Source organism: Brassica napus, chromosome C7, assembly GCF_020379485.1.
Source record: "Brassica napus cultivar Da-Ae chromosome C7, Da-Ae, whole genome shotgun sequence".
Classification (NCBI taxonomy): domain Eukaryota; kingdom Viridiplantae; phylum Streptophyta; class Magnoliopsida; order Brassicales; family Brassicaceae; genus Brassica; species Brassica napus.
In genome coordinates this window covers 9,445,928-9,515,398 of record NC_063450.1, presented here as the reverse complement: position 1 = coordinate 9,515,398, position 69,471 = coordinate 9,445,928, and the positions used below count along the sequence as shown (strand labels likewise).

The 69,471-nt window shown below is 38.0% G+C and overlaps 2 protein-coding genes, 1 long non-coding RNA gene and 1 other non-coding gene across 4 annotated transcripts; 3 read left to right on the top strand and 1 right to left on the bottom strand.

The window, feature by feature from the left end:
- Positions 1-15,127: 15,127 nt before the first annotated feature.
- Positions 15,128-20,203, top strand: LOC106410313 (coatomer subunit gamma). The gene is made up of 18 exons (XM_048762247.1): positions 15,128-15,334; positions 15,539-15,636; positions 15,734-15,784; positions 15,857-15,970; positions 16,058-16,258; positions 16,346-16,447; positions 16,853-16,960; positions 17,034-17,267; positions 17,481-17,731; positions 17,854-18,025; positions 18,109-18,264; positions 18,353-18,403; positions 18,575-18,715; positions 18,798-18,995; positions 19,084-19,215; positions 19,300-19,473; positions 19,557-19,796; positions 19,875-20,203. Exons 1-18 carry the CDS (start codon positions 15,289-15,291, stop codon positions 20,067-20,069), a joined length of 2,664 nt encoding a protein of 887 aa, XP_048618204.1. The 5' UTR covers positions 15,128-15,288; the 3' UTR covers positions 20,070-20,203.
- Positions 20,204-38,683: 18,480 nt separating this feature from the next.
- LOC106346094 lies at positions 38,684-40,767 on the top strand. The gene is made up of 4 exons (XR_001270433.3): positions 38,684-39,660; positions 40,231-40,323; positions 40,434-40,486; positions 40,566-40,767. It is a non-coding gene; the product is annotated as an uncharacterized LOC106346094 (long non-coding RNA).
- A 3,367-nt stretch (positions 40,768-44,134) lies between these two features.
- Positions 44,135-61,179, bottom strand: LOC106411418 (probable LRR receptor-like serine/threonine-protein kinase At2g16250). Its single transcript, XM_013852177.3, has 6 exons — positions 58,869-61,179; positions 58,529-58,654; positions 58,388-58,410; positions 44,996-58,114; positions 44,862-44,912; positions 44,135-44,645 (listed from the first exon to the last, which is right to left on the bottom strand). The coding sequence occupies exons 1-4, from the start codon at positions 60,815-60,817 to the stop codon at positions 57,507-57,509; spliced, it is 2,706 nt and encodes a 901-aa protein (XP_013707631.1). The 5' UTR covers positions 60,818-61,179; the 3' UTR covers positions 44,135-44,645; positions 44,862-44,912; positions 44,996-57,506.
- On the top strand, positions 57,043-57,114 carry TRNAQ-CUG. The gene has a single exon. It is a non-coding gene; the product is annotated as a tRNA-Gln (tRNA).
- Positions 61,180-69,471: the final 8,292 nt, after the last annotated feature.

Below are 69,471 nucleotides of genomic sequence, written 5' to 3'. Positions count from 1 at the left end.
CTTCTGGGTCCGACATTCCAATTCAAAAGGTCAAAACAAACCCCGGTTTCAGCTTCATGACCATGATCTGCGAGAGGCGGCAGTGTCTTATGCACGGTTCGAACAAGAAGGACAGAAGCGGTAGCTTGCTTACACCGCTCTTCAAACATTTTGGCATTGATCTCGGCAAGTACAACATCAACAAAGAGGTTCAGTTGCTTGACATCAAGTACCTTATGGCATGCCACATCATGTGTGATGAAGAGACCTACAGCTTCTTTGATAAGGCCGGTACCCAGCTGTTCACCAAACTGCCTCACCCCGAGATCACCAGGTTCAGCGTGTTCGACACCATACGCTTCCTCCCTCCACCTGAGCTCCTTTGCACTGATCCACGTGCTGCAGTCCCTGACGCGGACATGGAAGATGTTGAGGACATCACCCCAGAAGCTGAACCGTCATACGACCTCGGAGAGCTGGCTGATGTGACCGATGATCAGGCTTACCGATGCTGGATGGTTGACTCGCAGCGGAAGAACAACAGCCTCATGCAGAGGATCCTCCATCTCATCACTGGAGGCTGCATTGGCGGAAGTAACCATCGACAGCCTCCAGCAGAGCAGACTCCACGATCGCACTGACCAGGAAAGGCGCCTATGGGAACAGGCACTTCGACCGAGGAGGTTCATCGCTCGCGCAACAGGCGTTCGTTTGATCCAGCCGAGAGCGGCGAGTCCGACTGAGTCCGCGAGGACTATTCTCTATTCATTGTTCTATCCATATGAACTCTTTATTTTTATGTTTTATTTTTATGCCTTGTGTTGATTTTAGGCTGACCTCAGATTCATTTCACACCAGGGATGGTGTAAATTAAGTCTAGGGGAAGCACTGTGTGCTGAAACTTTATTTCTTTGTTTTTGAGTCAGTCCTTATGTCATTTGGATGTTTTATTGAGTCAGTTTAGAATTGAGTCAGCTAAAACTCTTGTGGGAATTAGGACCTTGTGATATATTCTCTTAACCACCTCGTGCTCTAACATTCTTATCCAGTGACCTTAGCAGTGATGAAAGACCCACACTTGGACCAGGAACACCCTCTGACTTATCTCATTTGATTCTCCAGAAGCTCTCATCCGATCAGGTTACACTGGGTAGACTCAACTCCACCTAACTTGAGCCTAATCCTGACTGAAATTCTTCTTGTTATGGGCACTAGATCAGGGAAACGAGACCCACGCTCAGGGCTTCTTATTCTTTTTACCAATCTTGCTGATCCTGAGTGGCTAGCTCATCTTTAGCTAGTTCCAACCTTGTACCTAAGTCTTTATTTTCACCCTCATGCACTATGTTTTTCAATGTCATATGTGCAGATATGTGCAAAAAGGTCGGAGAGGATAGGATTGACGCAGCCCCTTACTTGTTAATGCCTTACATTCAGAGAAGAGAGATCAAGCATAATGAGAACAGTTGACAAGATCAAGCCATAATAAGAAGAACATTCAAGGGTGCATGATCTGACCAGAGGAACAATGGCGACCCGTGAAAAACAAAAGGATAGACCACCAGTGGCTGAAAAAACATTCACCCCGATACCTTTCCCTCGAAACCCCATCACTGTTATTCAAAAAAAAAAAACATTATTTATATACAGTATGCTTTTATTTATTTATTGATGGAGATGGGAAAGGTAACTTCGGAAGATACACGCCACTGGGAAGGGTTGAGCCAGGAGTTGGTACCGGTTTTTGAGGAATAAGAAAAGAAGTCAAGAGCTGGAGAACAGTCATATGATTGACCCGAAGTGGAGAACAACCAAATCCGTGAAGCAGAAACGAGTAAGGGGTGTGGACATCAATAGATCTGTCCTCTCTTGCTATTTTTCGCGATATCCTGCATACACTCAAATACGGTAGCCCCTAAACACTCTCAGCTCCACCATAAAATAGCCTGTTCCTTATCAACCCGTCTACCCTGAATAGTGCCTGTAAAGAGAAGCTCACGTTGTTCTTAATTGATGTTTAAGGAGTTTTGTCTCGATAGTGCAACCTTTTCAGGTACGAGATAGAGAGTACGGAGCTGATTCTCGAACAGCGATCGTGGGTGTTCTGGTAAGGGTGTGCGGTCTAAGTCTACAGCTTGTATGCTTCAGAGATGTGTGGTAAGAGCATGGTTATTCAGGAAAAGCTAGTTCCCACTCTTTCAAACCTTTCTCCCTGTTCTTGAGGCTTGGCCTTGTTCGAGGACAAACAAGGATCTAAGTCTGGGGGAATTGATATATGGTGTTTTTAATACCATTATATGTGTGCTTTGAGCTAATTCTCAGTCCTAATCCGTGTTTAATTGATATCATTCCAGGTTTGGAGCATGTGAAAGAGCAAAGAAGAGAGATTCAGGAAGTCAAATGTCGTTTTGAAGGATACGATGCAGAACAGCCATCTAGACCAACCCGAAGGTTGTTCCCGAAGAGAACAAGCGTCTGACTGTTCCCGATCATTAAGGAAACTTTCTATTCCGGAAGTTTTCCCTAGATTTCACCCTCTCTTATCTCTTTACCACCAGCGCCTCCATATAAAAAGGCCTATGCTATCATTTCTTTTTCTTACGCTAGTTTTTGCAAGAGACCTAGAACTATTTTCTTTGGATTAAGCAACTTGTAAGGGAGAAGGCTTCATCCTCACGAGAAGATCATCATGAACCCTTGTCTTTCTACTTTATGTTATATGCAGTATTATTCAGAAACCATGTCTGTGTCATTCTGCTTTATGATTGAGTAGTAGGCTAAGCTTGCTTAGGGTTGTAGGGTGTTAGCCGCATGAACTGAACACAAATAAGTGATCTTAACTGTTCTTCATTCATATTGTTCTTACTGCTTACATTGAATTGATCACTTAATGTTCGATTTCTGATTTAATCACCTAGCTAACCGCTTATGAGATAAATTGACATATATTGAATGAGCTTTGTATCCCTAATAAGCGAGAGTAGATATTAGGGTATTAAGTGAACTAGTGAGATCTTGTCTGTAAGGCTTGTTATCGCGTCTTGTTCCAAGTGAGAACTTAGGATTCAAGACCGATCTGCAAAGAGAGCAAGACCACGATAGTGGATTGTTCTAGCCGAGTGATCTGGGTTCTAGACCGCACCTCATTGCACTTGAATAGTTGTTCAGTTTTGCATTGACACCCGATTAATAACCCTAAGCCGGCTTCATTTAAATCGAATTTGAACCATCAAGGTATTCTAGTTACTTGCGTCACAATTAATTCTCAAAACCCCACTTGTTTCTCAGCTTATTATTGAACTCATAAGAGTAAAGAGTAAACTGGTCCTCTGGACTGAATCTCAAATATTACAATTACCACTGTTAACTTGACAGTAGCAAGGATTAATTTTTAGTGTATCAACCGACCACGCTGCCTTCACCCCATTCTCGTAGCTCCCTCTTCTGTGATTAGATCGAACCTGCTATTGTTCGTCTCGATCGGAGTACCGTTGGAACTTTACGATTTAAAAACCGCAAGCACTCGTTCTCTCGAATAACATTCTGATTGATCATATAAAACAGCAACAGTTAACTGAACACCTTGAATTTCCTACGCTATACGAGGAATTTGAATGTTCTTCGGAATCGATGCCGTTTCGAAAGCGCCCTTCTTATAAAATCGTAAAAACGCCTAAGTCGGAAAACGGTCCGAAAGGGCCCAGAACGCGGTTAAGAGCCTACTTACTATTTTTATACGAAATCAAGCCCAATCGCTATGGCGGTTTATCTTTTGTTATACATGAAAAGATAAATGTCAAGTTCGGAGGATAAATGTCAAGTTCGGAGGATAAATGTCAAGTTTCCGAAGATAAATACAAAGATCGAAGTAAAATGGAATATTTCCGCGAAGCGAAAAACTCGACCGAGGGCAGAAAGGGAAAGAGCAAACCGCCTCTAGAGGAGTATATAAGGACGTCGGAGTTGAAGATGCAAAACGGACACAATTCTTTTACTCTTAGAACTCTCTGCACTTGGAAACTTTAGGCATTATTCTCGACATGTTCTGTTTCTATGATTGGCACCTTATTACCAGACGAACTCGCACAGCAAGTTCGATCTCTTGGTTCACTCTTTCAATCGAACTACGTTTGGCTTGATCCTCGAAAGGGGTACGTAGGCAACCTTTCATAAGGTTTAGTCCGAAATCAATCAAAACCTTTTTCAAATCTATTTCTTCTTCTGTTATCGAGCTGCGACTCAACTAGGTTTATGGTTTTAGGTTGCTAGGACTAGATAATTCGCTGACAGCTCTTGCGGCCGAAGCTTTTATAATATCTTGTAATGATCAGAACGCTCTTACGCGGATTCGAAATAAGATCTACCTTTTCTATAAATTCGTTTTTTGTTATCTTTTCATATTTTCCGCATTTATTTGGTCACTTGTCGTTGGCTCTCGCAGAGAATCCGGGACCTCGGGGAAAGTTAGGGTTTCTTTACTTTCCTCTGATTACGGAAATCGACGGTGCGAATTTCGGTTCCCACAGTTTGGCACTAGAAGGAAGGGGGGGGTACGAATTACTCTAACTCATAGCCGCAAAACGCTTGATCAAAATGATGTCTGGAAATACGAAAGGCAGAGTCGCAGTTCGCAACAGCTCTGGTAAAACACCTCCAGCAGCCACTGCACCTATGGCCAACGTTTACGCAAACGCCACAGTTCTTGAGAAAATCAAAAACCTAGTCGCGACTTGTCGCCACGGGAAGAGATCCAAAACGAGTTCGTGATTTCTCCATCTAAACAGAAAGGGCAACGATAAAATCTATTAAACCCCGCAAAACTTGTCTCATTACCGAGTTGTAGAAATCTCAGCGCATAAGAGTTTGAGCAAAAAACGTTTTCCGAAAACTCCTTGGCTTGCTCCTACTCGCCCTCTTGGGCATCCTACTCGCCCTTACCTCTATCTTTGAGTTCTCCTTTGAATCTTGATCAAAACGTCTTTTGTTTCGTCTATATTGGAGTTACCATTGGAACTTTACGATAAAAACCGCAAAGACTTGTTTTCTCAGATGAATTCAAATTGATCGTATAAAACAACAACGGTTAACTTAACAAACTTAGCTGCCTCAACTATACGAGTAATTTGAACCTTTTTATAAAAATTGACGCCGTATAAAGGGAGAAGATAAAAGTCAAGTTCGAAAGATAATTGTCAAGTTTCAAAGGATAAACACCAATATCGAAAAGGGCGTACAGACACGAGAAGAGGAAGGGAAATGAGCAAGCAAAACGGAGAAGAGGTAAACCCAAATCTTCGAGAAAACTAAGATATGTCCGACTTGAAATCTTCTGAAATCAGACTTGGAATTTTCGTAGGAAAGTACTTAGAAATAAAAACGCTTTTGAGACTGCCATAGAATTATAAGGAACTTAAAACCTAGGTGAATAGTCTAGCGAACTAATTCTTAGGCGTTTTTTTCCTGTCTCGGTATATTGTTCCATGACTGTTCAAGCCGATCTTGCAAACCGATCTAAACTCTCTGAAAATCAAGAAACGATTGCCACGCATATTCAAATCACTTCCTAATAAAAGAAAGAACTAGAGATACGAACGTCGTCTTAAAACCGATTCGTTTCTAGCGATTTTCTTAAAATCGACATATTCCAAGTCGTTAACAACCAAATCCCAGTCCCAGCAAAAACATTTCTCGTAAAACCCGTAGAAACAACGCTACTTTGACATGTGAATACATATCACCGATTTACAACCTTCGTAAAACCGGTCCCCATTACTTAAGTGAAAAATCCTTCCTACAATCAGATCAAGTCTTACGAAGAGACTTTCGAAAGTAAACATAACAGCTTTTACAAAGAAGTATATTTTGTATAGCAAACACAAAGCTGCAAGATCTGACTTTGGATGATCAATCTAAACTTTATCTCTTCGCATTACGATCTAATAGATCTCATTTTTTAGCCATGCGGCTCGCTGGCTTCTGCCTTTCTTTTCCCTCGGTCACTTCCGAGAAGGCAATCATCCCACAGCTGACTCCACACTGGTTTTGTATCAAACCTCTTAGGCTACGTCTTCTTCAGACAAAAACGAATCAATTTTCATAAGACTATAGGTAACATTATACGAAACATTCATCATATAACTGAAACCTAAAGCGGAGAATCGTTTTCAATGACTATCAGCCATCTTAACACGGATAACCCCGACAAACTTGGCCTATCAATCTTGACAAGCGCTTTTTGGCCTTCTGTCAATTACGCACTCCAGTAAAGGTCCAAACCAGAATTTGGTATCTCCTTTAAGGACGATCGTAAACTAACATGACCTTAATGTTAACACAAAAGTACCATGGTCTAATCCTTGACCTATAACGTCCTTGGCTATCTGAGTGAACACATCCTTCACGCTAAGCCAAACTATTTGAGAAACCATCGCTCCAACACTTAACGGCCAAACGATATTCTGCGATTTGTCTAAAAGCATCGTCTGGCTATTAAAAGAATAATTAATGTATAACCCACAGTCGAAAATCATATGATAAATCCTTCGTAACGAAACTCAGTCCTCACAACCAAACGGTTAACAGAAAACCTAAACTTCTCAACAATCGACCAAGTTCGATACATTCCACAATTCACTTTAAGCCCGCTATGTTTTACCCATAATACGCGGCATGTAAGGAAAAATTCGTAACAAAGCTCCCATAATACGCGGCATGTAAGGAAAAATTCGTAACAAACCATTCTTCAGTATCGCGAGACGTCGCAAACGCTTGAAGAATAAGTTTTTTTGACAAAAATACCTTCCGCGATAAAACCACCTTCTTGGAAGACCAAACAATCATACGCACTAACACCTTCTCAAACACGTATCCTTCGCGAAGAGTCCAAAACGGTAATATCTACCGATAAGTTTGTTGCTTATCACAACAAACTCTCAACGTTTTAAACAGACTAAGCCATCTCGTAGAGATAGCTCTCGTACACCTGACACAAGGGTAATAGCGCTATATAAAAATCTGAAATTTTGGTCAGCACTTTCCGGAGACTTAAAACTTGTCCTCGAAGAGATGCTCGATTCCTACTATACAAGTCATGTAAGCCGAGAACATATCGCGGACTTTAAATCGGGGAGGAATCAGGTCGAAAATGATACGGGAAACGTAAGTCGAAGTAGTCATTGCACCCCCTAAAGCCGTGATTAGACCTAGGTCTTTCTCTAAACCCAGCACACTGGTCTTTAACATCTCTAGGCATAGTATCAAACACCCTAATACGAGATCCCAAAATTTGTCTCTTGGCTAATATTCGAGCGTCTTCGGAAATCCCTCAAGTTTACGCACTGCAGAAAACTCTCGAAGCAGATCACAGATATAGCAGCTCACACAGAGTTAGATTATGAGATGACAACTCGTAGTCTTCCCTCTACACCCATATAAAATGTCATCGGCAGCAACATGCCTGATAACCTCAACACGACATTTAAACTAGACCGTAAAGGTCTCGCTGGAAAATAGGTCATAAGAATCTTAACTCCAAGACGAACTAAGAAAGGCTTGATCCCTGCAACAAGGGTACGTAGGCAGCCATCATACCCCGAATCCTATAGCATTCCACTTTCATAAGAACGAGAAGACCACTTACGACGGACCTTTTCAACCATTAATTTCGCCTAACTTGCCAAGCCACTCGCTAGAACCTCACGCTAAAAGCTCACAATACTAACGAGCTGGGGGGCTAACTGTTGGGGTCAAAATCGGTCACGACGGAATCAATGTCTAAAAGTCCCCGAAAAATATTTCTTGCAATATAAATTTCGTAAAATTTTTTATTAAAAAGGTTGTACGACGTTCTAGAATTATTTTATCGACAATAAGAAGCAAACATTGTTGGGGTCAAAAATGGTTATCTCGAAATAAACGTCCAAAAATTGTGTTTCTGTACGAAAGCTTTCTCGATACACTCTCGACAAAAGTTCCTGAGCAAAAGACTCGAGAGAAATGGATCACAGAACCAAACAAGTAATCCAACTTGTTCGTTCAGACCTTTTGAGGTGCAGAACTGCACAGACGCGTCAGATGTTTAGCTATGGATGAAGACCTTCCCATGGTTTGATTGAGCCCATCTTTTGTTAAATATATAGATTTGAGTAAGCTTTCCAATGCCAACGGCCTGAGGTTAATCAGCATCCTGTAGCAGAAGTTATGCCCGTTGTACTAAAGACTGGACAGAGAACACCGTCCAACTCGCCTGTTTGGCGAGTTAGACTTACTCCAACTCGTCAAATGAGCGAGTTGGACCGACCACGCTGCCTTCATCCCATTCTCGTAGCTCCCTCTTCTGTGATTAGATCGAACCTGCTCTTGTTTCGTCTCAATTGGAGTCGCCGTTGGAACTTTACTATTTAAAAACCGCAAGCACTCGTTCTCTCGAATAACATTCGGATTGATCATATAAAACGGCAACAATTAACTGAACACCATGAATTGCCTACGCTATACGAGGAATTTGAATGTTCTTCGGAATCGACGCCGTTTCGAAAGCGCCCTTCTTATAAAATCGTAAAAACGCCTAAGTCGGAAAACGGCCCGAAAGGGCCCAGAACGCGGCTAAGAGGCCACTTACGATTTTTATACGAAATCAAGCCCAATCGCTATGACGGTTTATCTTTTGTTATACATGAGAAGATAAATGTCAAGTTAGGAGGATAAATGTGAAGTTTCCGAAGATAAATACAAAGATCGAAGTAAAATAGAATATTTCCGCGAAACGATAAACTCGACCGAGGGCAGAAAGGGAAAGACCAAACCGCCTCTAGAGGAGTATATAAGGACGTCAGAGTTGAAGATGCAAAACAGACACAATTCTTTCACTCTTAGAACTCTCTACACTTGGAAACTTTAGGTATTATTCTCGACATGTTCTGTTTTTATGACTGGCACCTGATTACCAAACGAACTCGCACAGGAAGTTCGATCTCTTGGTTCACTCCTTCAATCGAACTACGTTTGTCTTGATCGTCGAAAGGGGTACGTAGGCATCCTTTCATAAAGTTCAGTCCGAAATCAATTAAAACCTTTTTCGTATCTTTTACTTCTTATGTTATCGAGCTGCGACTCAACTAGGTTTAAGGTTTTAGGTTGCTAGAATTAGGTAATTCGCTGACAGCTTTTGCGGCCAAAGCTTTTATAATCTCTTGTAATGATCGCAACGCTCTTACGCGGATTCGAAATAAGATGTACCTTTTCTATAAATTTGTTTTTGTTATCTTTTCATATTTTCCGCATTTATTTGGTCACTTGTCGTTGGCTCTCGCAGAGAATCCGAGATCTCAGGAAAAGTTAGGGTTTCTTGACTTTCCTCCGTTTACGAATATCGACGGTGCGAATTTCGGTTCCCACAAATTTTTTAATTTTAGAACACAATCTTTTCTAATGTGCTCAATTGGATAAAAACCAGAATTAATTTAATTTTATTCAACGAGGTGTGCTGGCGTAGATAATCCGTGATGCCACAAACCAATTAAAGATAATGTATAGTATTTTATAAAAAAAATTATAGTGAATAAAACAAAAAGGTATATTTCAAGAGAATTTATATGTCTTATTCGATGGCACCAAAATCCACTTGAGATAGGAGATTCGAAGCCTAGTTTAATTAATGAGCTTTACTGGTTCGTAAATTTCCTAGTATTAAACTTAGACAGTTTCCCTTTCCATATCATTGATTATGTTTCTGTTGTCGTAAGAGAATCTCATAATTTTTTTTTTTAAGTTTTGTTTTATTGATAATGATTTTCATTTTTCACCTATTATTATTTTGTAGTTCAAGAATACGACAATATAATAATTAGAAACTAATGGTCTTTGAGCACCATAACCTTACAAAGACAACATCAATGGTGCCACGTTAGCAATAACAAACTGATCTTATTTCGAAATAAGTTAAATTAGGTGTTCCGTTCCAGTAGTAGCAGACAGACTCTAATACCTTTAACGGAAACAAGAACATAATTCTCATAGTATAGATAAGTCTTTTTTTTCAATTGTTTTTTTCAATTTTGTTTCGAATTAGCTTCAGTTAAGCTACCGTTGAACAAATTTGAACTGCAAAGTACAAATCATATAGATAGTCGATCACATCCATTAACACCACCTTTAAAACATGTCCATAAAGACAATGAAAACGTGATATCAACCACTATCTGCCACATGACACGTCCCCACCATAGAACACAATAGAATGAATAAAAATCTGACCACCACTATCCACCATGCGCCACCACCCGGGAGAAATCAAAGCAGTTAAGAAACAGAGAAACAAATCTAGTAAACCATCACACTGATAAACACTGAGTCTTTGACCATTGAAAACGCCGCCTCTAGAAACAGAGACATGTGCCTGAGAAAAGGAGGACGCAAACTTTGCACGCCGCCAAACCACAGAGAAACCCAAAAATCTCACTGGTGCGACGTAGCAGAGCCTTTGTCCCACCGAGACAAAGACAGGGACCACCAAAGAGAGAACATAGACGATATGGAGAAGGTAGGGAACGCCTCCGACGACCTCGAGAAGACGAGGCAGCCACCGGAGCAAAACAAAGTTGACGGCTGACGATGAAAACCCTAGTTTAGTCTCGTTCGTCAACCTCATAAGGATATAATCAAATGTTACAATGAATTTTGTAATTTCTAATTTTCCATATATACCATATTTCCCATATGTAATCTTAATTTATGAAAGAAGCTTCCAAATTATATAATCAAAAGTTCAAAAGACATATATGATATGATATACTTTTGAGTTCGAGGAAACATAAAAAATGATCCATGTTTGTATAAATGTATGACACGAAAATAATATATGATTAATTGATTCATTATTTTAACTCAATAGACACATTTCATATTACAATTTTAAGCAAACCTTCCAAAAGAGTCTAAAGAAATTTTTTTGACCCAAAGAACACATAAAGAGGAAAATGACCAAAATAGATTTATAAACAAAAATAATTGACCATTAAACCATCACTATAGGCAGAATCGTAAAAGAGAGCTAGACCACCACTTCTACCGGGAGGAATCGAATTATTGATGTGGAGACAGAGTATGAAGGCAAACAAATTTTTATATCTTTCATATACGGGGAACCTAACCAAAGTCTTCGGGACCACGTCTGGGAGAGAGTAACACGAATTGGCATCGCTCGCGATGAACCATGGTTTATTATTGGTGATCTTAAGAAGATTACGGGAAATCATGAGAAACAATGTGGTGTTCTGCGTCATGCAGATACCTTTTTGTCCTTTAATAATATGATAGAAAATTGTGGCTTGCTAGAATTTCCAAGTTTAGTTAATACCTTGTCATCGAGTGGGAGGAGGAAGAAGCAAGTGGTAAAATGCCGGTTAGATCGGGCACTTGGGAATAATGAGTGGCATAATCTGTTTCCATGCTTCCATGTAGAATATTTGGGGATGATTGGTTCAGATCATAGACCTATTGTGGCCTATATTGAAAACAAAATACTCAAATTTCGTCGGCAATTTCGGTTCGATAAGCGATGGATAGGGGAAGAGGGGCTTATGGAATCCATCACGAGAGGTTGGAACTCGAGGAGTGGACGAGGGGAAGTAGGGGTCGTTGAAAAGATTCATAATTGTAGACATGAGATTTCGGTTTGGAGAAAGGCTAATCCGCCATATGGAAAGGAAAAATAAATACATTACAAAAGGCACTTGAGGAAACTCAAAATGATTTCTCAAAGACAAATGAGGAGGTTCTGGAGGTCTCTCGGAAATTACAGGAAGCATACCGGGACGAGGAACAATATTGGGAACAGAAGAGTAGGACGAAATGGCATACTTGCGGTGATCAGAACACAAAATTTTACTATGCCCTCACTAAACAAAGGCGGATTCAGAACATAATTATTGGTTTCTATAATGAAGATGGTAACTGGGTTAATTCGGAATCTTAGGTAGAGGAAGTAGTAGTTAAGTATTTTACAGATTTGTTTCATACGTCTTCTCCATAGGAGTTTGATAGCTTCCTGGAGGAAGTTCCGAACACGATAACAGAAGTTCAAAATCAAAAACTAATGGCTACGGCCATGGAGGACGAGGTGAAAACATCACTTTTTATGATGCACCCGGGGAAAGCCCCTGGTCCGGATGGAATGACTGCACTTTTTTATCAACAGTTTTGGTCAATCATTAAAAAATATTTGGTGGATATGGTTAATAATTTCCTTACGGAGTTTTTGATGTCAAACTAAACATGACAAATATCTGCCTTATTCCAAAAATGGCTGGACCAAATAGAATGACTGAGCTGAGACCTATAAGTTTATGCAACGTTGGATATAAAATTATTTCAAAGGTACTATGTCAGAGGCTCAAAGGTTTATTACCAAATTTGATTTCGGAAACTCAGTCTGCGTTTGTGTCTGGAAGATTAATCTCTGACAATATCCTCATTGCTCAGGAGATGTTTCATGGCCTCCGTACAAACAATTCATGCAAGGATAAATTTCTTGCAATTAATACATATATGAGTAAGGCTTATGGCAGAGATGAGTGGTCTTTTGTCAAGCGGTTATTGTTGAAGATGAGTTTCTCTATTGATTGGGTGGCCCTGATGATGCAATTCATTTCTTCAGTTCATTATAAGGTCCTTTTAAATGGACAACCAAAAGGGCATATTGTCCCGGAGAGAGGCTTAAGGCAAGGTGATCCATTGTCATCATACTTATTAATTCTTTGTACTGAGGCTCTTATAGCTAATATTAGGAAACAAGAACGAGAGAAACGACTAACGGGTTTAAAAATTGCACGAGGAAGCCCATATATTTCTCATCTCTTATTTGAGGATGATAGTTTATTCTTCTGTAAGGCTACTATGGAGGAATGTGGGGTTATATTAAAACTCCTTAAAGACTATGAGGCGGTGTCTGGACAACAAATTAATTTCCAGAAATCCTTGATGCAATTCGGTCACTAGGTTCCAGATAATATAAGGTTGGATATTCATAATATCCTTGGTATTACCAATTTGGGAGGAATGGAGAATTATTTGGGCATACCGGAGAGTCTGGGGGGCTCAAAAATACAAATCTTTGGCTTCCTAAATGAACGAGTAAATAATAAAGTGAATGGTTGGACAGTTCGGTTTCTTACATGAGGGGGAAAGGAAGTATTAATTAAATCAGTGGCTTCACCGATGCCAACACATGTCATGTCATGTTTCAGACTTCCTGAAGGGGTAACGAAGAAAATAACAAGTACTCTTTCACATTTTTGGTGGGGAGGTAGCGGAAACAAAAAAAGAATTCATTGGCTTTCATGGGACAAAGTATGTGCCCATAAGGAGGAGGGGGGTTGAGTTTTAGAGATCATCAAGATTTCAATACAGCCCTGTTGGCTAAACAATTATGGCGTTTATTAGACAAACCAGATTGTTTGTTCTCAAAGGTTTTCAAAGGACGATATTTTTGGAATACCGATCCTCTAGACGAACACAGATCTTACTCATCCTCTTATGGATGGAGAAGTATCTGCTCAGCTAGATCTCTGGTTAAAAAAGGGCTAACCAAAAGAGTGGGAACATGTCAGTCTATCTCTGTATGGACAGATCCATGGATCCCCGCTCCTTTCCCGAGGTCAGCATTACCAAAAAATACTACTCAGTTTTTAAATCCTTCTTTAACGGTGGAACATCTCATCAATTCAGTTGATCGTTCATGGAATGTGGATTTGCTCAATGCTTATATACATCCTGATGACGTGAAACAAATTAGGGGGTCTGGCGGTCAGTAGATCCCATAAACCAGACACATTTGGATGAAGTTTTATGGAGTCTGGTAAATATTCGGTTAAATCATGGTTCAGGGTTAAATCTTTATATCCAGATAGAGTTCAAAGAACTTTATATTTTGGACCAAATATAAAACATTTGTTGGCGTTTTCTTGGAAACTAAAGTGTCCTCCAAAGTTGAGACATTTTGTGTGACATATATTATCTGGTACGCTACCAGTTTCAAAAAACCTTAAGGCTCGGGAAATCGATTGTGACACACGCTGTAGCATGTGTGGGGTAGATGAGGAGTCCACTAATCATGTACTTTTCGAATGTCCAACAGCATTACAAACATGGGCACTTTCCAGGATCCTTCCTCTCCGGCAATTTTTCCATCATCTTCAATTTTCACCAGTATGGATTATCTATTCTGGAGACTGCCGAAGGAGGATGTTTTTAGTTATTCCCTTGGATATTATGGTATATATGGAAGGCAAGAAATGATAAGATTTACTCGAACAGAAATGGAAACCCGTTGGAGATTCTTTGGCTGGCTGACGTGGAATGTACGGAGGCTCAATTAATAGGGAACCGACCTTTTGAAAATTCCCAGCGTGGGAACTTACAACAGCCAGACTATCTGTCCTTGGAAAATACCAGGGTTTGTTATATTGATGGAGCCTGGAAAGAAAATGATATATTTACGGGACAATGGTGGTTCTGCAGAAAGAGTGGCTCGACAGATGTTATGATGGGGGCGATGAATCTTCGTAGAAGCCTGTCACCTCTGCATGCTTAATGTGAAACACTAATTTGGGCAATGGAGTGCATGAAGACCCTGCAATTTTCTGATGTAGTTTTTGCGACGGATTGTTCTCAATTGGTGAAGATGGTGTCAACACCTGAAGAATAACCATCTTTCTCTACACACATGGAAGAATTCAGCCGCAATAAAACTTTCTTCCCTGACTTCCGGATCAGACATATTCCAAGAGCATAAAATACTTTGGCGGACAAACTTGCACGTGGTGCGAGAAGTTCTCGTTCAGCTATGTTTTATGTCGATTCTATCCCACCGGTTTGGCTTGCTGAATCGGTTGTAGTTCTAAATGTTGTTGTCAAAAAAAAACCCATCAATATATAGATATATGAATAAAAATAAATATTTTAAATATTTAAATAAATAAAAAAATTTAGAACACTTCTAATTTGGATAATAGAATAGTTAAAAATAAATAAATAAATATATATATATATATGAGAATAAGTACAGGAAATGAGAAAAATAAAAATATTAAAAACCTGGACTGAAACACTTAGACCGTCAAATACAAGAGATATGACGTGGCGGAAGATCGGGCAGTTTGTACATAGGGAACCACGTCTAGTGCGGATGCAGCTGATCGCTGCTTTCTTTTCATCATCCCAGCTCTTCGAGTCTCAATATTCTTCCTTCGTTTCCGCGCATTTGCATTGAAGGGAAGAGAAGAGATCTGAGCAAATCGAGATCTCAGAGCTATGGCACAACCACTCGTGAAGAAAGACGATGATCTCGACGATGAGCGTACGTCTTCCTTCTTTCTCTTCGGTTCAACCATTTTCTGGTTTTTAGATCTGTATTATCATTTAGTGTAATCGATGCGTAGATCTACCCAACCTTGGATTCGAATCACTGTGAAGAATGTGATGTTGTGATTGTTATACATACGTTATTTCGTTTTCTGGATCCGGTATTTATGGTTGCTTATTGCTAATGTATGTGGATCAGTGGAGTTTTCTCCATTCATGGGAATTGAGAAAGGAGCAGTGCTTCAAGAAGCTAGAGTCTTCAATGACCCTCAGCTTGATCCTAGAAGGTGCTCGCAGGTAAGCCTTTGTATTGCGTCTTTTTTTTTTTTGTTATTCTGTTTCTTTCCGTGGCATTTTATTTTTAGCACATATGTTTTTGAATGAAATTTTGTAGGTCATCACGAAACTCCTTTATCTTCTTAACCAAGGGGAGTCATTCACCAAGGTCTGTTTTTTTTTTTTTTGGTTCATCTGATTTGGTCTTCCTTGTTTTTCTCACATTTTGCTTCTTGTGCAGGTTGAAGCAACAGAAGTTTTCTTCTCCGTTACAAAGCTTTTCCAATCTAAAGACACTGGTTTGAGGAGAATGGTCTACTTGATCATTAAGGAACTATCTCCAGGATCGGACGAGGTTCGTGTTCCATATTTGGCTTAGAGGTGGAAATCTTGCACTTCACTGCAGCTAGAATTTCTAATAAGGTGTTTTCTTTCTCTATAGGTTATTATTGTGACAAGCTCCCTGATGAAGGATATGAACAGCAAGATTGATATGTACCGTGCAAATGCTATTCGTGTTCTCTGCCGAATAATTGACGGAACCCTTCTTACACAAATTGAGCGCTACTTGAAACAAGCTATCGTGGATAAGAACCCTGTTGTTTCAAGTGCGGCTTTAGTCAGTGGACTTCACATGCTAAAGGTATCCTTTGTGCACCAAATGACCAAATTTATAGGGCTGTTTCCTAGTGTGAGATTTAGACTGATACACTTCCATTCTTGTTTCCAGTCAAACCCAGAAATTGTTAAACGATGGAGCAACGAGGTTCAAGAAGCTGTGCAGTCAAGAGCAGCCCTTGTTCAGTTTCATGCCTTAGCTTTGCTTCATCAGGTACATTATTTGATCTTGTGTTAGCAGAAAGTAAATTGTTTCCTGAGGATTTAGTCATTCACTGACAAGTAACATCTTTATGTAGTCCTGGTAGCATATTACTAAATGTATTAATTAGAAACATAAATAAGCTTTATAGTTATATACTTCTATATAGTATGGTCATTGTTGCATACCTTTCATATGTTTGTGTGGATACTTATGCTTCATTCTTTTGCTAATCTTTCATGAGACCATGCCACATATGCAAAGCTGAAATCCTGAGCTGCTTTATCTTACCTATATTGTTCACTCTGTATTAGCTCCTAGTGCTACATATCATGTCAGTCTGCTGTAGGGTCTTGTAGATCATAGGAGGTGTGATCTAATAAACGTTTACGAGTATTGATTATCTATCATATCCAGATACGCCAAAATGACCGCCTGGCTGTCAGCAAGTTGGTTGGTTCTTTGACCAAGGGAGCTGTCCGTTCTCCTTTGGCCCAGTGTCTCTTGATACGTTACACCAGTCAGGTTTGGCCTCTATTTTTCATGATAATATGATGTATGAAAGTCTTGGCATGACAACTTTAATTTTTCTATTCAGATAATCCGGGACATGGGCAACCATAGCCAGTCTGGGGAACGTCCTTTTTATGATTTTCTGGAGAGTTGCCTTCGCCATAAGGCAGAAATGGTGATCCTTGAGGCTGCCAGGGCTATCACAGAGCTTGATGGTGTGTCAAGCCGGGAATTGACTCCAGCAATTACTGTCCTCCAGCTCTTTTTGAGTTCCCCTAAACCAGTGCTGAGATTTGCTGCGGTCCGGACACTAAACAAGGTGTACAATTCGTTCTTTGTTTTCTTGGACACCTCTCACTACAAAACTATTTTCTTTATTTCCTGACAGACAAATTGAAAGCCTGTTCCTGAGTTTTCCTGAGTAGCTTAATCATTTTCTTTAATAGAGGATAATGAGATGCTGTACAAGGATATACATTGAAAGATCTTCCCTATATACACTGTATACTGAATCGAGGTCTGAACTGCGCAGGTTGCAATGACTCATCCCATGGCAGTCACCAACTGCAATATTGATATGGAGAGTTTAATTTCTGATCAGAATAGAAGCATTGCTACACTTGCAATCACCACACTTCTGAAAACAGGGAATGAATCTAGTGTGGAACGGTTGATGAAGCAGATAACTAATTTCATGTCAGATATCGCAGATGAGTTCAAAATTGTGGTAGTGGAAGCCATAAGATCTTTGTGTGTGAAATTTCCGCTGAAGTATAGATCATTGTAAGTGAACATTTAGGTTTCATTAGTGGTAGTTTTGGTCTGTAGAAGTTACCATTCTGTCGAGGTGTCAAGCTGTGTATCCCTGGCATTTGGTAACTTTGCCTCTCTCTTTTCATTTGTAGGATGAACTTCTTGAGCAACATTCTTAGGGAAGAAGGTGGATTCGAGTATAAAAGGGCAATTGTTGATTCTATTGTAACCATTATCAGAGATATTCCAGATGCAAAGGAAAATGGATTGCTCCATCTTTGCGAGTTTATCGAAGATTGTGAATTCACTTACCTTTCAACTCAGGTAATTTGCTTTTCGCCATCTTTTACCTGGGATTGCAGCTGTTTATGTTTTCATTGTTATTTAAATATATCTTTTTCACGTAGATCCTTCATTTCCTGGGAATAGAAGGGCCGAACACCTCAGATCCTAGCAAGTATATCCGGTATATATACAACCGTGTGCATTTGGAGAATGCAACTGTTCGAGCAGCTGCTGTTTGCACACTTGCGAAGTTTGGGTTTATGGTTGAAGCTTTGAAGGTATAGTTATCTTATTAAGCGTCATTAAGGTTATTATTTATCATCCTCGGTTGATGACAAAGATATTACATCAATAATTGTCTTGCAGCCCCGGATTACTGTCTTGCTGAAGCGCTGCATCTATGACAGTGATGACGAGGTTTGCGCCTAGTCCTATTGAAAAGTTGCCTTCTAGTCATTGGTTGCAGTAGTAAATCTGTGGTCCTGTGGATATCATCATGTCTCGTTCGTTATATACAGATTGCATGCATGGGTTTCGGTCTGCACAAACTGTTGTTTTTAATTTGAATTTCAATGTCTTTATCTCCAGGTTCGTGATAGAGCAACACTCTTTTTGAGTATACTTGGCAACGATGATGGCCTTGTTGAAACCGACAACGATAGCAGAGAGTTTCTGTTTGGTTCCCTGGAGGCCCCTTTAGTCAACATGGAGACAAGTCTGAAAAACTATGTGAGCTTCACATATCCTAGCTTTCTACTCTATACATACTCTTTAGGAAGTCAGTTACCATATTATATCTTTGATGTTGCAGGAGCCCTCTGAAGAAGCTTTTGATGTTGATTCTGTGCCTAAGGAAGTCAAATCGCAGCCACTCGCAGAGAAGAAAGCCAAGGGCAAAAAGCCCACTGGTCTTGGTGCTCCACCACCTGCACCTGTTTCTGGGTTTGATGCATATGAAAGACTTCTATCATCTATTCCAGAGTTTGCTACCTTTGGCAAACTTTTCAAGGTTTGTATACAAATTTTCTGCACACGCTTCTCGTTTGAGTTTACACTTATTCACTCATCCTTATTGGTTAAACATGTGGTATTTTCAGTCTTCTTCACCTGTGGAGCTAACTGAAGCTGAAACAGAATACTCAGTCAATGTTGTAAAGCATATCTTCGGGAGTCACGTTGTCTTTCAGTATAACTGTACAAACACAGTACCAGAGCAATTGCTGGAGAGGGTAATGAGCAATGATAATATATTAGCTGAAAGCCACTGAAAGCCTTTATCCTTGACAATTCCTTCCTCCTCCCTTGTTTTGCAGGTCAATGTAATTGTAGATGCCTCAGAAGCAGAGGAGTTCAGTGAACTATCTTCGAAGCCTCTAAACTCGCTCCCTTACGATTCTCCTGGTCAGGCCTTTGTGGCGTTTGAGAAGCCAGAAGGAGTCCCCGCTGTTGGAAAGTTCTCAAACACATTGACCTTCGTTGTCAAGGAGGTACGTACATGCCTCATAAGCTTTCAGTTCCACCCACTTTTAGTTGATTAGTATAAATAATCACATGATCAATGTATGAACAGGTTGACCCAAACACAGGTGAAGCAGAGGAAGATGGTGTGGAAGATGAGTACCAACTCGAGGACCTTGAGATTGTCCCTGCTGACTACATGGTGAACGTCGGTGTTTCAAATTTCAGGAATGCATGGGAAAGCATGGACCCAGAGAACGAGCTTGTAGATGAGTATGGGCTTGGCCCCAGAGAGAGCTTAGGCGAAGCAGTCAAAGCTGTAACTGATGTTCTTGGCATGCAGTCTTGTGAGGTTAGGCGCGCTTCTCCCCAATCTTAATACAATTCCCGATTTGTCCTTCTTAATGCATTGTTTTATTTGTGTTCTCAGGGGACAGAGACAGTTGCAAGCAATGCAAGGTCACACACAAGTTTACTGTCAGGTTTGTACATAGGGAACGTGAAAGTCTTGGTGAAGGCACAGTTTGGAATGGACAACAGAAAGGAAATTGCAATGAAACTGGCTGTTAGAGCAGATGATCAATCTGTCAGCGAAGCTATTCATGCGATTGTTTCTGGCGGCTAGAAGTGTTCTTGCGATCGATCAAATACATTGAGAGTTTTTTAACTATCCTTTCCTTCGGATTTGTTGGGAACGTTTTGCCCTTTTGGTCTTTTGATGGTGCTTCATTTTTCAAAACAGTTTTTGGATTTGCTATATTTAACACTATATAGGGCTTACCGAAACCAGCCATGGCTTCTAGCAGGAGATTTTAATGAAATACTTGGGAATCATGAAAAGATAAGAGGACGCACTCGAGCCGAAGCTTTCTTCCAAGACTTCAGGACACTCATTAGGAATCACGATCTCACAGATCTCAATTCAATAGGAAACAGATTTTCTTGGGTTGGTCAAAGAGGTACTCATCAAGTTCAGTGTTGTTTAGACAGAACAATGGCAAATACTGCGTGGTTTGAAGCTTTCCCTGCATCAGAAACTGAGTTTTTAGAGATTGGTGAATCTGATCATAGACCCTTGATAACTACTATAGCTGCAGAGAGGGAAGAACCACGTAGAATGTTTAAATTTGACATTCGTATGAAGGACAAAGATGGTTTTGCAGATACAGTTCATCGTGGCTGGAACGGTATGGGACAGACTCAGTTAATACAAATCCCATTGGCTCAGATGATTGGACGATGTAGACAACAAATCTCCCGCTGGAAACGGAGTCATAGATGCAATGTGAGGGAAAATATCAATCTACTAAGAGGACGTCTTGATAACGCTATCACTTCAAACTCTGCTACCCTACAAGAGAGGAAAAATTTAAAAGCAGAACTAGATCAAACCTATATGGAGGAAAAAGTTTATTGGCAACAAAAAAGCAGAGTTCAGTGGCTACGTTCTGGAGATCGAAATACCACATATTTTCATGCTATTACCAAAGGTAAAAGATACAGAAACAATATTTCCTCACTTCAAGATATGGCGGGAGTGACTCATCGAGGACAGAGAGGAATTGGAAGAGTGGCGCAAGAATATTTCTGTAATCTTTTTACCTCCTCACCACCTGATTTGGGTCTGTATGATGCTGTTTTTGAGGGTTTCCCAATAAGGGTTACTGAGGACATAAATACTGACCTCACGAGAGAAGTCACAGAGGAAGAAATAAAGCAAGCTATGTTTGATATTGGCTCCCATCGGGCTCCTGGACTGGATAGATTCAGTGTTGTCTTCTACCATCAATATTGGGATGATCTGAAGACTGACATAGTATGTGAGGTTCAACAGTTTTTTGAGACATGTGTTCTGGATAAACAGTTAAATCACACCAACATATGTCTGATTCCGAAAATTTATCCACCATCAGGCATGACAGACTTTCGTCCTATTGCGCTATGCAACGTTGCTTATAAGGTGATCTCCAAAGTGTTAATCAACAGACTCAAGATACATCTCCACAACCTCATCACTGAAAATCAACAAGCATTTATCCCGGGCCGAGTCATCACAGACAACATCATTATTGCGCATGAGGTTTTCCACTGTCTTAAAGCAAGAAAGAGACAGGCAACCTCATATATGGCGGTAAAGACTGATATTACCAAAGCATACGACATGCTTGAATGGGGATTCTTGGAAGAAACCATGAAGAGAATAGGTTTTCATGTCAGATGGATTCAATGGATAATGGCATGCGTAAACACGGTGTCTTTTTCTGTATTGATTAACGGATCACCAGAAGGATATTTTGAGCCAGGTAGAGGAATCAGACAGGGGGATCCCCTCTCCCCGTATCTGTTTATTCTTTGTGCAGAGGTATTATCTCACATGATGAACAGAGCTATGGTAGATAGATCCTTACTTGGTGTCAAAATCTCTCTTCAAGCCCCGCCAGTTAATCATCTGCTGTTTGCAGATGACTCTCTCTTCTTCTCTTTGGCGAATGCACGAGCCTGTAAGAAGTTAAAGAAAATCTTGGGTGATTATGAAAGAGCATCAGGTCAAGCAGTTAATCTAATGAAGTCGTCAATTACCTTTGGACATAAGGTCTCTGATGTTGTTCGTACTCAGATGAGGAATATTCTTGGAATCCATAATGAAGGTGGCATAGGCAAATATCTAGGCATGTCAGAACAATTCACAAGAAGGAAGAGTGATATGTTTACTTATATAGTAGATAAGGTAAAAGCTGTTACTCAAGGATGGAGCCAGAAATATTTATCTCCAGGGTGTAAAGAGGTTCTATTGAAGTCAATTGCGTTAGCTATGCCAATCTTTTCTATGAATGTTTTCCGCTTACTGAAAGAAGTATGTGATGAGATAAACAGAGTACTTGCGAGATTTTGGTGGGGTTCAGGCGAAAATAAAGGAATGCATTGGTATGACTGGAAGAGAGTGAGTTTACCAAAGTCAGAAGGGGGTTTGGGATTCAGAGATCTTGAGAAATTCAATCAGGCATTACTTGGTAAACAAGTATGGAGGATATTACAAAACCCGGGCTGCTTGATGGCAAGAATCTTGAAGGCAAGGTATTTTCAAGATGGTGACATCCTTTCGGCTGTGTTGAAAAAAAAGGCTTCTTACGCATGGAAATCAATATTGTATGGAAGAGATTTAGTTAAACAAGGTATGCGGTACATCATTGGTGATGGCAGTCTTATCAACACTTGGACAGACCCTTGGATACCTGATCATACACCAAGAGCTCCACGTCCAAGGATTCCGGGATCAAGGATTGGGAAAGTAATTCAGTTATTTAGTCAGTATGGTAATGGATGGGATGAGCAAAAGGTGCGGGCAGTAATAGTGGATGAAGATATACCAAAGGTACTAGCTTTAAAACTGTCTACAACGGCAAAACAGGACCTATTGGAGTGGCATTATAAAGATGATGGAATATACACTGTCAAATCGGGGTATTGGCTAAGCACTCATCTACCAACAAGAGAAAGAGTGGAACCGACCTTTGGAAATCCTAGTTTGAAAAAGAAAATTTGGAACACGAAGATGCCTTCAAAGATACACCATTTTATATGGAAAGTTCTATCAAGAAGTATAGCCTCTGGAGCAAACCTAAAACGGAGACATATCATGCCAGATGCCTAATGTAGACGCTGCTGCAATGGGGATGAAACAGATAAGCATCTTCTATTTGATTGTATTTATGCTCAACAGATATGGAGAGCTTCTGGAATCCCTAATACAATCTTGACTGACCCACAGGCGACTTTGGAAGAAAAGATAGAAGTATGTCTTCAATGCTGCACATCTACACAGCTCATACATCTGACAAACCTTCCCTTCTGGTTATTATGGAGGATATGGAAGAGCTGAAATTTGCTGATATTTCAGAATAAACAGATTGATGGGAGACATGTATTACAACAAGCTAGGCGAGATGCTCAGGAATGGTCTACTCACTCAACATTAAATGTGTCTTCTGGACGACCTAACATTTCAGGCCAACAAATACTGATGCGGAATCAACGCTGGAAACGACCACCAGTAGGATGGCTAAAATGCAATGTAGATGCTTCTTTTGTGAATGCAGAGACTCCAAGTAAAGCTGGATGGATTATAAGAGATGAAAATGGAACTTATAAAGGTGCATGTCAAGGTATTGGTGTATGTGTAAGGTCACCAATGGAAGGCGAAATTCAAGGAATAATCATGGCGATGCAACAGTGTTGGGCAAGAGGATATACAAGAGTAATCTTTGAAAGTGATTGTAAACAAGCGATTGATCTTCTGAATGGATCAGGACTCTACTTTGTGGGCTATAATTGGATCAGAGAAGCTTGGTGGTGGAGAGACAAGTTTATGGGTGCAACCTACTCTTGGGTTTGACGTGATGCAAATAGAATTGCAGACAAATTAGCAAAGCAAAATATCCCTTACAATGCTTTATTTTGGTTTTATAACTATGTACCAATGTCAATTGTTGTAGACCTTCACATAGATTACATTGGACCAACTTAATCAATAAAGTAGTCGTTATAAAAAAAAAAATTCTTCGAATTATAATCATCGTTATTTCTTTCATTGATTAAACAGGTTTTCTTAATTATATATGTAAGAAAAATACTAAGAACTAGTAAGTTGTTCAACAGATTCAGTTGCTGAAAAATATTCCAATACTAGAAGATTCATGTAAGAAAAAATTAGACCAACAGACACATTTTGTCTTTTCAATTACGAAATACGACACATAGTGCTTGAGGGAAACATTGTGAGAGTGATCTGTCTTATATACCCTTTTAAGTGTAAACATTCGTTACACAATTACCATCTTCCACCTCCATTTGACAGCTATTCTCCACCTCTGTACCTTTCCTCTTCTATTCTCTATCAATCTCAGAGAGAACAAAAAAGAAGAATCCAGAGAGAAAATAAATTAAGAATCAAATCTTTCAAAGCTCAGTATTGTTAAATTCGACTCAAAATGGATTCTTCTACTTCAAAACCCTCATCTTGAGCTTCAACTTCTTCTACTATCCCTCTGCTACGGTTTTTTCTTCCCTTTTCAGGCGACCCACAAAACTTTATCTTTTCCAATGCCGTTGGTTCACCGTTGTTCACCATCATCCGGCTAGAAAAGGCGAGACTCACCAACTCGTTTCCCTCACATCCATTCCTTACAATTTGAATCTTCTCTGTCTTTTGATCTTCAATCTCGTTTCCATATACGAGCTTTCTTGAGCTTAACTATGGCTACCTCTGAAAACAAGACCATTGATTCCAAATTGATCGTCTTTTGTTTCACTCATTCAAGCTCCATTCTTTTAGAGATTTCAATTTATTTCTTTTAGTTTTGTTCAAAATTTCACTCGATCCTCTCAAATCCAACTTATCACCGGAGAATTGTGATTGAAAGTCACTCGATCCTCTCAAATCCAAAGTTCACAAAATTGCACAAATGGTCCTTATATTTTGGTTAATCAAAATTGCACAGAGGTGGTGGCTACAATGGTGGTGGAGGTGGTTACTCAAGAGGAAGAGATGGTGGTGGATACGGTGGAGGTGGAAGACGTTATGATGAGGATACAGAGATGGTGGCCGCGGTGGTGGATACCTTGGTGGTGGTGGCGGTGGATACTGTCGTTCGAGCTCGGGATCATCTTCGAAACCGTCCACGTCCACAAAACACATATCTAATAAATTATAAATTACAAAATTTAGTTAAATACTAAAGTATAAGTATATGGATATGGATATGGATATGGATATCAAAATAACAAAGAAAAAAAGTTAGAATCATATACAACTATTATATATTTTTTCACATATTACAAAATGTAATAAGAATGAATTAAATATGATGGGGTAAAAAAACTAACTACAACTTAAACTAACTCATAACTAAACAATATCACAAGTTGTTTCACAACCAACGAAAACAATTTTACGTTTGCAAGAAAGGAGGGTATTTTCGACCACATTGCATCTCGGTTTCAGAGAAAGTGCTCTTCAAGCAACTTGTGTCTCTGAGTGTAAACAAAGACACAAATGTGCACTCTTCGTGTAACTTCTTTTAGATTTATGGAGATGTACACCAGTTCATTTATGAACCAAGAATTAGTTATTTTTTTTAGCAACTGAACCAAGAATTAGTATAGTACTGAACTACGGAACTTTTCTAGTATGCATAGAAAACATATCTTCTTTTGTGGAAGCACATTGGTCTAATAGATTATATAAGCTCGGGGCATTGGGTTTTCAGTTGGGTTCATTCTTCTTTTATTTTCCGTTCTTTCGGGCACAGAGGAACCATTTAGGTATTTATAAATTCAGGTTTTGATTAATTTGGTTCTTTTACTTTTTGATCAGTTTGGGTAACGAAAGTTAGACTAGTTAGTATCCAAAAAATTGGGTCCAGTTTACCAATTCGGTTTTACTATTCCGCTTTTTAGATAATTTAAAGACAACAACTAGGTTTTACTAGAACATACAAGGCATAATATTTTTATAAATATTTATTAAAATATGTCTTATTAAAGCAGAATTAGCGAACAAAATTTTATTTATGTTTTCAAAAAGTTTAAGTCAAATATCAAATTATTTATATTTGAAAAAGTTTTTCATCAAAATATATATACGCTTACTATTTTATTGAAACTTTAAAAGCACTCACATATTAGAAATATTTTTGAAAAGATCTTTATACAATTTTTTTTGCTTTATTAATATTCAATTATATATTTTTATCTTCAATTTTAACTTTTATAATAGAAAATATTATTTCCAAATAACAGCACTATATATAATATATATGTCTTATATATATATATATGTAAAGGAATTCTCTTATTTAAAAAATGTTTTTTTTTAATTTTTGACAATTTTATTATAATAATTATAGTCATTATCTAATATAACACATAAATCTAATATTTTAAACATATTTTTTTAATTATATAATAAATATATAGATATAAATTAATTAAGGGTAACAAAGACTTTAACCGCTCTAACTTTTAAAGTGAGAGTTCGAATGCAAAAATCACTTCTCAATTAATAGTATACTAGGTGTTTTCCCACATATGCGGACATAATTTTCTTACAAATACTTTATTACTTTATATCTTATTAAATGAAGAAACCAGCATAATAAGTTATTATTTATGTTCTTAAAAAATTGAAACATCAGATTATTTATATATGACAAAGTATTTTATTTATCAATATATGATTATTATTGTGTTGAAATTTTAAGAACATTCACATATTATAATATTTTAGAAAATATATTAATACAATTTTTTGCTTGGTTTTTATTTAGTTATAAAATATTTTATATATTTATAATTTTTATAATAAAAATATTATTCCCAGATAATAACACAATATAAATATATGAAATATAGGGAAATTGCCAAAAAAATGACTCAAAACTTAATTTTGAATACAAAAGTGTACCTCAAAATCAATCAAATGCAAAAGTAAGCTAAAAGGCTAGTGAAATTACAACAACCTCCTTATGACTAAACAAAAAAAATATATTGAGTTTTACCATTATAACCCTCCGATTGAGAAGACTTACAAAGAAGACTTCTTTGTAAGTTTTCTCGTTCAGTAGATCTTAAAATAATTTAAAAACTTTATAAAAAATATTTTGATGGGAAAAATTGAAATCATGTAATAATAAACATTTCTAAATGATGTAAACTTAGTTTTACTAAAATTGAATTATTTTTAACATAGATGAGTAAAAGTAGATTAACTCATGATAGTCCTTGGTTTAGGTTTGGGTTTGGTAACATATGTTATAATATTGTTGGTATATTTATGGTTAGATTTTAAAATATTATCTTTTGTTTTTTTTTTTAATTTTTTTTTACCTATATGTGTTTAGTGACTATCTAATAACTTGATTTAAACACTTTTTAAGTTTCTTAAAAGTTTAAGAAAGTGTTTTTTATTAGTTATTTGATTATAGGGTCTGGAAGACTCACAAAAGACTTCTAAATTTTAGTAGAATTTAGGGAATCTGCCTAAATTTTAGAAGAATTTAGGTTTTCCGCCTAAATCGAAGTCTTTCAGAAGTCTTCCAGAAATCTTCTAGGCTCATGTATAGATCCTAAAAGTAATTAATAAATTAAAAAAAAAATATTTGAAAGAGAAAAAATCAAAATCATGTATTAATTTCTAAATGATGGAAATTTAGTTTTACTAAAATTGGATTATTTTTAACATAGATGAATGGATGTAGATTGAGTCATGATAGCCTTCGGGTTTAGGGTTTGGTAACATATGTTTATAGTATTGTTGGTATTTTTAGGGTTAGATTTTGAAATATCATATTTTTATTTATTTATTTAGTTAGACATATATGTGTTTATTGACTATCTAATTACTTGATTTAAACACTTTCTAAGTTTCTTTTAACTTTAAGAGAGTGTTTTTGCTTAGTTATTTGATTATAGGGTCTGGAAGACTCCGAGAAGACTTTGGTTTAGGGTTTAGTAACATATGTTATAATATTGTTTGTATTTAGTGTTTGATTTTAGAATCTTAACTTTTTAAAAAATAAATTTGCCTGTTTAGTTTTGTGTATATTAAATGTTTTATAAGTTGATTTTAAGTTTCATGAGTTATGTTTTGCTATTTAGTTAGTTATTTGATTAGGTTATGGTTTGGAAAACTTCTAGAACACTTCTCAGGAAGACTTCCAGAAGACTTCTAACATATTACCGCCTAAATTTTAGTGGAATTTATGTTTCTTGCCTAAAGCGAACTCTTCGAGAAGTCTTCTCGTGTATTTGATTTTAGGGTTTAAAAGACTGTATCAAAAATATTTAACCTAATTGGAATTTTTGCCTCCAAATATAAAGAAAATTTACACATTCTCTTTCTTCTTCTCAAATGGCTGCAACAAAAATGTAATGTTTCTCACTCTAAAACTCTTCAACCTCTATATAATCTCTTTGAACATTAAAACACCAAACTTTAAATCCATTTCTCATTTCTTTCTTATGTTTTCTCACTAATTTATCTTTTTTTTGCAGATTTTTCATTACATAGTTCTCATCTTTCACTCTTTCAAAGGTAGATCTATAAGTTTTGGATATGTATTATTGTGTGATTTATATATTAGATTCTAAAAACGCTATAGATTCAACTTAATGTGACTGTTTTGTTTATTATTTAACATACAATTATATTTTTGAAATTTTTTCTATGTTTTGAAGCCATTTGAATGTTTTTTTGTATTTGCAGGTTTTTCAGATCTGAGACACACTTTGAAAGACTTCTTAGAAGACTCTCGGAAGACTTCTCAGAATATTTTAGGCAAGTATTCTAATGGATTTTATGCTAGAAAACTTTCCACTAAGTCTTTAGAAAGTCTTCTGAAGTCTTCTGCCCAAAGTGGTATAAATTTTTGATATGTATTTTGTGTGTGTTTATATATAAGATTCTAAAAAGTTATAGATTCAATCTAATTTGATTGTTTTGTTTATTATTTAGGCATAAAGAATTTATTTTGAAGTTTTATCTGTTTTGAAGCCATTTGAATGCTTTTGAATATGCAGTTTTTTTCCAGATCTGAGTCACACTTTGGAAGACTCTCGGAAGACTCTTGGAAGACTCTCAGAAGACTCTTGTAAGACTCTCGGAAGACTCTTGCAAGACTCTCGGAAGACTCTAAGAAGACTCTCGAAAAACTCTTGGATGACTTCTTGGGAAGTCTTCTAATATATTTTATGCTAGAAGACTTCCCACGAAGTCTTCGGGAAGTCGTCTGAAGTCTTCCGAAGTCTTCTGCCCAAGACTTCTGCCCAAAGTGGTACAAAGGAATGATGTCAAGTGGAGTCCAAATTTCTGATTCCTTTCATTGCTTATTTTCTTCTATTACTTAGGTCTTTTATCAAATTTTGTATGTGTTTTTTGGGTCGTCTATCTAATTTTCTATGTTAACATATAGGTCTCTACTTCTTTTATTCAAACCTTTTCGGACAGTTAGAAACCATCCGCGCCTGAGTATATATAATAAGTAGGAGCACTGACTCATGTCTGTGATTGTTTTTTGTAGGAGAAATGTATATGTAAACATGACTGCATCGAGATTATTGAACTGGTCACTCTACCCCCATCTCTAATAGCTTGAGTAGAAAAGGATATTCGGAGATTTATACATCTAAAACTATGATGGTTTCTGTGTTGTACATCTCAGCATCTGGAGAAATATATATTCATTGAAATGTCTTTCTTTGCATGCCAAAGAGTATTGTGTTTGTTATTTGCTTATATGGTTCAGGTGTACTATATTTAGCTCTGAATTTCTATAAAATCCTTAAGTTGTTTGGATTTTTCCTTGCAGTTCTTCAACTAATGTTGCTCATGCTATGGTTTGTATCAGGAACCTCAATATTGACACATCTGGAAGGTAAGCCCAGGTTCGGATATATTACCCCAGCAATAAAGATTTGCTAGAAAAGGTAGGCCTTTTTGTGATGCCTCCTTTCGATCTTTAATTACTTACTAAAAATTTGGACCATACTAACGCCAGAGAAGAAAGATGGGATTTTACATCATGGGTTGTTAAGTTAATCTAATTGTTCTTAAGTTCAACCATGGATGTTAGGGTATTCAAATATAATAATTCTTAGTTAGACAATAGTCTTGAAATAATTTATCACCTGTTTACTCTTTGTTATCTAAATCTTGTGTTTAGTGGATGAAGAGGATCCGTTGTTACTTCAAGCAGCAAGAAATGACGTTTTACAGACTCAACTAGGAAATATTTTGATATTTTTTTTGTAAACTTGCTTTGATATTAAAATACTAAAAGAAATGCAAAATGTTACAAGCCTTTAAGCTTTAGTTTACAACATCTAAGCCCACTTTCAGCCCAAAAGTTAAAAAACGTAGTGATAGTTAGAGAAACCCATCGGAGTGAGATCCAAACTTGAGAAGCCCAGTTGAAGCATCCCCGTGAAACGAGAGAAGAAGTGGAGGAGTTTTAGTGTGCGATCTATGGTGCAGTCGAGAACCAGAATTGCATGAGTGTGGAAGAAGAAATCGGGTTAGTGGACCTGAGAGCGGAGATCTTGTTGATGATCTGACGATCTATTTCTTTCACAATCGAATCTGTCGACCGGGAGATGTTGCGATGAAGCCTAGAATTCCTCTCTGTCCAAATCGCATACATAGTTGACTGCCAAGCAAGAAGTGTGAGGCGACGAATCAGTTTGCTACCTTGGAGTGACTGCATGTCTTGAAGAGTCTCATTCCAGCACCTGCGTGATCTGACTCAACAGCGAGCAGCGATAGAGGACCAGATGGAGAAGCTATAACCGCAATCAAAGAGGAGATGGTTTCTAGACTCAGTGCCTGAAGAGCAAAGCAAGCAGTTATTGTTTACCTGAAAGCCCCAGATTATCATGCGATCTCTGGTTGGGCAGCGATCTAGCACAAAGAGCCAAGCGAGGAAGGAGTGACGAGGGATACTTCCTGAGAACCAGATTGCTGACGACCATGGAACCTGAGGCGAGGATCCTCTTAGACTGCGATAGACCTTACCAGTGGAGTAAGTAACACATTTTTTCCATTAAGTTCCCACTCATAGTAATCCTCTTGATCTTGAAGTGTGATCGTTATGATGTAGGAGACAACCTGCAGTTGATTATCAGTCATCGGGTGGGGCAAATACCAGTTACCATTGCGAGAGAGATCAGCTAGAACGACCTGCCCTGGAATACCTAGTCATGAGTTGGCTCCATAAGTATAGTAATCCTCCAAACGTCCATAAGGCGTCCAATTATCATACCAAAACCTGCAGGTAAGACCATTCCCTATCCTCATTTTAATCCAAGGAAAGATTAGAGGCCTTAGCTTTAGTAGTTTGTTAGCCAACCATGAGTTAGAGCGATTTGGCTTTGCGGTCCAGAAGTTGATTAAGTTACCCTGAAGCACCTCTTCCCTGTACCATGCTACCCAAACAGACCCAGCTTTAAATAATAGTAGCCAAATTAGTTTAAGGCATGTAGCTTTGTTCCATTGCGCAAGATCAATCACGTCTAAACCACCTTCTTTCTTTGGTTTTGTTACAGTGGACCACGCTACTCTTGCTTGGGGATGCGACTTAATGTTTCCCTTCCATAGAAACACACCACACATAGAGTTAATTCGATTGACACAAGCTTTGGGGAGAACAAAGGAGGAGCACCAGAAATTTGTGATGCCTGCTATAACCGTTTTAATCAACAGAAGTCTCCCAGCAAACGATAGGGTTTTCACATTCCAAGAGGTAAACTTAGCCTTTACTTGTTGTGTTAGCTGCTCACAGTATAACAAGCTCAATTTTCTCGTGCAAAGTGGTACTCCCAAATATCTGACAGGCAGTGATCCATGGGGCATTCCTGTAGACACTTGAATCTCATCGATTTCTCTCTGTGACAGGCCACAGCTGAAGAAACTTGACTTTTTGACACTCACAGCCAATCCAGAACGTAGCTCAAATTCATGGAGCACCTGTAGGAAATTCTGCACCGAGGAAAGAGAGCCGTCAATAAATATGAGGAGGTCATCCGTAAAGCTTAGATGAGTGAGCCTTTTTGATTGTGTTCTCGGGTGGAAGCCAATCGTCTCATTTGAAGAAGCTGAGGAGAGAAGTTTTGACAAGCAGTTCATCGCAATAATAAATAGGTAAGGGCTTAACGGATCTCCCTGCCTAAGTCCTCTAGTTCCTTTGAAATAGTTGTTAACTGTTCCATTGTATCCAACCATGGAAGAAGGTGTACAGACGCAAGCACGAAGCCAACAGATAAATAAAGGTGGGACGACGCCAATGCCTTCCAAACAGCTGAAGAGGTAACTCCAGGATAGGGTGTCAAAAGCTTTGGCAATGTCGACCTTGATGGTGATGCTCTTGGTGTTGTTGTTCTTGTGGTACCCATTCACAAGCTCCCCTGCTAAACAATGTTTTCCAGCAGAAGTCTACCCTTAACGAAGGCCGTTTGGTTGGGAACAATGAGATCTTGAAGGATAGGCTTGAGTCTCTTCACCAGAAGGCGGGAAATGACTTTATACACTGTATCCAGGATAGTTGCATTAGCAGCCGCAGGGAAGAAGGCCGAGGTGAAGAACTGAGAGATTGCTGTTGTTACTTCCGGACCAAGGATATCCCATGAGCCTCGAAAGAAGCCGGAAGTTAGCCCATCTGGACCAGAAGCTTTGTTGGGATTTAACTTAAAGAACAGCTTCCTGATTTCCTCAGCAGTAGGCATAGAGATCACCAAGCTTTGCTCTTGGGGGGAGACCCTGTAATTTATCAGTGAACCAAACCAAGATGGTGGAGAGAATATTACAGTGTAATAGTGATTTGGCCCAAGAATGGACTTAAAGTGGGTTACAGCATGGTTGCACATCTCAAGTGGATCAGTTAACAAGAGACCCGAGGCAGTTAAGAATGACCTTATGGCATTGTAGCTGGCTCTAGTTTGACAAATTCGAAAAAAGTATGAGGTATTGAGGTCTCCTTTTTTTAGCCAATTTATCCTAGATTTTTGCTTGAAGAAGCATTCTTCTATGTCCCTCAGTAGTAGCCATTCTTGATGCAGGTCTCTCTCTTGCTGAAAGTTTTGAGGAGTCGGGTTAGTGAGAGCTTCTACCTGAACAAGTTGTAGAAAACAATTAGCTAAAAAAACTCTCTCCTGAATCTTTGAGTAATTATCTCTATTTAGGACTCTCAAAGCTCCCTTTAGACACTTTAGCTTCCAATACAGGTTTGTCAAGTTTAGACAAGTGCTTCCGCCTGAAATCATGCCTCTGATACTACTGAAGTGAAGTTAGGGTGTTTGGTTAGGTAGTTTAAGAAACGGAATGGTTTGGTTCCAGCTATGGGGAGGGGATGGTTTTGATCTACTAGACAAGGGCAATGGTCTGATATCAGTGGCGGAAGGAAAGAAGCTGAAGCATGGGGGGCTGCAGCAATCACTAGGTTGTTCACTAGAAGTCAGTCCAATTTTTTTGCAGTTGGTGAGACGGGTTGAGAATTCGTCCAGGTGAACAAAGGGCCATGGTACCGAAGGTCAAAAACCTCAAGTTGTTGGAGACAGTCTCTGAACTCAGTCATCAGCGAGTAATTGGAGTTTACATTCCATGAAGAGTGCTCATAATGACTTCTGATTTGGTTAAAATCTCCACCAATTAACCAAGACTTTGAGTCAAGAGATAAGGCACACCTATAGATCCGTTCATTTTGGAGCATCATTTGATGCATATATCACAGTGTAGCAGATACTAGGACAAGAAGGAATCGAGATTTCACAGGTTAGAGACTGCCTACTCTGACAGAGCACACGAACAGAGGCATGGTTCTTCCAAATTAAGATTATCCTTCCATCCTCATCTGAGTGGTGATTCAAGCAGTAGTTCCAATCATTACAAAGCTTGGACATTAAGGGAGCCAAGTTAACTTCTTTGATATGAGTTTCCAAAAGGGCACCAACAATGGGTTTATTAAAGTTAAGCCATTGACAAAAGGGTTGATGCTTGTCCGGTTCATTGAGTCCACGGACATTCCAAAAAAAAAAAGAGTTTGATACTCATTATTTATTGATAGAAGGGTCTCCTGATGAGGGGAGAAAGCCCTAGAGAACCAAAAGAAGAAAAAGAGTTTTTTAAAGTAATGGAAAAGTTTTCTGTGGGAGGAAGGGGGGATCTTGCACTCCTTTAGGCAGAGTGGTAGTGCAAGTGAGTGCAAGTGCTTTGATGTGGAGGAGAATCGAAAGAGGGATCAGATCGTGTGCGCTTGAGTTTCTTTTTTTCCATAAAATCAGAAGGGCTCAAGTTTTTTTTTGGGGAGGAAGGAGCAGTGATGGTATGGGAAGGCTTTTTTGTGGAGGCTTTTTTCTTAGAAAATGAGTGTTTCTTTTTGTGAACATAAGTGAAAAGTAAGGAAGAATGTGAGGAATTAAGGTCCTGCAGCACATTATCAGTAACAACTTCAACAGCAGTAGACGAGGGTGGCATATTGTTGACCTCCAAGTCTGCAGTTGGTGTAGAAGTAGAAGCCTTAAGAACTTCCTTATGCTTGTTTTTGCTCTTTCCTTTGGCTGGAGTTTTTTGTGACTGAGTTTCTGTTTTTTCAGGTGGTGTCCAGGAAGGACAATTACGGATGACATGCCCAAGCTCATGGCAGTGAGAGCAGGTTAGGGGGAGCCACAGGTAAGTAACATTAACTTCCACAACCTCACCACTTTCTCTTTCAAATTCTACAACAGTAGGAGCCTGTTCTGTCAGGTCGAGCTCAACTTTGACATGCGAAAGAGTGAGACTGACCAAGTTTTTTTGTGAAATCGTATGTCTCCTTAGGGTCACCAACGAGGCCAGCAACAAGACTGAGACCTGCTGTATCGCGAAGATCCAGTGGAACACCATGTAAGTGAGCCCAAAGCTTGATAGACTTCAGTGGAGGTATCGTAGCAGAGTGTTCCGAAGACCAAATTGCAGTGTGAAACATAAAATCACCAACATACCATATGTACTTATCCAGAATCTTCTGCCTGAGGTAAGCGTTTAGAATTCTGACTAAGGTAGATCCCGATATTGGGTTGTTGTGAATCTCTAACCTTCTGCGTTTTCCCCACATATGGTTAAAGACAATTTGTATTTGACTAAAGGGAGGAGGTTTGCCATTGAAATAACAGACTATGAAGTCTTTATGAAGTTCTTCTCCTTGTTTGAAAACATCATCATGGATAAGGACTCTTGGACGCCCATTCGCTGCTTTAGTCAGTGGAGCAAGTGGAGTGAGAGTTTTATCTTCAGATAGTCTTATTTTCTCAACCAAGTTGGGCGTTTGATGAGGTTTAACAAAGGGAGTAGGAGGAAAAGGAGTGGAGGTGGAAGGAAGGGGGGTGGAGGGTTTAGGGTTTGAGGAACAGTTTTAGGGTTAAGAGGGGCAGTTTCAGGTTCACAGGTTTGGGGGGGGGGGAGCGAAGGTTAATGGTTCCGAGCCAGGGGGGAGGTTGGTAAAGAGACACCGACAGAGGATGCTTTGTTGGTTCAGAGGGGAGAGTTGTTTGAGGGATTAAGGATGAGATAGGGTTTCTCAACAGTGTTTCCAGATCTACAATCTAGTAGAGAGTCATTCCTTACTGCACTTTGGATTGAGCCAAAAGAAACAGCGGAGAGTGTAGTGGAGATAGGAGACTGAGCAACAGAATCCTTAGTGGAGTTAGAGACAGTTGATGGACCAGACTTTTTCGAGAAAGTAGGTAGTTTAGATTTTTGAGACGGGTTAGGAGAGGAGCCAAGGGGAGGGTAGTTCTGCGGAGAGAAGGGGGAGGCATGGTCAGGGGGGTCAGGCGGGATGAGGGGAGGAGGGGGAACCTCACCAGCGGTGAGAGACGACGGTTTCAGGGCGGAAGCACCACCTTGGTGGAGCCAAGGGTTTGACACTGGGAAGCGAGTCAGAGAGAGTTTTGACTTTTTAGACTCTATTGGAATTTAAAATATTTTGATGTTTACAGAAAGAAAATATAAAATGAGAGTTTTTCAGAACTTTGTAAAGCGTTTTTAAGATTTCTTTCTCCTGTATACAATTGGTTGAAGAGTTGAACTCATAAAAGTTGAACATTATAAGTTTGTTCAATGATTTAGAATTACAGAACTCTGCTTAAGTTATCAATAATTACTTCTGTTTTGTAAGTTTCTACTATTGCAAGTACAAGCTACATATGATGATTAATTTCAGTTATTTTACCAAACTTTATATTATGGATGGTTCACTCTACGTACACAAACATTGATTTTTTTTGTTGCAAGGTAAAATATTAAAGTAGAAGAGAAAGGCTCCAGAGTGTGCCACCTCAGCACTGGCTATTCCAAAATTTGACACGTGTCACTATGTCTTTAACTAAGCTACTAGATAAAATTTGCGGTGCCTCTTCGGATCTCACGAACTCTGATCAATGCAAATGTAATTGCTCAGTTTTCGTCGATGTTCTACATTAATCAAGCCATTAACGCCGCTCCCACCACTCCTCCCACTCTCTCACATTAATATGGCATCTATATCCAAGAAAAAAACTCTATGACTCTCGAGCATATGGTTTACCTCCTTCCAAACGCCCCTTTCACTTTGAATCCTCCTTCTATCGAAACAATTTCATGCGTTTCTGCAAAACTCTTAAACATATTACATTTTTATACAATAATAAAGTAGAAGAGAAAGGCTCCAGAGTGCGCCACTTCAGCACTGGCTATTCCAAAATCTGACACGTGTCACTTTGTCTTTAACTAAACTGCTAGATAAAATTGCGGTGCCTCTTCGGATCTCAAGAACTCTGATCAATGCAAGTGTAATTGCTCAGTTTTCGTCTATGTTCTACATTAATCAAGCCATTAACGCCACTCCTCCCACTCTCTCACATTAAATACTAGTGGTATTCCGGCGCTACGCGCCAGATTCGTATGTTTTATTTTTACATGAATTTACAAACATTTTATGGTCTTAGTAAAGAATATATATTCAAAAATATGAAAATGAAAATATGTTGAAAGAAAATGATATTTGTCGATCCATTTGATAGTGGTTAGCAACCATTGTGTATTACTTTGTTTTTAGTTGCTTAGTTGAAAGTGGAATAGCATAAGTGGTTGTGACTAATCGATTCAATAAAAGTAGATTAAAAAGCCGATAGTTGTAACAAATTTTATCTAGTTTGAATTTAAACATATAGTAAAGTTGATGTTTTATTTAGAGAACAAACTAATATTTTTAAGTACGATGTGGACAGTATATAGAAGGAACGGCATTTGAAATTTTATTTTAGAGACTAATCTGAATTTCTTACCAAAAAGTAAGGTAGGTAAGCTCATCTCTTTATTCGTAAGCCGTAAAGGAAAACTTCCTGAAATTTATTCTTTGTAACTCTGATTCTGCTTTCCATATTGGATTCAAACAACAAAGCAAGCTCAAATGTATCATCCGAACTCCGAAGAACAATAACACGAAACTCTCAAATTTCAATTCGAAAACCCTAAGTAGAATTTAGCTTTTCTTTGTAAATCATTGATAAAACGATTGAAACGTACCGATCCACAGCTCGATTCGTCGACAGGAGAATCACAGCTTGATTCGTCGTGAGGAGATGATTTGAACAGTTCGTCGTCGGATTCTATACACTTATTACATGCCCTAAACTCCAACATCCAACACTTATAACAAATTTCAAAATTGAACATTTATAACCAACAACAAATAGCACTTTTGAAAGATTTCAATTTTCAACATAATTTCAAACTTTAATCTCTTACCTTAAATCTAACCTTAAAGTCCAAAACCCACTTTCAAACTCTATCTCCAACCTTACTTTCAAACTTTATAGCTTTAAAAAAATAGTGATTTATATTATAATTTTAAATTAAAAAAATAAAAAATAATTAAATCAATAACCTTAATATAAACGAGTCTATTTAATATATTTTTATTTATATAGTTTTATCATAGTCTATTTAATAATATTTTCAATAAATGAACGCCATGGCCACACATAGCTATAAATTTATGGATTTGCAAAATTTAGAAAGTAACCACATAATTTCAGTTCGTGGGTTATTTTCCCGGCTAAGTGTTTCCCATCCTTGATAAAAAATTAAAAACACGCGGTTTAATTCACAGCCGCATAATTTAGAGAATTTCTCTAGGATAATCATTTTTAAGTTTTCGTCACAAAAATAGCACTCAATGAAAAAAAATGACCAAAACAAGTTTTATTAAAGAGTAAAAAAATATTTATATTCTAGGATTAACTAATATAGACTTAGGGGTTAAAGTTAAGAGGTGGGGTTTTGAGATTAGGGTTTCAATTTTTAAAAAATAAAAGATAAATATTAAAATTTTCAAAATAAAAAAAAACTATTTTGGTCATTTTCATTATTGAAGGCTATTTTGTGACAAAAAAATAAAAATGACTATTTGAGAGAATTAAATTCTCTAGGATAGCCATTTTTAAGTTTTTGTCACAAAATAACACTCAATGAGAAAAATGACCAAAATAAGTTTTATTAAAGAGTAAAAAAAATATTTATATCCTAAGGTTAAATAATCTAGACTTAGAGTTTAGAATTAAGGGGTGGGGTTTTGAGGATTGGGTTTCAAATTTTAAAAATAAAAAATAAATATTAAAAATTTCAAAAAAAAATAATTATTATTTTGGTCATTTTCCTTATTGAAGACTATTTTTATGAAAAAAACTTAAAAATGGCTATTTGAAAAAATTGCCTCATAATTTATCATTAAAAAAATAATAAACCTAATCTTTATTTTCTTCCGCCTCATTCGCTAAGCTATCTTCTCTCTTCCTGTTGTTCAAAAAAGATCTTCTCTCTTCCTCTCCTCCTCACTATTGATTCTCTCGTCCTTTTACTTAATCAGAGATAGCTAAACGGAGACGTCAAACTCGGATTCCTCCTGGAGCGACGAGGCCAGTTACTTCTGCCGTTTCTCTTCTTCTGCATCCTCTTTCTGTATCTTTGCAATCTGCTTCTCAAAGGTGAAGTTCCTTAGGCTTTTGAGGAAGTTTCGATATATTATTTTTCTTTTCCACTACAAAAGTTTCTCTCTTTCCCTGTTAAGAGAAAGGTTTGTCCTTTGATAAGAGTGTCTTAATATTGAGTAAGTCAAATAAAAACAATCTTGGTGAATAAGCATAGCACCACAAAACAGAGGATGGCAGATCTGAGGTTCTAACTGATCCCTCAAGCCTATATGAGGCAAACTATGTGGGTAATGTTGAGTTTGACACCCTTGCATCTATTCAAAATGTGAGTGTATGCTTCTTTCATGTACTTAGAGCACCTCCAACGGAGGCTCTTAGAAGAGGTTCTAAAAAAAAAAAAGGATAAAACAAGAGGAACCGCTGCCTAACATATGGCTTTTGGAATTGATAAGAACCCTATACGTGTCTTCTTGGTATTGGTCGTCTCTCTTCGTCGATGCTTTTTGTTTTCTTTCTCAGAAATTTTGTCGTCGTTCCTCGTTGTTGCTGATCTTCATGCAGTGGTCGATTTAAGATTCTCGGCTCAAGGTGCTCGGGTTGGGATCGTGCATGACAGATCGACGAATCTGGGTTTCTAACATCGAGGTTCTGCAACTCTCGTACAGCCATGGATGATTTCTACTGATTTGCATCTCTGGTCCTTGAGTTTTTAACAAATTACGGTTTGACCCCAAAAACTTATGTTTGGTGCAGAAAAGTCCTCAAAACTGTCCTAAAACTTCTAATTGTGTTTTCCAGCCCCCTGTTTATGAAATATGTACAAATGCAACATCTAATGACACATAAATGCAACTTCTAAACATTAAAATTGATCAAAATTAATAGCTAAAAACATGTAAAAAACACTATACATCAGTTGCTCTCTTCCTCCAAAACTGTCTATGAAATCAAGGTGAAGATTCGAATTCTTTGAGTCCGGGATAAGACAATACATTATGTTTTCTTTTTCGAACGCATACAATACATTATAAAATTCAATAATTTATAAGTTTTGTAATATTTTAATTTTAATAATTTAACTTCTAATTTTTTTTAAAAAAAATTAAGAACCTCTAAAGAGTTCTACCATTGGACAATGACAAATTTAATTACATTAGTTGGGGTTCTAAACTTCACAAATTACAAAATTAATAACTAAACTAATCATTAGAGTTCTACCCATTGGAGATGGTCTTTATGTTTTTGCATATATGTATATTTATATTTATGCTATTTTGTGTATATGCTTTTAGGAGGGTTCAGACCTTTACGATGAGCTTGTTAAAGCTATAAAAGGAAAAACGGTTGGCCGTGACCATTTGATTTTTGGAGTGGCTCTGCATTTGGTAAGATCTATATACAAAATTTGCAATAACTAGTTATTGATTACTTGATTCTCATTTTCTTTTCGTTGACTCTAAGGCTTGTACTTTTTGCAATGTCATTATGATCGTAGAGATAATGGTCGAGGAGCTTGTGGATGTTTTCAAACACAAAGTAATGCTAAAAGTAAGTATAGTCTCCTCTCTGCATGTAATCTTTAGGCTACTGATTAGTTTCTGATTATTTATGCGGTTCCGATTTACAGAGCTACCGTAGGAGGGGCCAGACTTGTTCCTGAAGTCAGAGCCGGACCTGTACATAGTGTTACGAAACATTGAGATGGGGCCCCCACTTCTAAATTTTTTCTATATGTACATGTATGTATATTTATATAACTAATGTGATGTATACAACGTTGATAACAGAAGTTTAGTTGTGGAGATGTCAATGGAATATTAGGTGGGCCATGGGTAGTTATCGTTTTAGTGATAATAAATCATTTTTTATCTCTTTTTCCTCCTGGACCAAACGTACCCAGGTAACATTTCACTAAAAAAGTTAAAAAAACTGAAAAAATTCTTGGTTTTTAGGTAGAATTCAAAATTGTAACTGATTTTAACATATATTTTGTTGCGCACTCATCATAATCTCAATGGATTTAATTGTTTCTAATTTGAAAATTTTAATAGTCAAATTTTATAATATAAAAAATAAATTACAATATATACATATCAATTTTTTTTTTTTTTGAATAGGGCCCCCAATTTTACAGGTCCGGCTCTGCCTGAAGTCGTAATCCTTGTAAGTAGAAGAGAGGAGAGCCAGAATTGATTGAAAGCAACGACGCAGGAGAAACAAGTTTCAAAGGGAATCGATCTGTTTTACATTGACAACTCGATGCCTACAGTCAAGCTTGTCATCGAATGATGCTGATAAATATTTGGGATATTTCCAAATATTTATTATTTATTTTATTTGTTATTAGGTAATTATTTTTAGTCTTTAGAGTTTTAAGTTAATTATATATAGCCGTTTAGGCTTAAGTGTGTATTAAGTTTATGATTTGATTAATAAAATAAATTTTTCTAAAGAAGTTTCTATAATCCACTGAGAAGAGTATTCTCAAACTCTAAAGAGCTTTTGATTAAGCACTGTGAAAAGTATTCACAAACCCTAATTTCCGGATATTCTTATAATCAACGGATCTAGTTCTATCCCTAGAAGCTTCCGCTATATCAATGACCAACAGACACCATGAACAAAGAGTCACGGTCAACGGTTTGAGTTAGAGGATCATTGTTTGTAGTTTTTGAAATGGTTTTTTGTTTTTGTTTTTCAAAAACTACTTTATTATCCAATCAAGATTTTGAAAAAATTGATTCCCTAAAAATTAGGAAAACTAGGTTTTAAAATAACTAATCAATTGTAAACAAAAACCAGAATCTGGATTTTACTAGTCTTACAGTAGTAGTTGACGTTGGCTTTTGTATATTTTTACTTTTAGATTTTTAAATTTTAGTGGCAACACCTTAATCCTTACTGCATGGCTATATGTTTCCTATTCACGTTCACATGCATTTATTCACCATTATAATCTATAAACTTTATTAAAATAAAATATTAAAAATTTTAACATCCAAAGAAAGAACAACAATACTTTTTTCCAGAACAACAATTTTTTTTCTTCCGAAACAACAATATTTTTATTTATTTGATTGTTTGCTCTCATACTAAATTTGCACCACTAACTAATTTATGCAATCAGTTACTAAAAATGAAAATATTTTTTTAATGTTTAAAATCAACAAAAATAATTTGTGTAAGAAGGTAAGTGTAATTATTTTTTATTTTTCTTCTAAAAAAATACTTTTTGTTATTAATCTTTTATTTTATTGCAAAAAACCAAAATTAAAAACTAAAATCTGAAATCACCTTTCAAGTTTTTCAAAGAACCAAAATCTATAGCAAGATCAAAAACCGAAAACTAAAAACTAAAAGAAAAGCCAAAAACCAAAAACTAAAAGCTAGAAATGTGAAAACAATCATCACCTTAGTTTTCTTTTTCGCTAGGCTTAGCCTTTAGGTTTGGTTAACCAGTTTATTATTTATAAACCATTTTGAAACGTATAATTATAAATGAAATAATTTCATTTACTTTTTGGTATTGTTTTTGGTATTTATTGTTTTTATTAATTTGATTAAACAAAAAATATTTTTAAATTAAATTTTAAGATTGCTACAATTATATAAGTGGCTAATTGTGGTTATAATAGCTACAAATATGGTTTGTTGTTATTTGTAGATATTAGCTACAAATATGGTTTGTTGTTATTTGTAGATATTAGCTACAAATATAGTTTGTGGATAGGTTGTAGAATGACGGCCACGAATAGCAACGTTTTGCAAATAGCCACAAGCTCATAGTCAACAAAATATATTTGTGGCTATACATAGCTAGAAGTCAAATAGCTACAAAAATCAATCGATAGCCACAAAATATTTTGCGGCTATTTTCAGTTTTTCTCGTAGTGAGTGGAGTATCTGGGGAATTTTATCCAAGTCAGTGGTGTATCAACTGATCCTGCAAAGTTAAAAGCAGTAAGAGAGTGGCCAGTTCCTAAGAATCTGAAAACTTTAAGAGGTTTTCTCGGCTTAGCAGGGTATTACATGCACTTTGTTCAACATTTTGTGACAATAACAAGACCTTTTACGGTACTAACCAAGAAGGATGCGTTTACATGGAATGAGGAGGCACATGAAGCATTTATCAAGTTAAAGGAGACGTTGTGCAATGCACCGGTGTTGGCTCTGCCTCGCTTTAACAAGCAGTTCATTGTCAAAACTGATGCCTGTTGAGTTGGTATTGGAGAAGTGCTCATGCAGGAAGGTCATCATGTTGCTTATATAAGCAGACATCTCAAGGGAAGACAGCTACACCTTTCTATATACGAAAAGGAGTTACTGGCAGTAGTATATGCAGTAGGGAAATGGCGTCGTTACTTGCTTACCAACCATTTTATCATCAAGACTGATCAACGTAGTCTTAAATTTTTGTTGGAGCAGAGGTTGAATACACCAATTCAACAACAATTGTTGCCAAAGTTACTGGAATTTGATTATGAGATCCAGTATAAGCAAGGGAAGGACAATGTAGCCGCTGATGCTCTATCACGTGTGGAGGGTTCTAAGATATTGCATATGGAAATGACGGTATTGCAATGTGATCTCCTGAAACAGATTCAAGAAGAGTATGGGAATGATGAAGCGTTGCAGGAAGTGATCCAAGGATTACAGAGGGATCCAAAGTTTAAGAAACATTACACTTGGTTTCAAAATACACTACAAGAAATATTGGCATTAGCAGCGCCGAGAAAACGCTATCATATCGTTTTCGTAGCGTTTTTGTAAACGCTCTGACAGCCGCAGCTATAATAGACCCCCCCCCCCCCATATCGTAGCGAATTTTCGTGTGCTATAATAAACGGAGATATTATAGCGCTTCTCTATTGTTGTATTAAACCTTTTTAATAACGATGTCTTAGCGCTGGTAAATATTATTATATGGCGTTTTGTTTTTGTCATCAGAAATTTTATAATGACGTTTTGTTTAAGACATGGAATATGTTTTTATAACTTTAGTTTTTCTAAATGCATGCACCTATAATAGCATATCCTGTATGTCATTGAATAGTAAGAGGTAGCTTTTTTCTTGTGCTAGGACGTAAATTATGATAGCTTTAATTATTTTTTATATAGAAAATTGAATAATGAAATATTTGGTGGTTGATTTCCTGCTAAAATTGTTTGATTTGGAATATTGAATTGCATAAATTGTAAATTTTAAAAATATATATAATTAAAATTCAAATTTAGATTAGAGAGACATGCATTACAAACATTCAAGAAAGAAAAACATTGGACTGAAGCAAATTAACAAAACATACTTAAGCAAATACAACATACTGAAGCAATGGTAATTATAGTAGTGACGAGAACCCATGGATTGTGAGTTGCAGGAAGATTGGGTCGATGTTTTAGCGACGACCATTGCCTCCTGAGGACCGTCCTTGTTGTGGTGGAGCAGAGTCGTAGGCACCTATTGCTCGGAGATAGCGCAGGTAGTCTGGGTCGATGTCTTCTTCAGGTTCCTCAATGCGTATCAACCGGTAGCTTCTGAACTCGGCTCTGGTTATCTCATCTACATCATTTCCTCGTGAGGACTGTCCTCGTTGTGGTGGAGCTGTGTTGACTGATTCTTCTTGTGTCTTTTCTGGTTTGAGTTGTGGTTTCACTCCGGCTGCCGGGAGTGCACAGACGATGACCTTCCTTGCTTCCATTAGAGTTGCTAGACAGAAAAGTTAAACAAAGTTAGATCTTTACAATAATAATAAGACAGAAAACGGAACTAATTGAAGAATAAATTAGTGAAGATTAAACTGAAAAATTAACAAATATCTCAACACAAGGTAACAAATCGAACAAGATAATGGAGTTTGATATAAATCTTTGACTATCTGAACACAAGGTAACAAATCGAACAAGATATTGGAGTTTCTCTGACCTGGAAATTGAGATATCTTTGAGATCTGTAAGGCTTCAAATCTTTGTGGATCTGTAAGATTTGTTACCTTCATAATCAGATAAATATAATAATGAGCTTACATTAGTAAAATCAAGGGTTTAGAGGTAGCTAACCTGTAAGGACAGAGAACTCTGTAACCTAAATGGTGGCGGTGGAGAAGGTCGGAGAGATTTGTGATGGTATGAGATGGAATCGTGGTGGCTTACACAGATTTGTGGTGGTTTGAGATGGAATGAGAGATTCGTGGTGGATTAAGAGATAGAATCGTGGTGGCTTAAGAGAGATTTGTCGTGGTTTGAGGGTAGGAGAGAAGGCGATAAAGACAATAAAATTTACTTTGGCTCCCAAAATAAGGAAATTTTGGCTTTCCCTCCGAAAAGCCTCGTCGACCAATGAGAGACAAGGACGAGGATAACCTAAAAAACTAATCTCCACCGTTGAATCATCTCCATCGAATGGATATAATTAGTCGAATTTTTTTTCTAGTTTTCTCCACTAGATTTGTCGAAAATATGGTTCTAAGTAAGAACAGCTTAGATGTTGATCGATTTTGAGATGATTTAGGATGGTGTAAACTTGTATTTGATATATCTACATTTTAAAATGATCATATAATCAATACAAACTAAAAAATGCAAAGAATACATCATTATGTGAACATATAAATCCTAAACACTCAAAGTATACCAATTTATACACTAACCCCTAAAACTTCACACTAAAACGTTAACCCTCAAAGACAAAGGTGTGGTGGAAAGCTTAATTGATTCTTAATTTTGTCATTATTTATCTTTTGGTAACCTTCAATAAACACCATAACTTTTTTTTTTGAATGAATCACTCAACACTGTCATTACCATAAACCCAAAAACTAAAGCCTACACAATCAACCCTATCGTTACCCTAAACCCTAAATTGCTTTGGTATATGAAATTGTATTTGGTCATTTAATTTTGGGCATTTGTTGTGATTAAACATTTTAATTTTGGGCTATCCTTACATTTGAAATCATAAACACATTAGTTAAGATTGAAAAAGCATAGAAACATCCAAGAGGGGCAAATAACACATAGTCACGTTCTGAAACAAAGAAACAGAAAACCGATCATGTCTTAAAAAACAGAGTCATTAAAAACACACACAGTCTTATTGTTTGGTTCCTTTGGCTATGTTTTTAAACCTGGACAGAAAGACAAATCTGATTAGTTTGACATATTCCAACACTTATGTAACAGATAAACGAGATCATATCTCACAGGTAGAACTTTATCCTCTGGCCAGCAAGACAGCTTCCAAGTGCATCTTCCATATACTCGATCTCTGATGATGTCCTCCACACAGCAGCATCTTTAACCTTCACAACATCCACAAAGACTCGACATGCACCAGGCCCCAAAGGTTGAAAGTGGACAAGATGCTCAGGATTACTCGATGACCATCGTCCTTCAGCGATGACCACCTTATCTCCGGACAGGTCCAGCAGCTTGATTTTTTTATTAGGCTTGAATTTGTTACGCTGCAACCACAAACCAGTCAGCAGAACCAATATTCAGGAATCACAACCTGAACCAATCAAGTAGTGCAACCAGAAACCAGAAACCACAAACCACAAAGAAGAACCAATATTGAGGAATCACAACCAGAACCAATCAAGTAGTTCAAGGAAAGAAAGTACCTCTGATTTGCGAAGAAGAGATGCTGGAATTACAGGTGACTGAACTTTCATTGTCGCTGCAGGTATCTTTGTGGGAGCTGGTGGAGTCAATGGAGAATCCGCATCATTCCTAGACTGATCTCTGACACTCGTTCCAGGTTTTTCAGTAGCTTTTGCACTCAGTGGAGACTTTTGATTCTTAGAAGTTGAACTTACTGCTTTTGAATTTCCTACTATAGAACTTCCTGCTTTAGAAATTTCTGAGTCAAACACAACTCTATTTGCTGGCCATGCTACAAAACAGTTCTGATAATCCTCCATAGTTGTCTTCCCCACAGTAGGCCTCCATATGTATGCTCACGGTTTACTACCTCATCCACATACACTTTTATTGCATTTGGACCAAGAGGAAGTCCATTGACCAATGTTTGTGGTTCTTTCGTCTGCCATCGGCCTACAGCAACGACTTCCCCATTATGTACGTAGTCCATGAGTTTGCATTTGTTATTTGAACTGCTGAAAGGGCTCTGCAAAACAAAAACAAACAATTTTGAATAAAAAGACTCAGACTGAGACTCAGATTCAGCTATAGAGGAAGAGGAAAATTAACCTTAGGAGCATTGTCCTCTAGTAAACCTGCCGTTGGAACAATACAATGATCGGAATGCCATGCAATCATTTCTCCTACTGCATCCCCTATGGTAAACATATTAGGTGCAGGTCTCCATAAAAAGGTTTCTGGTTTTGTTGCAGTTTCAACTAAAACCTTCACAGCATTAGGCCCTAACGGAATCCCATTAACTAACTCCTCAGGTTCCGATGAAACAACCCGTCCCTCAGCAACATTGACATCGACAGCAGACCAGTCCACAATATTAACACTTCAGAAGTAACTTGGTATTTACACTCTACGTGAAATACAAAAGTTTCAAATCAATTCATATCTACAATTATAGATATAGATTACGACAGAGGAAGCCAGTCCATACCTTGTTATTCAAGTTTTCACTGACATCAGTTTCTTGTCCCTGATTATTCATCATGGCAATTTGCTGCTGCAAATCATAAACCTGTTTCTCCAGAGACACATGTTTTTTTTCCATGGCAGCCATGAAGTTGTTCTTAATTTGTAAACAGTTTAATTTGGTAATACTAATGCCTCTGCCCATTGCTCTCAACCTGCCAGGTTGATCAGGTCCCAATATCTCAGTTATCAGATCATGCTTTGGATTCGTTGAGGTTGAATCTTCACGACCCTCAAGTTCTATCTCTGACGCCTTTCTCTGGAAACACATGACAAATTATTATATCAACAAGCAGCAGACAATCAAACTTCATAAAATCTATGTGGTCAGATTGATTTTGACTTACTATCTTTTCAGCCGCATTCACATTGACAGGCGTTCCATCCTTCTTAGTTTGTGATTTGACCCACACTCTTAGCCTTGACACTTTTGATGGGTCTTCGCTAGCCTTAACCAGATCTTCTCTCAATCTCACCATTCCTTTACGACCGCAAGTGTGAGGGATCTGCTTCTGTCTTCTTTCCATGTAAGTGTCACTGACAACCTTGAAGGCATAACTTGTCTTCTCTCTAACGAATTTACGCCATTAAGTTGGAGTTACATTCTTGGGTCGCAACTCCATCCTTGCTTTCATTGTAGGAGCATTCCTGATTGTGGTTACCAGACGTGATTTGGATGCTCTCCACAAACATTCCATCTGCTTAAACAAATCATCCTTTTTGAACTCTTCGTCCACGTCAAACCTCATCTGCATTCACGTATGGGAGACACATTAGCATATAACCAAAATACATGATAAATGTATAAGTTTATTCAGGTTACCATAATAGACTACCATAGCACAGTTTTGATATATTCAGTAACCTTCCTCCAGTTATCAATGACCACAGGAACATGTTCACGTACTAAGGGACCCAAGTAGGAGGATAACATTACTGACCCTGGACCACAAGGTTCTCCCAAATCGGTGAAGTCAACATGTAGCCGTTCATTTGGATCCTTGGCAATCTGCTTCATCTTCGTTACTCCTCGACGTCTTTTACGCTGAGTAATTGTGTCAGTCTGAGTCTGATGTTCATCAGCTTCCTCAAGTTCTTCCTCCTCCATTTGGTCATGTTCTTCTTCCTCCATTTCATCATGCTCTTCGTCCTCCATTTGATTTTGCTCTCCTTCCTCCATTTCATTCTGCTTTTCTTCCTCCATTTCATTTTGCTCCTCTTCCTCTGAAAATTCTTTGTTTGGTACTTCTTCGAGGAGTTGCTCTTCTTACTCTGAAACTTCTTTATTTGGTACTTCTTCGAGGAATTGCTCTTCTTCCTCCATTTCAACCTCCATTTCTACCAATTGCTCCACTTATGTCTGCTTCTTCTTCGGTGTCCTTGACTTCTTCACACGCTTGTTCTTACGATTCCCCATCAAGGTTCACCTGAAACATAAAAGAGTGAGTAAGTGTCAATGTCTAAAAACACAATGAAACACATAACAAAATGCTGGAACTTAAACAAACAAGACTAAGAAAACATAGAATAAGATCAAAACAGACAACACTCAAGCAACGCAAACGCAGATAATTTCATTACAAACAAAAACATGTTCCTCCCATCAAACATTCATCACAACATCTGCAATATCAACCAAAAAAATGTTTCCTTTCAAACATAAATACCTTCACAGTCCGCCCTGGCATTTCTAGAATCATCAATCAAGTCATCAGCATCCATAGCTACAACTGCTGGCAATGGACCAACATCTGCATGACCATCTTCACAATCGTCTTCACTGTATCTTCTTGTAGGACCTCTCATAGCTACATACCAACTGGATGACTCATCTACTCTAGAATAAAATATTTGCTTGGCTTGTGAGGCGAGGATGTATGGATCTCTAGCAAAAGCCATTTGCCTTTGGTTCAGGTTGACTAGTGTGAAGCCATCTTCTACCTTCACTCCATTTCCTATGTTTTCCCATTGGCAGCGGAATACATGAATGTAGAATGTATTGTAGTCGATCAGTAGAATCTCCACCACTCTTCCATAGTAAGTTACTAAATCAACCATCTGAGAAGTGTCTTTTGCACTAGATCGACATATTTCTGTTGCCTCATATAAAACACCACTGTTCTGAGTTTGCATGTCAACTGAAATGGTGTGAAACCGCAGACCATTAATGATATAGCCACTGTAAGCCCTTGCGCTTGCGCGAGGACCGTAGGGCAACCACTTCAGTGTTTCTTCGTGATTCTGTGAAGTAATTGGTATCTATAACAGAAAATGTTAACTGTCAATACATATCTATAACAAAACACCATGACAATAAAATTCTTGCTCAGATTAGGAACTTGCCTGCTCTTTTAACCAGGATGCAAATTTCTGAGTATGGATTCTCCATAATGTTGTTGCATCACGTCTACATCTTTCATTACTGTCCTGTAGATGTTGTAGGTGCATGCTGCAAATTAAAACATGACAAATTATTAGCATCTCAAGATACAAACACTCAGCAGTAATTTATTTAAAAAAAATACAAGACTTACTCCACATAAGGTTCCACGATTGCCATATTGTGAATCACAGCAAGATGTACAATGTTCATATCCTTCTCAGAAAGAACACAATCAGTGCCTGCGGATATTGGACGTCCCTCCAGAATAGAGCTGCTCTCGAACTCAGTATTCCTTTCACGTTTCTCCTCATAACTTGTTGTCTTTTTCAAGAACTCACTGCAGAACCTAACGCATTCCTCTGCGAGATACGCTTCAGCAATACAACCCTCTGGTCTTGCAGGGTTTCTTACGAAGTCTTTCAGCACTTTCATGTACCTGAATAAGATCAAATTCATCGAAGGTTAGAAGCATGATTTTTTACTGCATAAGATAACAACTTAGAAGGTATAAGTGTACCTCTCAAATGGGTACATCCAACAGAAATGGACAGGTCCACATAACCGAGGTTCCCTGCCTAGATGAACTACCAAATGCACCATTATATCGAAGAAACTTGGCGGAAAAAACCTCTCAAACATGCATAGAGTTTCCACAATTTATGTTTCCATAATCTCTATTTTCTCTCTATCAATAACTCGCTGACAGAGATGATGAAAGAAAGCACACATCCGTCCAATAGCTATCCTAACACCTTTAGGTAATAACCCTGCAATAAAGAACCATTGGAGATCAGACTGAAGACATCTACTTCTGGACAAATACAAAGTTAAAAGAGCGTCAGTTGATACCTCTAATCGCAACCGGAAGAAGCTGTTGCATCAACACATGGTAATCATGTGATTTCATTCCTTATATCTTACATTCCTCCAGCTTCACACACCTTGATATATTTGAGCAGTAACCATCCGGACCATGAAATTCAGATAGACGCTTGCAAAATATTTTCTTCTCTTTGCTGGACAAAGACCAAGGAGCTGGAGGAAGGTAAGTTCATTTCCCACGGGGTTGAGGATGTAAATCCTTCCTAATGCCAAGCAGTTCAAGATCTTTTCGAGCGTTAAGTCCATCTTTTGATTTTCCACAATGCAACAACGTTGCGATAAGGCTTGCAGCAACATTTCTCTCGACGTGCATCACGTCTAAATTGTGTCTAACCGGGAGTTCCTATACAAAACAAACACACATAAGAGTGTCAAAGAAAGCTAGAGATAGAACATTTATTAAAAAAGTTGACAGATAACTAGATAAGAAACATACCTCCCAATAAGGCAACATGAAAAAGATTGACCGCTTCTTCCATCTAGATAGCTCCTCCTCATCTACTGCTTCTTCCTCTTCCTCTGATTCACTGAATTCATCATCCGACTCTGATCCAACAGGCTCTATAATCTTCCTCTTGGTTCCAGTTACTTTCGCATTTCCAAAATCATTCTTGTAATTTCTGAGTATTTGGCTTATGTTATGACCACTCAGAATCCTACCCTTTTTCCCATGCTCAGCTTTCCCGTCAAACCATGATTTCTTTCCACGATAAGCATGTCTCGGAGGTAGACCTTTCCGATGGGACATATATACGTGCTTCCTGCAATTAGTGAGCCACATACTATCTGTGTTTTTCCCACACACAGGACATCCCATTTTGCCCTTTACCTTACACCCTGCAAGATTTCCATACGCAGGAAAATCCTGAATGGTCCAGAAGCATTGCTCTTAACTTGAAAGTGGTGTGACTGAATGCATCATACGTGACCTCTCCTTGCTCCCACAGATGGTTTAGATCCTCTATAAGTGGTTCTAAGTACACATCAATATTGTTTCCAGGTTGGGTTGGACCAGGAATCAGCAATGACAACATGATGTTCTCCTCCTTCATACACTTCTCAGGTGACATGTTGTAATTCACTAGCAAAACCGGTCAAGCACTGTAGTTCACATTCTTCATGTTAAAAGGATTGAACCCATCAGTGGACAGTCCAAGCCTAAGATTCCTTTCTTCAGCAGTAAATAACGGGTATTTGTCATTCATTTGATCCCAAGTAACAAAATCAACTGGATGTCTGCTTTTTCCATCAGTGCTCTTGTTATTAAAATGCCACCTTAAGTCCTTCGCCATTTCCTCTGAACTGAACATCCTCTTCAGACGTGGAATTATCGGAAAATATCTCAGAACTTTCTGTGGAATACCTTTCTTCACATCATCTGTGCGCATGTTAATCTTCCATCTTGAAGCATTGCATTTCGGACAGTTGTCTAGCTTCTCAAACTCCTTTCTGAACAGACAACAGTCGTTCACACAAGTGTGTATCTTCTCATAGCCCATGTCAAAAGATTTCAGAAACCTTTTCACTTCGTACAAGGATGTGTACAAGACGTTCTCCTCGGGTAGCATCTGTGGCAAAGTCTCCAGCAAAAGATCGAAGCTTCTATCAGACCAACCACTCTGTGTATTTATCCTAAAGAGTGAAACTATCGCCGACAGCTTGATGTGGTTAGCACAACTTGGATACAGAGGTGTCTCTGAATCTGCTAGCTTAGCAAGAAACTCATCTTCTTCCTTATCTTCACCTTCAGCAACCTCACTTAGATCACACTGCCTAATAAAATCTTCATCAAGAAACTCAGCTGCTTGGTATAACCCTAAAATCTCTTTGTTCCTCTCACTTGCATTGCTTCTACAGTCAGCCCCTGATATTACTTCTCCATGATGATACCAATCCTCCCGCAGCTTGTAACTCAAATACATTCCCCTAGTTACTAAATGATCAACAACAACATCGGCTGAGTGACGATCTACATTGCGACAGTCTATGCATGGGCAAATGACCAACTCACACTCTGCTAAATCTGCACCAACACACCTCACAAACTCCCACGCACCTCTCTCATAACGAGGATCAGCTCTTCGGTTAAGACACATGAAAGCATAATTTTAACCCTTTTAATCACACAAAAAACACAAAAAAACAGTAACTATAATATATATTGTTTTTCCTTACCTGTTTAGATGAACCCATGACTTTTCACCATTTTTATGTTCTAAGTTTCTAACCGATAACCAAAAAAATAAAACAAACCCATAAGAGTATGTCAAACACCAAACACACACATTGTCATTCACATAAGAACCAGTAAACAATCAACTACTCAATCGTCAAACAATCAGATATTAAAACTCACACAATCAACACACAATATAAAATGGTCGAAAAAGAATCACCTCAATAAGATCCTTCAGATTTCAACTCGACTTCACTCCAGAAATGAACAATCAAAAGTTCAAACCTGCAAATCAAAAGAGAACAAACAAGAACCACAAATCAAATTGTATAAGCCCAAAAAAAAATCAAACTTCAGTCCTCACGATATCAATCCGAGACAGATTTGATTATCTCTAACCTGACTTGGGTTAATACAGACAAAATCGAAACTGGGTTTCGCCTGCAATCTGACCGCCGGCGACGACAACAGCACCGGCAGGAAGATCTTCGTGAAATTTTGGAGAGATCGAGGTATTGATGAGAAGGAGAGGAGGAAAAGACCAAAAATAAACCAAGCCCTTTACACTTTACCGCTATTAATGTATTTTTTTATTCATTTTATTTCCCGGGTTAATGAAATTTTTCACTAGCGATTAAATAAAGCTACGAAAAAGTCGGGTTTCGGATTTAACAACTTTTAGTAGCACTTCGTGAATTCGTGCTACCGTGAACTGCTACCAATACCCATATTTCTTGTAGTGATATTCTCAGGAGGAATAATAAGATTGTAGTACCTAACAAGGTGGCGTTAAGGAACTTAATCTTGGAATGGTTACATGGCTCTGGTCAGAGTGGGCATTCAACAAGAGATGTAACGATTCAGAGGGTTAAAGGTCTATTTTACTGGAAGGGCTTGGCTAAGGATATACAAGCCTATCTCAGGAGTTGTGTGATATGTCAGAGTTGTAAGTACGATACAGCTGCGAGTCCTGGCTTCTTACAACGATTACCTATTCTGGAGGCCATGTGGATTGACATATCCATGGACTTTATTGATGGATTACCGGTCTCTATTGGAAAATATGTAATCCTTGTGGTGGTAGATCGATTGAGCAACGAAGCGCACTTCATGGCACTATCACACCCATATACTGCAGCTTCTGTGGCACAAAAATTCTTGGATAATGTTTACAAGCTTTGTGGGTTTCCTTGTTCTATTGTCAGTGATAGGGACTCAGTCTTTCTCAGTGAGTTTTGGCAAGAACTGTTCAAGTTAGAGGCTTGTTCTTTGAACACATCAACGGCTTATCACCCGCAAAGCGATGGTCAAATGGAGGTTGTTAATAGGTGTTTGGAGACCTATTTGAGGTGCATGACGAGTGATAAACCATACTTGTAGAGCAAATGGTTACCACTAGCTGAATATTGGTACAACACCAACTACCATACGGCTACTAACTCCATGCCTTATGAGATAGTGTATGGTCAACCGCCACCAATTCACTTGCCCTACCTTCTTGGAGAGTTTAAGGTACAGGTAGTAGCTAAATGTTTGGAAGAAAGGGAGAAGATGCTGCTGATTGTCAAGTTTCATCTATTGAGGGCTCAACACAGAATGAAGCAATTGGCAGATCGCCATCGAAGTGATAAAAGTTTTGAGATTGGAGATTGGGTATTCTTGAAGCTTCAACCGTATAGACAACAAACGGTGGCTCATAGAACTTCAAACAAGATATCTCCGAAGTACTATGGACCATATAAGATCTTGGATAAGTTTGGTTCGGTTGCGTCTAAGCTGGAGCTGCCTACGACATCCCAAATTCATCCAGTCTTTCATATATCTCAGTTAAAGAAGCTGGTGGGTAATGTCTCTACTACTACACAACTATCGTCGGTCATATATGAGCCACTGATTAAAACATCGGAGTGTATTTTGGAGAGGAAGATGGTGAACAGGAAGATTCAAGCTGCTACTATGATACTTGTTAAATGGGAAAATCAGTTGGAAGAAGAAGCCACTTGAGAGTTTATGTTTGAATTTCAGCGCAAGTATCCACACTTCTCAACTTAACCTTGTGGTCAAGGTTCTTTGGAGAGGGAGGGTGTGTAAGAGTTAAAGAAGAAGGACAGATGGCAACAGAATAGTGGAGAGGAGGTTGTTAGAGTCGTTAAGAAGCGTAGCTGAAGAAGGACGGATGGCAGAAGCTCAATGGACGATCAAAGAAGGTTGTTACGAAGTTGTTACGGAGGAAAACAAAGTATAAAACACAGAGTGTTGTATTTTTTTCATTCATTCAAAATCATTGTAAACATTTTTCTCAAATCTAATAAAATTCTTTGGTGTTCTTGAGTTTACTGCGTTTGAAGATCCTTCTCTTTCAAGATCTTCCATAGGTAAATTTCAATTCCACGTTTTACGAACGTTGAATCGATCGTAGAGAGTAAACTCAAGTTAACTCTATCGTAATTAGACAACGACAGTAAACAACCCCGAAACAAGAGAACCAAGCACGATAGGACTAAAGAGTGTGATATGGAAGATCAAGGCTCCGAGAAAGCTCAAACACTTTCTATGGCAAGCTACAGCAGGATACATGGCGACAGCGAAACAACTAAACGAAAGGCATTGTGCTCGAGATAGCATATGTGTCCGTTGCGGTGCAGACAGCGAGTCTATCAACCATACTCTCTTCGAGTGCCCGCTTGCGCTACAATGCTGGGAGTTATCCCCGATGCCATCTCTTCCGGGAGTTTTCTCGTGCGACTCTCTGTACGCAAACATGGACTTTCTACTCCTACGTGCAAAGGCCAATGGAGTGAGCTCTGATGTGTTAGGTGCATTTCCTTGGATTGCTTGGTATATTTGGAAAGCACGTAATGAAAAGTCTTCAAGAATAAGGATATAACACCAATGGATACACTCCAAATAGCAGTCAAGGAAGCTGAAAGCTGGATGTTAGCGTAGAGAGTAGAAGTGGAGCCGGAAAGAGAAGCAATGGAGCAACAGAGAACAGAGACCAGGGCAACACAGACGACCCGCTCAACTCGATGGAGATGCCAAACGGATGCGTCTTGGATAAACGAGAAAGACATGGCTAGATTGGGCTTCATACTGCTTGACGATGGTACCCCGGTCTTGTTTGGAGCGCAAGGAAGAAGACATGATGTGTCTGCTCTTCATGCAGAAGCAGAGGGACTGATGTGGGCTATGCAAGAGGTTTTGAAACATGGAAACAGAGAGATACGATTTGAGACAGACTGCAACCAACTGATCAAACTCATCGAAGAGGATGAAGACTGGCCTTCAATGGCACCTGAGATAGATGAGATTAAAGCTCTTTCTACAAATTCACTCAGTTCTCTATAGCATACATCCCAAGAAGGATGAACACCCGTGCGGACTCCCTTGCAAAAGGAGGAAGATCACGAGTCTTTGTCACCCCCTTCGTAAGCTGTTTTGCACCAAGTTGGCTAGCTCCTTATGCTGGCCAAGAAGCTACGAACTAGTTGCTTTAGATTTCTATTTTCGATGTCAAAAAAAAAAAAGACAACGACGAATTGATGTGATGATGAAGAAGATGTGATGGCGAAGAGGAAGAGATACAAAGATTTCTTCGATGACGAGCTGATGACGGAGGAGCTGTGGGAGATCGCCAATGACGAGAGCATAATTTATGAAAATTAAAAATTTAAATATAATTTAATATAATGTAACTAGAGAATTGTGAGAGACACAATGGTAATTTACCCTATTTAATGAAACTTAAATAAATCAATTTAAGTCTTTGAGTGTTTTTGTGAAGAAAAACCTTATTTATTAAGACTATTTCTCTATAATTTTGTATTTAATCACGTACTACATATATGGTAAAATTAAGACAGAAAAACAGAAAACGTATCAAACTAATTTGATAATAATGATTTTTAGAAAAACAAAACGTAAAATATTTATGCGTGGTTGGAAGAATAAATAATATTAAAAATCAACAAAACGTAAACAATTATGGACATGTTTAATCAGATCTATTATAATAAGCAAATAAAACGGGTATAACAAAGTGGTTCTATGGTCTAGCAGTTAGGACATTGGACTCTGAATCCAGTAACCCGAGTTCAAATCTCGGTAGAACCTTCTTATTTATCGTAATGCGAAGCTTCCCACTTGTAAATAAAATAGTCAACGGCCATTTTAATTCACACGTTCGGTAGCAGATCAGATGGAATCAAAACGAAGAAAGTGGAACTGAAAAATTTAAACGAAACCAATCTTCCCTTTTAACCAGCCGAGGAAAACCCAATCTCCAAGAATTGAAATTTACAAAGATCTAGAAAATGTGAATTACAATTCTAACCCCGCCAATCCTAACCCAAAAAAAAAAAAGACAAAATAAATAAGGAGACGAAGAAAAATAATAATCTTGAACAAAAAAACATATTCTATGCTGCTACCTGAGAGGACTCTCTTTGCCTCTGGTTATTAACGACACAAAGAATCGATGAACCAATCCTAAAAATCTTATCCTCTCACCTGAGAACTACATCTTCCCCATAAGCTGCAGGTTCAGGCACAATCTCACTAGACTGCCTTCTTCTCGACGATGAGTTCCCATTGTTATTATTCCTTCCACTGCTCCCTTGCGACCCTGAGTTTATCAAACCCCCACCACCATTTGTTGTTCCTACAGCTTGAACAGCTGTTACATCCGACGCGCTTTGCCTCCAGCTCCCGAATATAGCAGCGTTCCAAGACCCTCTCGACGAGTTTGTTCTCAACCGTGAAGAGCCTGAGCCAGAGTTGGTATCCTCTCTCACTACTTTCAACGGATTCTCAAGTGCGTTCACTATGTGTCTCATCAACGGCCTTCTTGTTGGTTTTGGGTTTAGGCATGACTTTGCGATGATAGCCATCGCCCAGACTTCTTCTAGAAGGTCCTCGTCCACCAATAACGACGGGTCTAGGATCTTGGTCACTAGCTCCTTCTCGTTTGTGCTGATGTATTGCAAAGCTTCTTCCATGTATGCTTTTGCCTCTGCGTTGTCCGGCGAGCTGATCCCGAGCTTCCCCGTGACTAGCTCAAGTAACACTTTGCCGAAGCAGTAGACATCATAGGCGCATGTTGCATTTGCTGCACCTGAACAGAGATAAAAGCAATCAGATGGCTTCAAAAAAATCACAAACATATTGGTTCAGACACTAAACTACAAGTCCCCTACAAATACACCTACGAACCTGCTACTTTGAAACACATGTTACGTTGCTACTAGAGCCTAACAAACTATATGTTATACTAGAAAAGAAGCAATTGCACCTCTTACATACAGATTATACTCCCAAAATGTAAAAAGCTTTAAACTGAAGTTTATTTTGTAATGAAAGTTTTATGATATCCAAAGCATACACATACCTGAAGAGGATGCTTCAGTCGATCTGCAAGAGTAAGAAACGAAAAGGGAGAAGCATTAGTAAAACTCGAAATCGCTTTTTTTTAATGTTTTTGTGACGATACAGCATACAGAGAATGGTTAATGTCATGGAGCACACTTACTGTGGTAACCGAAGTAAACGAGAAATCCTGCTCTGATAAGCATCACCTTGAACGTATGCCTCGCTTAGGCTTCCAAGACGTACCTCAAACTTATCATCAAGAAGTATACTACTTGCTTGCACATCTCTATATCACATTGACAAACACACACACACATGAGTAAGTACTCTCGCTTACTAGACCAATAGAGAAACAAGTAATCAAGGTGTTCCTTCCATCTATGAAGCTAACTCTTAACAATCAAGACTATATGATACTTAGAAGATGTAAACACTTTCACTACAGTAAACAGGATTCTCTATGTCAAATCCTTTCAACAGAACCAAGAGTTTATTAGTACCTATGAACAAGAGGTGGGGAACACTCGTGATGCAAGTAAGCTAGCCCCTCGGCTGCACCAAGAGCAATCTTCAACCTTGTTATCCAATCCAAAGACTTCAACCCATCACCTTCGTTGTCCGACTTCCTAAACAAAGCGCTAGCCAGATCTCCGTTCCTCATAAACTTGTACACCAATAGCTTCTGCCCCTCATTCTCCAAGCAGTGTCCAAGACATGGAACCAGCCTCTGGTGTCCAGCTTTACTCAACAGCTCAAGCTCCGCTATATACCCTTCGTTTTTACTCTCCTTCGTATTGATCTTCTTTATAACAATGGGCGTTCCGTTATCCAAGAAGCCTCGGAACAAACTCCCGGAGTGGCCACGTTTGATCAGATTGGCATCATTGAAGTCCCCTGTCGCTTGGAGAAGGTGATCATACGTAAACGCATTCCCAAGACGCGACAAATCAAAGGTCTGTGCTCCTTTAGGTGGCTGAGAAGCTTCGGTTACAGGTTTGGGTCTGTCACCGCCCCCTCCTTGACCCTCTCTGCCTCTTCGACGCATCCATAGAACCACAAGAATGGGCAAGAGAATGAATATCAGAATAAAACCAATCCCTCCACCGACTGATGCTAATATAATCACAGTCCTGCGGCTTAGCCCTGTAGAAGAAGCCTTTTTAGAAGTAGGACGTCCGAAATCATCAAAGTCTAACCCTTTAGCTGTGTAGAAGGATGAACAATCTTCTGAAGACTTCTGTCTCTTCTCGTTTTGAAGGCAGTTTCTGGTCAGAGACGCGTTTGCTCTGAGCACATAATCTGGAACCTTGCCTTCAAAGTAGTTACCTGAGAGGTACATGGCACTGAACCTTGTGAGAATCCTTGTGAGCTCGCCGTAGAACATGTTCGAGGAGATATCGACCACATCTGCATTCGGACCAGAGCTAGAGTTCGGTAGCATCCCAGTGAAGTTGTTCTTAGCAATGTCGAGGATCCGTAACTTGGGCAAAGACCAATACGCATCAGGTAGATTACCGGAGAAACCGTTTTCTCTCAGAAGTAAGCTCTGAAGCTGGCTCATAGCACCAAACAGATCAGCTGGTAAAGCTCCGCTCAAGAGGTTGTCACCAATCACCATGTTCCGCAGATTCGTTAACTTTCTAAACTCCAGAGGAACTGAACCAGACAATGAGTTGATGCTGAGATCAAGATCAACAAGATTGACGAGATCTCCAAGCTCTGGAGGAATCGAAGACGAGAAGCTATTGCTTGAGAAGTTCAAGTAGAGAAGCTTCGACAGCAATCCCACACCAGGAGGGATTGGACCAGTGAGGTAATTAGAAGAAACATCAAGACTCGTGAGGTTCAGCAACGAGCTGAACGAAGGAGGAAGAGCTCCGGTGAGCGTGTTCCTAGAGAGATCAAGCTCCGAAAGACTCGACAGCTCCCCTAAACTGCTCGGAACCGAACCGGTGAGACTGTTACGAGACAAGTTCAAACTCACCAAGCTGGTGAGGTTACCGAGTGTTACGGGAACAACACCGTCCACGGAACAAGAGCTAAGATCCAAGACGCGCAATGTCGTCAAACTAACACCAAACCAATAAGGAACAGAACCAGGCAATTCAAATCCAGACGCGTTGAAATAAGCTAAGCGAGTGAGATTAAGGAGCGGATCAACGGCGAACTGAGGATTCTGCTTACCGATCCTCGTCCTCTTGAAACCGGAGATGTTGATCCCGATGATGCTTCCGTTGCCGTCGCATTGTATCCCTCTCCAGACGCGACAGGGATCGCCTTTGATTGGCCAATCGGTTCCTTTTAAACCGAGAGTGGACCTGAGACGAAGCAGAGTGAGCAGCTCGTCGAATCGAGTCCGTTGTTTCGCAACGGCGACGCAGTCGAACAGTAACAGAGACAAGAAGAAGAAGGATGAGACGAAACACAATGCGCTTCTTCGATCCACCATTGTTTATGGACAACACTCTCATCTTCCACTCTCACACATCATCATAAATCACTGACAGAAACAAACCCTAGATTTTTTTAAGCAGAATTAAAACCCTAAGAGATGGTTTGGAGAAGACAGAGACAGATACGGTTCCTACCTTCACATACATTAATAAACCCACCTCTCTCTCTCTCTCTCTCTCTCTCTCTCTCTCTTTCTCTGATAATCCTAATTACTAATCTCAGAGAAAATCATCACTATCCTTAAAATTAGAACTGAAATAGTAAAAAGTCTTTAGTAGAGAGAGAAGAAGATCGAGATGGTTGAGAAAACACTGTCACACTCTTCTCTCTCTCCCCTCTAAACTTCAAAATTAAAAAAAAAAGAGAGAGAATTAAGTAACAAATCAATTAATTATCACTGTACATAAATGACGAAGAGAAAATCTTGTTTAAATTAATTTCAAATTTTAGATATTTTAAGAAACTTTCGTTTTATGGTTGGTTTGACCTTCCCGGTGATCCCGCCGGGAGCCAGCTAAGCGCCGCAGTTAATATTCTAAAAGAGTTTGGGTACAAAAGTTACTTTTTCTAGTTTTATTTTTCTTTTCTTTTTTTAATTGTTATATCAAACTTATGGTTGTGCAGTTTATATATATCATTCATGTAGTAAATTCAGCTTTGCCTGGAAGAGTGAAGTAAAAATCTATTGATAATATACATACACTCTTTTTTTTTTGAACTGATAATACATACATTCTTCCGACCAAAATGCAGAGTTATATTCGTTTTTAGTTTGTTATCTTGTGATAATATGGATTAATTATACGATAAGGAGTCACCATTAATCTTTGGATGATTAATTAGTTATATAAACTGAATTGTTCAAATTTCCAAAAAAAAATTAATAAGTTAAACTATGACAATTCGACAAGTTGAACGGAACTGTAAAGTATTTTTAATATGTTAGAACCAATGTTTTTAAATCTGATCTGAACATTCAACCGAACTATTTCTGGGTAATTAGGTCAATAGATCGACCGCGGACGAACCATAGATCAATAGTTTAATAAATTTTAAATATAATTTTATATATACATATCAAAATTGTAACAAATTAGGAATTAGATATATAATAAAAATATTTAACAAAACCAAAATTAATAAATATTTAAATGTCTAATGTAAATAATAAAATTAAAATAAACCAAAAGCAAAACATCAGAAGAATTCTAATAACATGTCAACAACAAAAAGTAAACTAAATAAATAAACAAACGATTATTTTTCTTGCAAACATAAATTATACAAAAAGTAAACTAAATAAATAAACAAACGATTATTTGATGCTCAAATTTATTCTTTTTTAATATGCATCATCTCAAATAGTGATACACTAGGCTTACAACTAAAAGAAAAATTAGTTTGATTAAAAATTTATATAGCTAAGTTTTGAAAACCGGAGCATCACATGGAAAATAGCGTCACCATTCATCTAAACATTCATGAATATATAATATAATATTTTTTATATAAGACTTTAAGTCAAATTGGATTACATATCGGATTACCCATGAGTTCAATTGGTAATCGAGTCTTGGATTTTAATGATTTTTTTATGGATTTTATCAAATTGTTAAATAACAATTTTTTCTTGAAATCTAAATCGGATTATATATCAAGTCATCGGGTTCCCTGGTTCGACCTTAAATTTGGGTCGATTTTCAAAACATTAGTTGGAACTATATAATATTTAAACAGAGCAAAACATGTGATTGGAAACTTTTATAAGTATATTTATTCAACGAATCATGCGTCGTTACTTTTTCAAAACCTTTACAAAATCATGATTAGGAAGATTCATGAATAGTGAAATATAGGCGCACTTTTAATTATATGTTCAAATAAATAATAATATAGTTAAAGGATAACTTTTCTAAATAGTCTTTGTTCCCTAAACAGCATCTAAAGATCAAAGTGCCAAATTAGATTTTAGTGGAAAGATAAATAACAATTATACTCTTATTTCTAATTTCTAATTTTACTTAATTATTTATTAAATATATTTAAAAAAATATCAAAAAACCGAAAGTAATAAGATCAAAAATATTTTCTGTCAAAATTACCTTATCTGGATACTTTATTTTTTTGAAAATTAAATTTCCCAATTATTTTAGAAATATATTTTCTTAAAAGAAAATAATGAAGGCCTTCATGAATATGTGATATATTCTTAATTTTTTAAAAGAAAAAAGTCTTGAATTTAAGAATATTTTCATAAATGTGTAATAAGTCTTCCTTAGTTATAACTTTAATGAATACTAGATTTTGACCCGCGCTTTGAAAGCGCGGGATATTTTTCGTTGAAAAATTTATTAATCCATCTATTTGTTCACTAATATGTTTAGGCACGTGCGTTCAATTTTCTGTTCGACTGTAATTTTTTTTTTTTCGGTTTCGGTTGTGATTTTTTTTTCGAATTAAAAAATATAGAGACCGTTCGATTATTTGTGAATTTAGGTTTGGTTTCGGATTAATTAGTTTAGCTCTCAGTTTGATTGGGATAAAAATATTAAAACTCGATAAAGTTTTGAGTTTAAATTGGTGCTAGTTCGGTACCTATTTTTTGGATAATACGGTTAAAAATCACATTTTTTTATTTTTAGAATAAAATTGGCTAAATTTAAATATTTAACATATAATATTCTTGTGATTTCGTTGTATTGAGAAATCCGTATCTTACATAGTAATATTTCTTATCTTTTATAAATATATTTATATTGAAGTTGATTTTAATAATGAAAATAAATTATATTTAAAACTCTTACAATATATAATAACTTCATGAAAACTATCAAGATTTTTTATTTTAAAATTAACATTTATAATACAAAATAAGAACCATTTTAAAATTAATTCATAAAAATAACTATTTTTAATAAGAACAAAATTACCCATGTTTATGTTAACGAATATAAAAAAGTAAGAACTGAGATTTAAAACCTATAGGATCAAAAATTACATGAAGGGTTACTGGTAAATTGGGCTTACAAATCAACGACCAACTTTTTTTTTCTATAACCCAACCCAAAACAGGTTTAAGTATCCTCAAACCGAGAAAATATAATGCTTAGTTTTAGGAGAAACTTGGGGAGAAAGTTGAGGGATCTTCTGTTTATTATCGAATATCTCTATCTTTTAAAATTAGTATTCGGAAAATTCAGTTACCATGTTGATATCACTCAAATTACCCTAAGAAGTGATTTTACTCTCTCAAATAAGAGGTTCAATTGTAGTACTTAGGGATCGAATCCACAGAGAGCTAGGGCACACAATAGACTAAAAATCAAGATTAAGCCAGGCAAACAGTTTATAATGCAGTAAACAAATGAAAGCAAGGTGAACAAAGTATTTGTTCGATTGGTTGATTGTGGTTGTAAAGAGTTAGGAGAAATTGCTAGACCTAGGGATTTATCAATCAAGAGATTCAAAACTACAATTCAAGGATGCTAATGGTTTGTAGATTAATTCTAGAACTCGATTTTAATAAGTAAGCAATCCAGCTTTCGCATGCAATTGCTAATCAGATGTCTAAGTCCAGTCTCAGCTGTCGCTTGTTGACTTGGAGCGAGTGTCGATCGATGCTATGGCCTGAGCGTCGATCGATACTTCCTTAGACAAGCATTAACGACCTAATCGATTTAGTTCAACTAGATTCCTAGACCAACTCTCGTATGCGCCTAGGTATCTAATCCAGCAGAGTTCGGGTTCCGTTAACTGATTGCACTTTCGTGCCTCTCAACTATCCTATGATTCTAAGTTCAAACAATTAGTCACACTGTCGTGCTATTCTAACAATTCCAGATCCTAGTATTACAAATCACCCTTGTGTAGAGATCTATAGATAATCTAGCAATCCTAATTGATTATCAGTTTGACATTAAGCTCATGAAATCCCTAAACCTAACAAGATGAATTACTCAGACATGCAAGCAATAACACAAATCATAGTCTGAATAATATAATAAATAAGAAATTAGTGATAAAACCAATGAATTGATCTTCTCTCCAAACCTAAGAGAAAACAATAGAATAGGATAATAGAAAGCGTAGCCGTCAAAAGTGGCTTAGAAATAACATAAATAGGGTTTCTGGTCGTCCAAAGATATTCTGGTAATTTGTGGTTTCTTCTGGGCTTCAGTCGGTCATCAAATATGCTCGGACTGCATTCTGGTATCCATATCGATCGATGTCAAGAGTTCTGCATCGATCGACATACGTTCCTCTTCTCGACAGTTTCCTCTCGCGAGGCAGACTGACCACTCCTCAGCAAAACGGGTATAACTTCTGCTACAAGATGCTGATTGACCTCAAACTGGTGGCATTGGAAAGCTAACTCAAATCTATATCTTTTGTCAAAAGATGGGATCAATTTAACGGTGGAAAGGTCTCCATCCATAGCTAGACATCTGACGCGTCTGTGCAGTTCTGCACCTCAAAAGACTCCAAAATCACCATATTACTCTAAATAGACTCTATATAGTAGTAAATATATATTAAAATACTTATAGACCATGGCTAAAAGTGGGTAAAATCCATGGTCTATCAACTCCCTCAGACTTACCCTTTTGTCTGTCCTCAAGCAAAACAAATGGGCAGTCTCTCTGAAAGAGGATTGAAAACAGCAGGGACTCACATGATTTAAAACTTAGAATCATCACCTCTACAATATTGCAATCCACATCTAAGAAGTCATAATCACAAAAGCACATTATACCATATCCTAGCTTAGTAACCAAATTCACCTAGCCAACAACTTAGCAAATCATGTCTGACATTCCCCTCTACCAACCTCATTTCTTAACATAAATAAAAGTGCAGGCTTTACCTTGGGAGTATCGATCACAAGATGCAAGGATTTTAAACAAGTATCTAGATATACAGGTAAAAGTTAGTTCATATCTTTTCTCTCTACTAATTTCTCTCTTTAGTCAAAGTCTGCTTCTATTGCAAGATCATTGACCAAGATTGGACAAGCTTCCATGAATCAAAACTTAATGGTGGTTGCCACCAAGTCCTGTTCACTTCTTTTTGACATATATCCAAGAATTCATTTGAACCGAACCTTGATGATTGCCGCCACCAAGTCCCGTTCGAATTCTTTTTGTTGGAATCCTTATGAAACAAGCCTTAATGGTTGTAGCCACCAAGTCCTGTTCGGATTCCACCTAACTAACACCTATTATATATATATATATGTGTGTATTTTTCTTTTTTGTTGTTTTTTTTTTAGTCTTGTAAATAAATATCTCTACCTATAAATCTAGGGTCGAAATAGAGAGAGAAAAGGTCATAAATCTACACAAGGCTTTATCTTCCAGACTTGTTGAAGAATCCAATCCCATGTATACCAAGCCCCAAGACAAGCAGTTGTGTCAGGCTTAGTGTTGGAGGTCAGCTTTGGTTCTTTCAAACAATCTCAGCAAGTGTAAATAGTTGACAGGTTGATCCACTTTAGTATCTTTAGTACTATCTGCAATCAGCAAGTCTAGAATGGTGCTAAAGAGTGGTTAGATAACAAGCAAAAATCTAATAAGTTCATTATCCCTTTCTTGGCTCAATAAAACTATTTTGAAAATATTTTGATAAGACCCATTAACACACTAATATCAGTAAACATCCACTTAAACTACACTGTCCCCAGTGTGTATCTAGTCGGAGTTATTGTGATAAATAAATAATTAGTACTCAATTTAACAAGTGAGAACGATATACCTGACTGGATTAAGTGTCGATCGATGGAAAAGAGTTACCATCGGTCGCTGCAAGTAATATACTGTCGAGCGATATCGACATGCTCTCATTGATCGATATGCTGGGCAATCGTCTACTCGGATCTTTTATTTTTTATTTTTTTTCTTATTTTTTTTTCTAAATAACTAACAAAGACATAATATTAGTAGAACCTCCCCCAGACTTAAACAACACTATCTCCAGTGTTATACAGTCTAAGATCGGTGGGGAAATAAATCATAAGGACAATATTTAACAAGGAAAACCGGTATCCCTGACTTTGATGTGAGTGTCGACCAACACAGTTAAGTGCCGATCAATACTCTTGAAGCTCTGTCTATCGACACAGTTAAGTGGCAATCGATCGATGCTAGTGATGATGCTCTGTCGATCGATGATGCGCAGCCATCGTCGATCCTCGGGCAAACTCATCTTCCTCGGTTCTTTTCCTTTTACCTAAGTGTTTTGCTACAGTAATGCTGCTACAGTAACTCCCGATTTTCGGCAACAGTGTCGATCGATTTCCATGCTACAGTGTCGATCGATTTCCATGCTACAGTGTCGATCGATGCTACAGTGCCTCTGCTACAGTTCGGTTGCTACAGTACCGTCGTTACTGTTCATTTTTTTTTAAAACCAGTAATAAATAAAAACCTTAATCAGTAACAATCTAAAATAAACTGAAATAAATTACCTAATAGTGGGTTGCCTCCCACTCAGCGCTTATTTTTAGTTATTAGCTTGACTTTTGGATATCTGATTTAGTCTGGCTGAGGATGTGAACTAGCTCCAGAACAAGTCTCAGTGTCTCTCTTTCTCATCTTGTTGATGCAGTTGATAAAAGCTCTTGCAGAAACTTCTCCTTTCTCTCTCAGCTCTGGATCACATAGCACTCTTACCTTGGTAAAGGATTCAGAACCTTCTCTGCATCGCACTCTATACTCAAGACTGCCCTCTTGACATTGCAAAGGAACTACTGATAGGGAATCTGCATCTGCATTCCTTTTCTTTTTCTTCTTTCTATTATTTTTCCTTCCCCCAGACTTAGACTTTTTAGTCTCGGGCTGTTCTGAAAGTCTGAGGGTATCGACCGATGCTGAAAGCTTCGTGTCGATCGATTCTGAAGTCTGACAGTCATTCGATTCTGAAGGCTTATTGTCGATCGATTCTGAGGATTGGAAGTCGACCGATGCTGCAACTTTAATGTCGATCGACGCTGATTCTGGTATTGCAGGCTCGCGATTGAAATCAGCTGTAGGTCCTGGATCTTCAAACATCTCTATGCATGAAATAAGCTCCTCACTTTTCTTCTTTTCCATGGGATCATTGAAGACAGCTTCATCAACATTAGTCAAACACATCTTATTTCTCTTAAGATCACAAACTGCCCCTACTGTAGCCATGAAGGCTCTTCCAAAAAGAAGAGAAGATATCTGGCCAGATTTGCTCTTCACGACGTGAAAGTCCACAGGGAGACTGCAGTCTCCTATCTCTACATTGACATTCTGGATCATGCCTGCCGAGTTTGCCTTGGAGTTATCCACGAAAGTGAAACTATCATGAGAAGGCTCCATCTTCAATCCTAATAAATCAGCAGTGTCTATAGCTATGATACTTACTGCAGATCCAGTATCACAGAGGGCGTTTGGCAAGGTGTGATCATGTATACAACATGGAATCAAGAACTTTCCAGGATCGTGTTCCTTCTTTAGAGTCCTCTTAGGCTTACGCCGGACCTTGTTGAATAACATCTCAATGTCCTTATCCGTCTCTTTGCTCTCTCTGAAGAAATTACCAAGTATGTACTTATAATATGCATCCTCGAAAGACATATCCGTAGGAACTCTCTTCACCCTCTTGTGAAATCCATCAAGTTCCACTTTGTTAACTTCTCTCCTGAGGTATTTGGGAATAAAGACTTTCCTAGATTTGAGTATTTTCTCACTTTGAACTCCTTCTTTTGTTTCCTGCTTTTCCATCGAAGGTTCGTATCCATCCCATTGGCGTTGATCAACTCAACGAGAGAAGTTTCAGCTAGTGTTGATTGCTCTTGCTCTGGTGCTTCTGCAGATTGCTGTCTTATCTTCTCTGTTGTCTCTAAGCAAACTAATGTCTGAGATGGATTTCTAGTGGCATTCAAGCGGTGAGCATCAAGATCTGGTAAACGCACTTGATATGGCGTGAATGGATGATCAGTACTCGGCTGCTCTTGTCTATCGATGCAACCATGTTGCTATCGATCGATTCTTTCTTGTTGTTGTCTATCGATGCGCTCATGTTGTTGTCGATCGACTTCCTTTAATTTAACTCGAGCTCGGGTGGGAGGATGTGGGTGTCGAGCGGTGAAGTCGGAGTGGCTCTGAATTCTAACAATCTTGTCCGATCCCAAAAGTGGTGTCGATCGATGCTCGTCTGATGGTGTCGATCGACGCTCAAGTGATGATGTCGATCGATGCTCAGTCATTGGTGTCGGTCGACACCAATACGAGCTTCCTACAGACATAGAACTTTTGACTAGAAAAGCATATTCTTTCAGCTTCTTCTCAAGTACTTCTCCAAATCCATTATCTAAGATGTCATCAACCCTGTGTCTTTCAACTTCCACTGCATTCTCTTTAATCAGAGCTTCTTGCATCCTAACAGCTTCTGCAGTCTGAGAAGCTTGGGTGTATAGCATCTTAGCACGGGTATCTAAGGTTTCTAATCTTCCATTCAGCTATTTGCAGAGAAAATCCAAATGCAGATTCATATCCTCAGTCATCTCCAGCTGATCTTTCAAGAGCTCCTCCAGCTGAAATTCCATCTCATCTAAATGGCGCTGATCCTTATCCTGGTATATAGCTTGCTCCACCAATGAGACTTCATGTATAGAACCAGTCT

Coding starts and splice junctions, on each gene's coding strand:
- LOC106410313 (XM_048762247.1), top strand. CDS start 15,289: ATGGCACAACCACTCGTGAAGAAAGACGATGATCTCGACGATGAGC. Junction 15,785..15,856: donor AAGGGGAGTCATTCACCAAG/GTCTGTTTTTTT, acceptor CTTCTTGTGCAG/GTTGAAGCAACAGAAGTTTT. Junction 16,961..17,033: donor TGATACGTTACACCAGTCAG/GTTTGGCCTCTA, acceptor TTTTCTATTCAG/ATAATCCGGGACATGGGCAA.
- LOC106411418 (XM_013852177.3), bottom strand. CDS start 60,817: ATGGTGGATCGAAGAAGCGCATTGTGTTTCGTCTCATCCTTCTTCTTC. Junction 58,655..58,868: donor TCCCCACCTCTTGTTCATAG/GTACTAATAAAC, acceptor AATGTGATATAG/AGATGTGCAAGCAAGTAGTA. Junction 58,115..58,387: donor GACTGAAGCATCCTCTTCAG/GTATGTGTATGC, acceptor ATCTCTGTTCAG/GTGCAGCAAATGCAACATGC.